Source organism: Pecten maximus, chromosome 13, assembly GCF_902652985.1.
Source record: "Pecten maximus chromosome 13, xPecMax1.1, whole genome shotgun sequence".
In the NCBI taxonomy this organism is placed as follows: Eukaryota; Metazoa; Mollusca; class Bivalvia; order Pectinida; family Pectinidae; genus Pecten; species Pecten maximus.
In genome coordinates, this window is record NC_047027.1 from 7,879,017 (window position 1) to 7,949,262 (window position 70,246).

The 70,246-nt window shown below is 38.3% G+C and overlaps 1 long non-coding RNA gene across 1 annotated transcript; it reads left to right on the forward strand.

The window, feature by feature from the left end:
- Positions 1 to 20,336: 20,336 nt before the first annotated feature.
- LOC117341551 lies at positions 20,337 to 43,408 on the forward strand. The gene is made up of 4 exons (XR_004535663.1): positions 20,337 to 20,572; positions 22,513 to 22,598; positions 41,657 to 42,084; positions 43,170 to 43,408. It is a non-coding gene; the product is annotated as an uncharacterized LOC117341551 (long non-coding RNA).
- Positions 43,409 to 70,246: the final 26,838 nt, after the last annotated feature.

Consider the following 70,246-nt stretch of genomic DNA (forward strand, 5'->3'; position numbering starts at 1 on the left):
CACCCGACCCGGTCACATTATACTGACAACGGGCCAACCAGTCGTCCCACTCCAAATATGCTGAGCGCTAAGCAGGAGTAGCAACTACCATTTTTAAAGACTCTGGTATGTCTCGGCTAGGGAAACCAAAACCTTCCTCACAGCGGCGAACGCTCAACTAAAGGCCAAAAGTTAGGCATTGTCAAGGGAGACATTAGGAAGTAGAAAGTTGTTAAGAAAGAAGAGAAAAGATAAGATCCCAAATTCAGTCGCCTCCTACGATCATGCAATGGGGGCAGCAGGTAATTCTTACGCCCTACCTGCAGTTCAGTGATAAACATGAAATAAGACTACACTGGCGCTCGAAGAAGATAGCTGTTCTGACAAAATAAGCGTGTAGATCGTCGATCTGCGAACAGACAAGTCAGTTTATGAAAGTAACATAAATTATCTGATAATATCTGTAATAGTCTCTGTTCTTTTTCCGTATTTTACCTTGTGTTCAACATTTATTGTTTTGCCAATGCAGTTCTGTTGATACAAATTCCGACATCGTGTTTTGGTAACCGTAGTTATTATTATGACGTTAAACAATTCTAAACGAAACCTTTTTTTTATTAGTTATCATGTCTGAAAAGAAAATCATAACAAGAGATCCCAGAGGGATCTTGGCGCCCACTATTGAATGATCTTCATAGGTTCCATGTCAGATTGATCTTTTCTCTACTTTTCCCTTCATTTTACTAATCTGTGCAAATTGAGACATCCCTCCAGTACTTTTCAAACAAGGGAATCCTAGCTATATAAGAAATTTGAGATTTAACGATGGCTGTTTGTTTGCCAGGTTGTTTTCAGGACAGACTGGTCGAAAAATGCAACACAAGGGACCAAGGGGAACCTACTTATAAAATTTGAGAAAGATCCCTTCAGTACTTTCTCAGAAATAGTGATAACAAACTTCAATTGTCAAAATCCAAGATGGCTGCCTGTCGGCCATGTTGTTTTCTGATTGGTCTCAAAACGCAATATGCATAACTAGGCACCAAGGGAAACTTACATATGAAATTTCAGTAAGATCCATTCAGTACATTCTCAGAAATAGCGATAACAAACTTCAATTGTCAAAATCCAAGATGGCTGCCTGTCGGCCATGTTGTTTTCTGATTGGTCTCAAAACGCAATATGCATAACTAGGCACCAAGGGAAACTTACATATGAAATTTCAGAAAGATCCATTCAGAACTTTCTCAGAAATAGTGATCATGATAACAAACTTCAATTGTCAAAATCCAAGATGGCTGACTATCGGCAATGTTGTTATTCGGTTGGTCTCAAAACGCAATATGCATAACTAGGCACCAAGGGAAACCTACATATGAAATTTCAGAAAGATCCCATTATATACTTTCTCAGAAATAGTGATAACAAACTTCAATTGTCAAAATCCAAGATGGCTGATTGTCGGCCATGTTGGTAATACCACATGTATATCCTATTGGACTGACAACTTCAGGAGTGGTAACTACCACTTTTATAGCCTATTGAAGTTACATTGACGACTTCAGGAGTGGTAATACCACTTTTATATCCTATTGGAGTTAGACTGACAACTTCAGGAGTGGTAACTACCACTTTTATTTCCTTTGGAAGTTAGATTACCGGTTTCTGTCAGGCGCAGGTATTCTTGCTAATGATGTCAATAGAAGCTGACGTTCTCCAGAAAATTCTTTTCGTATGATTTTATGATATGCTTTGTTTTCTATCTTTACAGTTTCTTTGACACACTACCCTGTATGATCCTTGCAGTTATGGGGAATGTTGGCACTGTCAATGGACTTTCTCCTGTGTCCTCAATTAAAGGGATAATGAAGAGACCAAAATATATCTTCTGACTACATTGAAACACTTGTGATCTTAAATATTACATTTCTTTCCTCACTGCGTTGTCTTTCTACGCGCTTATTTCTTACTCTAGGTGTCTCTTTTACAAACGACATCAAATGACCCTGGCTAAAACAAACCAAACATATGTAAGATGATATTCGTTTGTGTTTGTGGTGAGGCTTATTATCTTGGATGAGGTGTCATTTTACCCTGGTATCATTGTACTGTAAACGTTGAAATTTAAGCGAGGGGGAAATTTACGCTAATGACGCGGACTCCTTTTGTTCGCGAAAATTTCCCCCACTTGTATTATTTTGATATCAATTTGCGGAATCTTGAACTACAAGCGAAAGTGGATCGCTCCAGAGTATAGTATAGTTTACATATTGAAATCGCGAAATTAACCCCCCGTGAAAAAAATTACGTTTACAGTATTGGTCCGACGCGTTTGATCGTTCTTCTGGCAGCCTGGGTCACATAAGGACGAGAGTTACACAGAAATAAACTCAATCTTAGCACAATGTATGTATTACGTAACAACTTTCATGTCTGGTTTATGTATTAGTTAGCTGTAAACATTAAATCCTTTCTTCGTTTATCTTATAATAACAAAATTGTGACGTATAGCTTCATCATGGTTGACTTTGATGAAAAAATAATAGCCGGAAGTACATTATATTAAGACCTTTTCTATTAAGGTGTTACAAAGACTGTGTACATGTTTCTCATTGCGCTACAACAAAGACGGTGTACATGTTTGACCTGGAGTTCCGGTAGCCTCTAAATAATTATATCGTTAAACTGACTTTATTCTCAACAAACAAAATGATATATGGATAAGGGAATGATATTCAGTTTCAAACAGAAGGAGACAATAGCTTACAAACGCTAACATGACCAGGATCAAACATCGCCGATACTTTAGTTTCTTTTATAAGCGTAATCCAGCAAATCAAACAGGCGATCCGTTTCGAGATAATTATGAAGTCAATTACAAAATACAAAGCAGGTTTTTTTTCTTTTTTCACGAATGAAGCCGATTTCCTCTGATACGTCCGGTAGTGTTTGTTTATGACGTCAGACGATAGTTACCATGGTGTTAAATGTATATCCGAACGTACTGTTGTTACTTTGAGTTGAGGACTCGCTGCCCCTACCGCGTGCTTCATAAGATGGGTATATATTTTGTCTAGCATCTTTTATCTCCTTTTCACGGCCTTTTCCTTCTTTAAAATCGTAAGTCACCCGTACTTTAGGGATGTTATGAGCATTTTGCCTTACTGAGGAAGGTTGTAGGTTCCGTCTCCTGATCGAGACAAACCAATACATTTTAACATGAACAGTTGCTGCGATTTGCTTGAGATTCAGCTTTTAAGGAACTAGCGGTGATGTCTTGTTTGCTCCTGATACGGATGCTGTTATCGGGAAAGGTGTCGCGAGTCTGTCAAGTTTTGATATCACTAGTAAGCTCATGACCAGGTTAATGATATCGGGTAGGGTGTTTTGTGTTACTGTGTTCGTTCAGCCATTATACCATTATACTGGGTAATGTTTTGGCCACTCGTTATTCGTTCCATGCACCACCTAATTGGAGTAATTAAATATACTTTATACATCTGCATCTTTATCTTTTGTTTGTTTTATTCTTTTCATTACAGCAACATCCTTATTACGGCATATCGAAAGAAGGGATGGTATCGCTACCGATGGGAATTTTCCATATTAGCTTTCTATCCTCCATGTCGTGAACAAACGTAATGATAATAATGTGACGAATGTGTTGAAAAATATTCATCTTCATGATAAAATAACCTACACATTAATACTACCACAGCAAACAATAGCTAGAATACAACATACCTGTCAATAAACAGTTTATTGAGTATGTACACCTTATATACCTATTTATCATTACAGGGCTTTTTCTGAAGGCTTTCTGGGGCCGTTAATAAGCCCCATTCCCAATTTGAATTATTTCATAATTTAGCCAAATTCCCAAAATATGCAGTTTAATCCTGAAAAATTCTTTCCCAATTTACTAATTTTCTTTCCAAAATGTGAAAAAAGTATCCTTCCCAAACCAGTGAGAAAAAGCCCTGCATTATCCCCTACTTACTCCAGGATTGTGATGTATGTCATGTCACAGTGTCCGCCTTAACCTGACCTCCTTATGTACACCTGTTGGACCAATCCCCCACATAACACTAAGATGTAGTAAATCACTCCCAATAATGAATATATCGACCAACATGACGGCTGCATCATCACAAACGCCCATCTAACTATGTACGTCACTACGTTAATTCCTCTCTAATAATTGCCGTCATAATACGAAATCGATGTTGACTGTTTAATACAGGGCGCCATTGAGAGATGAGAAACATCCGCGGTAACGACTCGCGACTATTAAATGCACAGTCCAATAGCTAGGTCTGTACACTAATTAGTCATTAGGTATTTTTCGAAACATGAACTAAATCTTCTAATAGAGTCAGTTCATATTATACACTGGGACGGACAACAATTTAGTAAAGTCCACGTCAGACAGCTGTGTCCATTACGACCAGGCCGTTTTAGGGAAACCGTGATCACGTGCCAGGAAGTATTGGAGAAAGGCTTATTATCTCGTATTTCAATGCCAAGGGATCTTATGTTGATCCTTGAAAGATGGGTCGTAGGCATAATAAAGATACGTTCTATCGACAAGACAAAGGGCTATCCGTTCCATTGTGATAGGATATGGCCAAACTAGCTCAAACCGGTCCACGGGGTTAGTTTACAAACACTCGTCATCTCTCTTATTAAACTTATTAATCAACATGATTTGGTTTGGTTTGGTTTATTTTGTTTAACGTCCTATTAACATCATTTAAGGACGGCCTCCCATGTGTGCGACATGTATGCGTGTGGTGAGTGCGTATGTGTGTTTTGGGAGGCTGCGGTATGTTCGTGTTAAGTCTCCTTGTGATAGGCCGGAACTTTTGCCGATTTAAAGTGCTATCTCACTGAAGCATACTGCCGAAGACATCCAGCATCACACCCCACCCGGTCACATTATACTGACAACCGGCCAACCAGTCGTCCCACTCCAAATATGCTGAGCGCTAAGCAGGAGTAACAACTACCATTTTTAAAGACTCTGGTATATCTCGGCTAGGGGACAGAACCCAAAAAATTCCTCACAGCGGCGAACGCTCAACTAAAGGCCAAAAGTGAGGCATTGTCAAGGGAGACATTAGGAAGAAGAAAGTTGTTAAGAAAGAGAGAAAAGATAAGATCCCAAATTCAGTCGCCTCTTACGATCATGCAATGGGGGCAGCAGGTTCAATTCTTACGACCTACCTGCAGGGCAGTAATAAACATGAAACAAGACTGCATGAAACAAGACTACACTGGCGCTCGAAGAAGATAGCTGTTCTGACAAAATAAGCGTGTAGATCGTCGATCTGCGAACAGACAAGTCAGTTTATGAAAGTAACATAAATTATCTGATAATATCTGTAATAGTCTCTGTTCTTTTTCCGTATTTTACCTTGTGTTCAACATTTGTTTTGCCAATGCAGTTTTGTTGATACAAATTCCGACATCATGTTTTGGTAACCGTAGTTATTTTTATGACGTTAAACAATTCTAAACGAAAGCTTTTTTTTTCTTATTAGTTATCATGTCTGAAAAGAAAATCATAAAAATCCGAAAGAATGATAATTATTATCCATATTTTCATGCTGCAAACCTTCATGACGGCACTTTTCAAAATACAGTAGATACAAGTGATATAGGAAGTAGACAGCACAGGGAAATTAATCTAGAAAAGAGCCCCACATTTATCAACGCTGGAGACAAAGCAGGTGTTTTTGTCCCCAAACCAGTAATGGTATGTGCAATATATACCACTAACAATAATACACAGTTTTACAGGGCAGTATTGTCATATTATGTTTGAACATAATTTGGGAAGACTGCAGGATTATCAAGGTGTCAACCTCCCAATTATTGGGACACCAAATTACGTGAAATAGTCAAATTAGAACAGGAATTCCCATCACGTTCCTATGGATCAGTATAGTAAAGGCTGACCACGCGGAATCATTCCAATCAGACGCTCGCTTCTCATTACGAGGCTTATCCGCCAGACGGCAATATGACCTAGATGTTCTCGCGGTTAATATTAGGTAGATGATACACTTCAGTGACCTTGGTTCTATTTTGTAGGGCTTCTCCTGTAGTGAAAACAGTCACAAATTATCTGTTTTCTAAAAGCCACAAGACAAAGTTGGATAGAAGAAGAGTTGTTGACATGGTTTGGTGTCGCTACAGCACTGTTCATGCTGGTACTTATCGGGATTCTTTTGATGAACTTCTAGTTATAACTAGGTCACTACTGCCACCGGCTCTGTTTGGTTTTAAACCAAGAGTACAAGCTGAGTGACCTGAGGACGGGAAATCGTACACTAAAATACAACCGAGTAACCAGCTTCTAATCAGCCTTCGGTTGAGTAACTAAGAGTACAGAATTAGTAAATCAATGAAGGATAAGTGAACACCGACATAATTTGGTTCAGTTGATGTACCGCGTCGTCACAGCAACATAGCCGTATCAAAGCTGTTCACAAATCAGTATCTTTTGGCATTTTGCTATCTGACATCACCTTTGTATACGTATACAACTACTGCTGCTTTTCGGTGCAAACAGCTTCTATATGGCATTTCTTGCTCTGTCCTATCACATGCTCATTTAGAGCCGAGACCAGTGGAATACAAGGATGTAAAATATCTTGTTCAAGGATACAACGCAATGCCGTACCGGAACTAAAATTTACTATTATTTGATCATCAGTCCAATGTCCTAACATCAAGGCCATCGTTCCTCTTGAATACAAATCACATATAGTTTATTCCCAGGACATAGACGGTTTGGTTTCGTTTGGTTTATTTTGTTTAACGTCCTATTAACAGCTAAGGTCATTTAAGGACGGCCTCCCGTGCGTGCGACATGCATGAGTGTGGCGAGTGCGTATGTGTGTTTTGGAAGGCTGTGGTATGTTCGTGTTAAGTCTCCTTTTGATAGGCCGGATCTTTTGCCGATGTATAGTGCTACCTCACTGAAGCATACTGCCGAAGACACCCAGCAGCACACCCCACCCGGTCACATTATACTGACAAAGCGCCAACCAGTCGTCCCACTCCCAATATGCTGAGCGCTTAGCAGGAGTAGCAACTACCATTTTTAAAGACTCTGGTATGTCTCGACCAGGGGACAGAACCCAAAGCCATCCTCAGAGGAGCGAACGCGCAACTAAAGGCCAAACGTGAGGCATTGTCAAGAGAGACATTAGGAAGAAGAAAGTTGTTAAGAAAGAAGAGAAAAGATAAGATCCCAAATTCAGTCGCCTCTTACGATCATGCAATGGGGACAGCAGGTACAATTCTGACGCCCTACCTGGACAGGTACCGGCGGATACTATTATATTAGAATCAACTACTTTGTCAGGAGATAAAATTCGAATGTTTCTCAATCATCACCAGTCGTCATCATTACTTAATTTCCTTTTGTGGTGTTTGAATATTTTAATGTATACCTTGTAGACTCAGGTTGTTAGCCTCGTTATTATGCTCACATTAACATTTGGGATTGCAGCAATGAATTAGGAGCAGGGAAATACCCGTGGTATGTAACTACATGTAGCGAGAGACGTGTTTCTTCCGGGTCTTCAATAAAGGGGACTGAAGACACCAAAATGTATCTTCTGATCCCATAGCAACAATTGATATCTTAAATCATCCCATTCTTTCCACATTGTTCTGACTTTCTGTGCTGTGTCTCTGACTCTGTGTCTCTTTGACAACCTGGTTGTTCCCATGACAGTAAATCCCTAAAAATCAAAAACAAAAAGCAATGAATTAGTTTGACCTAGTTGTCATTGACAGTGTCGTCGATGAAGTAAAATACTTTTGAGGAAAATATGGTCCTGTTTTCTGTATCCTAATATTGCTCGTTCTATCTTGGAAGTGTCTCATCAACACCAGTCTGGTTAGACCACAGGCCATGAACTTTCATATGAAATTTGAGAAAGATCCCTTCAGTACTTTCTCAGAAATAGCGATAACAAACTTCAATTGTCAAAATCCAAGATGGCTGACTATCGGCAATGTTGTTATTCGATTGGTCTCAAAACGCAATATGCATAACTAGGCACCAAGGGAAACTTACATATGAAATTTCAGTAAGATCCATTCAGTACATTCTCAGAAATAGCGATAACAAACTTCAATTGTCAAAATACAAGATGGCTGCCTGTCGGCCATGTTGTTTTCTGATTGGTCTCAAAACGCAATATGCATAACTAGGCACCAAGGGGAACCTTCATATGAAATTTGAGAAAGATCCCTTCAGTACTTTCTCAGAAATAGCGATAACAAATTTCAATTGTCAAAATCCAAGATGGCTGCCTGTCGGCCATGTTGTTATCCGATTGGTCTCAAAACGCAATATGCATAACTAGGCACCAAGGGGAACCTTCATATGAAATTTGAGAAAGATCCCTTCAGTACTTTCTCAGAAATAGCGATAACAAATTTCAATTGTCAAAATCCAAGATGGCTGCCTGTCGGCCATGTTGTTATCCGATTGGTCTCAAATCGCAATATGCATAACTTGGCACCAAGGGGAACCTTCATATGAAATTTGAGAAAGATCCCATTATATACTTTCTCAGAAATAGTGATAACAAATTTCAATTGTCAAAATCCAAGATGGCTGCCTGTCGGCCATGTTGTTATCCGATTGGTCTCAAAACGCAATATGCATAACTTGGCACCAAGGGGAACCTTCATATGAAATTTGAGAAAGATCCCTTCAGTACTTTCTCAGAAATAGCGATAACAAACTTCAATTGTCAAAATCCAAGATGGCTGCCTGTCGGCCATGTTGTTATCCGATTGGTCTCAAAACGCAATATGCATAACTTGGCACCAAGGGGAACCTTCATATGAAATTTGAGAAAGATCCCATTATATACTTTCTCAGAAATAGTGATAACAAACTTCAATTGTCAAAATCCAAGATGGCTGATTGTCGGCCATGTTGTTTTCTGATTGGTCTCAAAACGCAATATGCATAACTAGGCACCAAGGGGAACTTACATATGAAATTTCAGAAAGATCCATTGAGTACATTATCAGAAATAGGGATAACAAACTTCAATTGTCAAAATCCAAGATGGCTGCCCATCGGCCATGTTGTTTTCGGATTGGTCTCATATCGCAATATGCATAACTAGGCACCAAGGGGAACCTACATATGAAATTTCAGAAAGATCCCTTCAGTACTTTCTGAGAAATAGCGATAACAAGAATTGTTTACGGACGGAGGGACGGACGGACGGAAGGACGGAGGGACGGACGGACGGACGACGGACCACGGACGCAGGGCGATTTGAATAGCCCGCCATCTGATGATGGTGGGCTAAAAATCCGAAAGAATGATTATTATTATCCATATTTTCATGCTGCAAACCGTTATGACGGCACCTCTCAAAATACTGTAGATACAGGTGATATCGGAAGTAGACAGCACAGGAAAATTAATCTAGAAAAGAGCCCCACATTTATCAACGCTGGAGACAAAGCAGGTGTTTTTTGTCCCCAAACCAGTAATGGTATGTGCAATATATACCACTAACAATAACACACAGTAGGATATATGTTTGAACATAATTTGGGAAGACTGCAGGATTATCAAGGTGTCAACCTCCCAATTATTGGGACACCAAATTACGTGAAATAGTCAAATTAGAACAGGAATTCCCATCACGTTCCTATGGATCAGTATAGTAAAGGCTGACCACGCGGAATCATTCCAATCAGACGCTCGCTTCTCATTACGAGGCTTATCCGCCAGACGGTAATATGACCTAGATGTTCTCGCGGTTAATATTAGGTAGATGATGCACTTCAGTGACCTTGATTCTATTTTGTAGGGCTTCTCCTTTAGTGAAAACAGTCACAAATTATCTGTTTTCTAAATGCCACAAGACAAAGTTGGATAGAAGAAGAGTTGTTGACATGGTTTGGTGTCGCTACAGCACTGTTCATGCTGGTACTTATCGGGATTCTTTTGATGAACTTCTAGTTATAACTAGGTCGTTACTGCCACCGGCTCTGTTTGGTTTTAAACCAAGAGTACAAGCTGAGTGACCTGAGGACGGGAAATCGTACACTAAAATACAACCGAGTAACCAGCTTCTAATCAGCCTTCGGTTGAGTAACTAAGAGTACAGAATTAGTAAATCAATGAAGGATAAGTGAACACCGACATAATTTGGTTCAGTTGATGTATCGCGTCGTCACAGCAACATAGCCGTGTCAAAGTTGTTCACAAATCAGTATCTTGTGGTATTTGGCTATCTGACATCATCTTTGTATACGTATACAGCTACTGCTGCTTTTCGGTGCAAACAGCTTCTGTATGACATTCCTTGCTCTGTCCTATCACATGCTCATTTACTGCCGAGACCAGTGGAATACAACGATGTAAAATATCTTGTTCAAGGATACAACGCAATGCCGTAACGGAACTAAAATTTACTATTATTTGATCATCAGTCCAATGTCCTAACATCAAGGCCATCGTTCCTCTTGAATACAAATCACACATAGTTTATTCCCAGGACATAGACAGGTTTGGTTTGGTTTGGTTTATTTTGTTTAACGTCCTATTAACAGCTAAGGTCATTTAAGGACGGCCTCCCGTGCGTGCGACATGCATGAGTGTGGCGAGTGCGTATGTGTGTTTTGGAAGGCTGTGGTATGTTCGTGTTAAGTCTCGTTTTGATAGGCCGGATCTTTTGCCGATTTATAGTGCTACCTCACTGAAGCATACTGCCGAAGACACCCAGCAGCACACCCCACCCGGTCACATTGTACTGACAAAGCGCCAACCAGTCGTCCCACTCCCAATATGCTGAGCGCTTAGCAGGAGTAGCAACTACCATTTTTAAAGACTCTGGTATGTCTCGACCAGGGGACAGAACCCAAAGCCTTCCTCACAGGAGCGAACGCGCAACTAAAGGCCAAAAGTGAGGCATTGTCAAGGGAGACATTAGGAAGAAGAAAGTTGTTAAGAAAGAAGAGAAAAGATAAGATCCCAAATTCAGTCGCCTCTTACGATCATGCAATTGGGACAGCAGGTACAATTCTGACGCCCTACCTGGACAGGTACCGGCGGATACAATGATATTAGAGTTAACTACTTTGTCAGGAGATAAAATTCGAATGTTTCTCAATCATCACCAGTCGTCATCATTACTTAAATTCCTTTTGTGGTGTTTGAATATTTTAATGTATACCTTGTAGACTCAGGTTTTTAGCCTCGTTATTATGCTCACATTAACATTTGGGGTTGCAGCAATGAATTAGGAGCAGGGAAATAATATACCTGTGGTATGTAACTACATGTAGCGAGAGACGTGTTTCTTCCGGGTCTTCAATAAAGGGGACTGAAGACACCAAAATGTATCTTCTGATCCCATAGCAACAATTGATATCTTAAATCATCCCATTCTTTCCACATTGTTCTGACTTTCTGTGCTGTGTCTCTGACTCTGTGTCTCCTTGACAACCTGGTTGTTCCCATGACATTAAATCCCTAAAAATCAAAAACAAAAAGCAATGAATTAGTTTGACCTAGTTGTCATTGACAGTGTCGTCGATGAAGTAAAATACTTTTGAGGAAAATATGGTCTTGTTTTCTGTATCCTAATATTGTTTTCCGCTCGTTCTACTTGGAAGTGTCATATCAACACCAGTCTGGTTAGACCACAGGCCATGTGTGTACGAGTTCAGTGTAAAGACACGACCCTTACCTGTTGACACCGCCGGCATAACCTTGGCAAGACTTTACCCCATCGACCAATCACATCTAAAGCATAATAACACCAGCAGTTGGTCCCGACTTGTATACACCACCATTTACCTTGGCGAGACATAACCCTTCTGACCAATCACATCTAAAGCATTATAACACCAACGGTTGGCCCCGGCTAGAACACACCGCCATTTACCTTGGCGAGACATAACCCCTCTGACCAATCACATCTAAAGCACTATAACACCAGCGGTTGGCCCCGGCTAGAACACACCGCCATTTACCTTCACGAGACATAACCCCTCTGACCAATCACATCTAAAGTATTATAACGCCCCGGCTAGTGCACGCCGTCGTCTTTTGACCTAAGCTGATGTGAGGTTGAAAATTGCAAACAAGTATATCTGTTAACTAACTTAGCAATGCAAGACTTTCCACCAGACGGCTGGTCACCGGTGACGCACTAACACAAGGCCTAAACAATCTCGATATTGACACTGGTAATATAGCATAATCTACCTTCCAATTAGGAGTTCATCCATGGTTCTAATAAGATGATGTTATATCCGGTATCATCATTATCCTTGCTTACGCCTATGTATTGCAGTGTAATCATATCGCGACCTAATTTAGTAAGGTTGACCTTCACCCCCGCTACAACATTATATATCCGAGAGTACCATTATCTACTTACAATAAAGAAAAAACACGTGACAGCATGCATATATCAGAAAACTACCAATAGTCTTCTATAAGGAAACAGACAAAACATTGTAGAAAAGACAGAAGCATGATAAAAACATCAGTAGAATTCACTGACCTAGATTTATATAGGCATTGTCGTCGATGAAGCATTAGACGCCTACTCTTTTGAAACAGTCAAATTATCCTTGAATTTCCATTCAAATCCATTTCAATTTTTAATATTTTAATAGTTTGTTTATATTTGCCCTATTTTTATTGGCTTCGAGTAACAATAACGGTTTTGTTATTTTGCCCGTATTCTCTGTAGCTTTTTCATAACAAAAAAGGCAAATTACGACAATGACATCACATAAAGGACACTTCAGTCATTCAAAATATTTTTTCAATGTATGATAACCTAACTAGGGATGGTGGTATAGTATGTCTGAAACATTGTTTTGAAGTATGTGGATTATTTGGTTCATACATTGAATAAAAAGTTAATATAGACGAATATATCGGCAGCAATGCATCATACGATCAGTGAACAAATCAGTGAACAGCGTAATCACAATATAACCAAAAAGATTTACTCTTCTGGAATATTTGATGTATATCGACATAATTCAAGGGGCTATTAAAGCAATGAACAGCATTCAGTTGGCAGTTATGGGCTGATAATGCCAACTGGACAAAGGCAAATTTAATGAAGCGAGCAGTTTAATGCTCATATCTATCACTTGTGTTTATTAAAAAAATCACTAAATTATAATCAACGGAATTCAAGTTTCCACGCCATTCTCGGCTATGAGACTGTTTACAGCTCTGCCAAGTTGTTCCGGGTAAACATAAGTGTGTTAGATAATAGAAAAACAGACAAGAACTACCAATGTAACACAAATATTAAACTTAAACTAACATTTTGAAAATATAAAATATAAACTCTCCGTAAATTCTTTTTTTAGGAAAATTGGTATTGGACATTTTTTCCACATCTTCGGTGTGCTTCACCTGGTACAAAGTAAATGCGTCTGTTGACAGTTTTTGAGATGGTAATGTCCAACTTCTGTGTTTAAGGATGTATAGTGACAATGTCATACAGTGGTAAATATAACGAGTATCGTTAGTATAGCTGTCACTAGAGTATGTAGAAATGTTTTCGCACTGAAATCCTTCCGCTAAATCATCACTGCGGTTATTTTACCTGTTGAAAATTGTGTTCCACTTCGACGTTGGGTGTGGCTATTACTCATCGGGCGTTACTATTTAAATCCAATTATGTGCTGAAATGTTTACAGTAAATCTGCAATTCAGACAAAAGGAGGAAACAAGTGCCTGTAATTAGAAATAGAAACCTAGGATGTCTTCGTGTTACGAGTAGACTTTATAATTTATTTTTTGAGTTGAGTATATTATTATACCATTTTCTGAGATTGTTCGATATATTCGAGTTTAAACCTGCATGGTTTTGTTCCCAAGGGAATCCAATTTTGCGACTTTCTGAAAATCATTGTTTCATCTCTAGACGTTTTATTACCTAGCCTTGTGATCACGACGACGTTGAATTGCCGGTTGTCACAGTCGTTTGATCTGTGCTTGAGGAGTGTAGAGACACCCTGGTCGACGGAACGCTACATCATCTTGTGGATAGTTGGTCTATGTTAGGTTAACAAGGATACACTAAAGCAGTCATTTATAACACCAGAATAGGGACGTAACGTCCTCGTAATAACCTGGGTCAATTGTGGACACCTCGAGCACAAGAAGACAGAGTGGTCAGGAAGGAAAGGACACATTTAGGATCCCAAGCGTTGTAATATGCGGTTCGACGTCACCCGAAAATGGAAGAAAATCCACGATGTATCAGGGGCAACTGTTGAAGAATGTTAATTGATAGAGATAAAAGTTAAGGATACATATATTCCTGTTCATCAGTGTATGAAGCATAACCGAGTTGTCTTCTGTATTGCATATTTAATTTCGCCAGGTTTTCAACCCATTTGAATATGACTCGGAAAACAAACATACTTCGGATACAATGTAAGATACTATATTTTCTAAGGTCTCTGGTATAAGATGTCGATTAGTAACAGAGAAAGTAGCAACACCAGGTATCGAGAGATGCAGGTTGATGGAGACAATGGAGAAGATCCATGGTTAACATCATGGTCTCATTCGGAAATATTCGTTTTCGTTGCGATATAGAGTCAGACGTGTTTTACGATTGGCGATATGCCAAGTGGTTCCGTAGTCCTAGTCAAAGAGTTCATTGGTCTTTTAATCGGCATGAGTATGTATATCATATAATACTATACCAATTAATGTAATACAACCACGTGATGGAGGATGGCCAACGTGTATATTTTACCTACGGTGCAGCAATGAGAGATTTAGTTCTGTTTGGATTGGCGAAGTTAAACGTCATATCAACGGCTAAGGCTATATTTTAATTTCCTCTTAGCTTAAGTTGCAAGTAGCTTGAACAGAGGTGATCGTATTCTATGATATATAATAACGTACCCTGAGCTCCTTGTTTCATTGATAAACCAGAATTAATTCATCCTCTGTATCTCTTAGGGACATTTCGTAGTCTTTCCCGTTTTAGATATTTTCTCATATCTGCCTCTTTCTATGCGAAAATCGTGAGACCATAAGCCTAAGATTTCCAATAATCGGAATACATGAATGTGGTAAATATTCACTAAGCTATAACTGAAGATAATAAACCTGGCCAGACATCAAGATAAAAACCACGTGGATATTGTCCGTATTATCAAAGGTTGGAAAACATCAAGGTCAGAGTGCAACATATTATTATGAGTACGACTTCAGGCATTAAATACACCCCTGCAACATTTGTAATGTATATTTTCAACATCAGCAGCGGCATGAAATCTCAAAGTTGCACGACTGCAGTTTAATACACTTGAATTATAAGAGTCAAACACACGCAATTTAGTTTCAACATTTTAGAAATTGCCATTGCATTTGTTATAGTTTGAAGTCCCTCCTTAGAGCCAGAGAACAGAGCGGTATCATTAACATACATAGCCAATGACAAAAAAAGATATTAGCATTAAACACATTCAAATTCATGTGTACAATATATAGACGATATTGAATGGTTTCCCTTTCAATATAACATATTTCATGCCGCACTCGTGAAAATATCGATATTCTATCATACTCGTGAAATATATGTTATATTAAACGGGAAACCATTCAATATCTTCTATATATTGTACACATGACTTTTCATTTCCATTAATATATTTAATAACAGTGTACATTTTGCTAGTGGCTATGTTTTGGGTAGTTTGTAAATGAATTTTAAGAAAATGAAAATCTTTCGGTAGTATCGAAACCTTCCTTTTGATCTACGGAACAGCAGTACAGTAGAGTATTCCATGGAGGGTAAAAATAGCATCATTTGTCCCAAAACCGTGGCTGAAACCAATCGCCTAGCATCTGACAAGTTTATACCTCTGTAACTATTGTTATTTCTGTCATCATTATTACTCCCGTTATGTAGAGGGATAACAGCACGTGACTAACATTCTGGAAACACACCTTGAGTAAAATTAAATAATCGGTTTTACAAAGTTACATAGATATTCTTTAATTCACATAATATTCGTGTAACAAGTTGTCCATACTTGGGTATTTATTCGATTTTTGATTTTTTTATGACATTCAAAATTTCATCCTCGGTGATTTTTTTCCGATTTATCAAATATACATTCCAAGGAATTTTGTATACTGTTAATGATATCGTTATCAATATGCTGGACATCAACTTTTAAAATAACTCTACAAATCCCTTAATGACAAAATCGAAATAACACATACATTCAGGTTTTTTTAAAGTATAAAAGTGTTCATGCATGTTTATCAACCAGTTACCTTGTGTTTTAATTTCCTCTTTATTTTCGTTGATTTTAAATATACCGTCATTTGAGTCTGTAATCCGTATTATACCTTGATTCGTTTGGTGGAAACGTTTACTCTACCGGAACACCTGGCCTTGTTTTTGTTGGACTTTTTGCAGTCTTCACTAAGGAAAATATATTTTCCCTCGTTTAATCGAATTTGAGTTTAAATTATGGTTTCGTGATTATGTCGGTATTATTTTATATATTTGCGCCTTTGCTCGATTTGCAGGTTATTGGGTTGAATCTAAGGACAAAAACATGTAGAAACATTTATCTTACGAACTTTAGAATTATCGTGAGTTAAATTGAAAAAACTTATTTTCGCCAACCTAAAGAATGATGTGTTTTCTATGTATATTCAAAACGTAGCACTCGCCACAAGTCATAGTATTGTTTCTTCTGGTGATTAATAACATAATTAGTATTGCTTCACATCCTATCCACAGCTAAAATCATTGAAGGAAGACATCACATGTGTGATGTATGTGTGTACTGTATGTGTGGTGTGTGTTATATTTGGCTCTTGCGATTACGAAGAAATGGTGCCGACCTTATAGTGCGACCTCACTGAAATTTACTGCCGATGACACAAAGCAGGCCCCCCCGCAGTACATTTAATATCTATTTGAACTCAACTTCTTCCCCTTGTGATGTTGTCTAAACTGTGTTATGCTTTGCCGCTTGTACAATTTGTATAGGACAGTTTGTACTCCTTTTCTCTAAAGATTGTATTAGATCATTTGAACTCAAATTCTGGATAATCTAAACGTTCCACCGTGCCTTCAATATAAAGGCATTGAGAAACACAAATCAGTTGTCAAAATTGATACTTTATAAATATGTTCTCTTGTCTGTCTACTTTTGTTGCGGTACCTTGCTTCACTCTTTTGTCAGTATAATATGACTAGTGGGGTGTCCTGCTGGGTGTCACTGTCAGTATAATGTGACCGAGTGGAGTGTCCTTTTGGTGTCTTTAACAGTATAATGTGACCGGTAGGAGTGTCTTCAGCAGTATTATGTGACCGGGTGGAGTGTCCTGTACAGTGTCTTTAGCTTTATGATGTGACAGGTTTGGGTGTCTTCAACACTATTGTGTGACCGGGTGGGGTGTCTTCAGCAGTATAATGTGACCGGGTGGGGTGTCCTGCTCGGTGTCCTTGTCAGTATAATGTGACCGGGTGGGGTGTCCTGCTCGGTGTCTTCAGCAGTAAAATGTGACCGGGTGGGTGTCTCCGGTAATATGCATTAGTGTGGTAGCACTATAAAGTCAGTTCCGTGCTATGACCAGGAGAGAAACACAAGCATATCGCAGCTTCTCAAGACACACTTTAACTACATACATGTATCACACACACAGTGGAAGATGTCATAGAGGTATGAGTTCCTTTATAGTGGATATACTTTTGACATGTCTTCCAGAAACCGCTCAAACGTATTTTTGTCGGGGTTGATCGCCCTCCACATGTATTCCAACAGATGCAGGTCAAAGTTCTGACCGTGACGGGTATGTGTTGAAGGAAGTTGGCGTTTAATGCACCACCACCTATTTTCTATTAAGTTGGTGCATGCCCCTGATGTATGGTCTACAAAATTTTCAGAATGGTTCACAGTTAGGTGTTTATAGCCTAAGTCACCAAGGCTGTTGTAGCTGCCCACAGTCTGAATAATAGTACTGCCTACCTTCACGTACTTCTGAATGATTGGAATAAGGGTTTCTTTGTCACGTTTGTCAACTGGTTCCAAGAAAATTTGTCTATGTTGGCGACATATACCACCCAACACCCACTGTCCTACTACTCTGCCTCGGTTGTATTTCCGATTCCCAAACTTTGCCTCGTCTATCTCGATGGTACAGTTTGGTCCACCTATTTGTTGATACTATTTATCGACCTTTATAATAATATTTCCACCTTTGTTAAAAAAATGAAATCGAATCAAATAGATTAAACTCTGCTAATATGAATAATCCACCTAAATCAAGTTTAATTTTTAAGCTTTGGCTGTTTGGAAACGAAACCTTGGCTGCTTGGCGAAAGTGTCAATTCAAGTATTAAATACACATACCGGCACAATTTTATTCAAAATCCATAAACCATATATCCACAAATGCCGCTGGTTGGCAATGATTTGTAGGAAGCAATATATTCCAGGAAAACAAAGAATCCAGTCTACATCGGTGCGACAATTGGATAGAACATGCTTCCTTTGGGCGACAAAACTTTTTGCATTGTGGATAAAGATGTTGTAATCATGATTTTCTTTATGTTCAACCACCCAAGAACAGATTTCTCTACAGTAATTGTGGTAGTCAGACACTGTTTCCTTCGAAGTTTCTAGTTTCCGCTTTTTTCCCGGTTCAACACTCTCTGTATCACTTTCACATGCTGAACTAACAGATGTTTCTTCTATTGCCAACTGATAGGGAAATTTATTCAGAAAACAGTAAATTAGTAACACACTCTTCCTTAATGACAGGTGGTACCCAGAAAACCAGGTATTCTTCCAAAGAGGCACTTGGTTTTTATGACTGTTTTTGCATTTCCTCCGGTTACACTGAAATCTGTAAGTAACACGCCTATGTCCAGCACGTTCTATAGCATACAATTTACTCAACGTATTTCTACAATTCGGACACTTTGCTGAAGTGGGAAGTAATTTGAAATCTTAGCAGAACTTAATGCACTTATCATCATCTGTTAGTACACTACCCAAAGAAAATAAGTTATAAAATTTCAACTTCCCTTTTCTTTTGGAACGAGTTGTCACTCCTAAACCACTGGAACCCGCAACAACATTAGCATTTTGGTCAACACCATCATTTTCTGGAGGTGCATTGTTATCACTTGGAGTATCTAAATCCGAAAATTAATCCGCACTCACTTCATGATCAGACTGAATTTCTGTTCTATTATCTGGACTTTTTTGTCCACATTGTATTGGACTATCAGAATCTGATAATATTCCGTAGAATTTGAAACTGTCCTCTTTCAAGACATTTTCATTCTCACTAATTACTAAATTTGGTGAGAAAACAAATGAGTCCTCCTTTCCACTCATTATCAGATGTACTCACTGAACAAAGTAATCTCTGTATAAAATATCTCTAAAATACACACTGCAATCTAATACGTTAAACTAAATAAACCAAACCAAACCAAACCTTGCAAACTCTTGAGAGATCCAGAATAGAATTAAAGCAATAATGATTTTTTATAAGGATTTTGGACACCAATTTGCCAACTGATCCAGTGGTCTAGTGGTTAAGGTATTGGACTTCAACGCTAAAGGTAAGTGTCAATGATGTGGGTTCAAATCTCACCAGGAGAAAGTTAAGAAATAAAATATTTGTCATGTATTTGTTATAACTTGCATAATAGGATGTCACAAATATGTGTAAATGAAATCTGCAAGTGGTGAAAGCACAGTGTGAAAAGAATAGAATTGGATAATGTTTTTAAAAATTTATTTATAGATTTTTTTTGATTTTTTATTTTTAACCCCAAAAAGACCAAGCCCCATTTTTTCTTGGTGCCCCTTAAAAAGAACCCTTTTCAGACACTTGACTAAAGTGAGAATGAACCATTTCTGGTGGGGGGTTCAAAAGAAACTCTTTCCGTCATAGAACGTTAAACAATACTAAAACAAACCAAAACTTCTTACACATTCCCACCCGTCCTAATATGACGCTGCCTTTTGGAGGAAGCTAAATCCCTTTAAACAGTGTTTGGTAAATAGTCAGTGCTCATAGCATGTGGTAAATCTCTTTATGTTGAGATAAGTCGTATGGTTTTGTCATTACTAGACTATTATGTCGTGTTAAGAAGCCTAGTCGTTCTTCACGAACTCGTCATTGTTCATTAATCAATGTTATTGCCCAATTAGCTTTGTCATACCATCTTACGAGGTACCTATAATCACCGTAATACGATTACAAAGGTCGCCGAGTGGCCACTCCAACAGCTGACCAAGTGCTCCCACAAATGATAATTGATGACATGTAATTCCCTGACGTACCAGCGGTCAGTCTATTGATTAAATACGTGTCATATTAGCGGCTGTGCTGACCGATCGGTTAGCTCCGTGTATCATGTCAATATGGATATTATCTAAACCAGACGGGAAACAGATGTGAGCTTCCCAGTACGATTGGAAAGGTTTCATTTTTGTATTATTTTACAACCTATCGACAGATACATCTTTTTTTACAATATCGACGAGGAATAAAAAGGTGAGTTCACTACATAAGTAGATTAATATCACCTTTACATATTAATCCAGTACCAATTCCGGCGCGGATCGCCCGCACAGCGCAGAAAAGACCAATTATGTTTTAAAAAATCATGCATTCATGGCCCTGATTGCTTGGTAATATTAAGGTTTATTTACTCAAAAGTATCATAATATGTAAATAAAATACATTCGGGTTACCCCGTGCAGGAGCGGGAAATAATATGCCTGCTGTATCTGACTGTCGTAAGAGGCGACTTATTGTAGGATTCCCTTCAGTGTCGGTGGCTGTTACTCTAGTGTCTTCTGGTCAGGGGACAGTGGAGACCCCTAAAATAAAGCCCGCTGTATCTCACTGTATGTTGATCGCAGGAGGCGACTAAAAGTGGGACCTCTTAAGAATCGCAGATTTTCTTCTTTGTCTTCTATTTAGGAGACATTGGAAACCCAAAAAATATATCTTCTATTCCCATTACAACACTCGGCATCTATTTTCCCCTTTCTTTCTTTAGTGCTCTGTCTTTCTTGTTTTCTTACTCTAGGTGTCTCCTTTACAACGGTCCTCATATGGCCCTGAAAAAAAAACTTTTTGGTAAATGTTTATTATACCAAAAATAAATACAAACACATTCTGAATTAATAAACCTTTGTTTATTCTCAACACGAACAATGTCATCATCAACAACAGAAAACATAATTTTGTACACACTACAATCACCTAACCACATGACAAAATAAGTATATCAAAAACAATAAGTTAACAGGTACATGTAATGTTTCATTGCTATCATGTTGTTTCTCTTTAGTATTTCATGAAGGTGCAGTCGGGATATTATCAGAAATTATCAGGGTTTTCATAAATACGGACCTATGCTACAGAAGTGCTCTCTTTCCTGTGCCTCTGTGATGTTTTTCTAGTCCATCTATTTTCTTGAAGACATATTTCCTTCCAGTGGAATTTGTAGTAGTTCTAAAGGTGTCTTTTTCATAGTCCCCAGATTCTTTCGGCCTCTTCTAAAGAGAAGCAGCATAATTTCAAACTATATTTTTTTGAAGGTCACACGGGGTACAAAACACTTTGCAGGCGTTACTTTTATATCGTCCTCTGAAATGGGACGGTGGTGTTCAATTTCGCCAACCCTTCATGCTTTACGCCAATTGAAACAGCCGTAACATCTTCACAATTTTGTCTAAAGTCGGCATTGTTTACAATGTCAATGTCTATTTTGTTTAATGCATCTGTTGAGGCCATATCTCATTATTTGAAGGGCGTTTTTTTCAAAGTAGTCAGTTTTTCGTGTCCCACAATGAAATTGTTTCAGCACTTCATCGAAATCGCTTCACGTAAACATTTGACAGCTGCTTTGGTACACATTTTTGTGTTTTGACATTTTTGTATCATTTTGTATGTCGTTGGTTTGCTTTGTCATATAACCCGCGATAATTTAGACCAGATACATCAACAGAGTCCGCACTGCTCGAAAAAGTCTGAAAAACACAAACATCTCAGATAGATCGAAATGGGTTTTAAAACCCAAAAACATCCCGGATAGATCGATAAAAGGCTAAAACATCGCAGTAAGGTAGCAGACCACAGACTGCCTGGCCATGGTTTTTTTTTTTTTTTTTTTGTTAAACATGATTAATTCTGTCTTTGAGATAGATATTTAATTTCAGATAGGTTTCAGAAAAAAAGTTGTGTAGAGAATTGTGTCATTTTGGGTTAAATATTACGATATTTTGCTCTCCTTTTTAGGTTTTTGAAGTCGTTACAAAGGTATTCAAGTCTGAAAAACCCAGTAAAATAAGTTAACTTATCCTTCAGAGCTGTATTAAAATTGCCAATGTTGTAAAGATTACAAATATATATGCTTCATTATATGTATGTGTAGGGTTAACTGGTTGTGTTTATATATCTAAAACATGTGCCTTTTTTTTCAGAATTGGACATTTTTACTGTACACTGGTACCTTAGCTGAGAGAAATCCGCAGAATATCGCGGCTACATCAACTAAATGCAAGATCTCGTGAGTGATGCAGAAAGTGTAGAAATCTAGAAAGAAAGCATTTAAACATGTGTGTAGTGTACGCCGACAGCATATACATGGTGTCCCCAAAATGCATCAAATGGTACTCTCGGCATAGAAATATAATTGTATTTGTACCCATCAGTTAACGGTAAACAGTGAGGAGGACTTGAATCCCAGATCAGTGCTAACACACCTACGCCCTCTGTTATAGTACATAGCTATTAATTGTTGGTATTATATACTCTCACAACATGCCGTTTAACGCTTCCTAGATATAAAAAAAAATATCAAATACATATAGCATTATGTTCCAATTATCTCTAGAAAACATGCTAGAGCCATAGATATCCATGTCTTTAACGTATGCTGCAGTATTCCTGACTTGTGGAGACCTCCATCTCTCGCCACGTTAACTTGACAATGGTTCCTTCATTAAAACGCTAACGTCACATTTGTGTTGCCTGGTGTGCCAAGAACACGACACAGCGATGGTTATTTGCCTCTTTGTCTTGGCTGTTGCAGCAATCAGTCGGTTCTAAAGCCCGTTATCACGCCGAGCATGCACCTTCGTGTTAAATTAACAAAGATAAACACAAACTAAACTGTTTAAAGACAACTCAGATTCGTTATCCGTATATACTGTTATAACAGTCGTGTCATCTGATTTACATAACTAGGTTTTAATGAACCGAGAGGGATCCCCATGTGTCGGTAATAAACATCTGAATTCGTCGCTCTAAAACTTGGGATTATGAAGCTAGATAGTTTAGTAGTAGTTTAATTATATATAAAACTTTATGATGAGAGTCAGTAGAAATATGAAAATAAGTAAAACATTTTTTTTAATGCAGCAGACCCCAGCCGCCCCACCATTTTCAACACACGCATGCATCTTGCACACACGGGAGGCCGTCCATAAATGACCTAAGCTGTTGATAGGACGTAAAACAATGAAATGTTCAAATGGTAAGCGCAAATATAAAGCGACTCCCTTGCAAATCTGAGTCTTAGTAAAGCTTGGCAATCCTTATATAGGTGACAGGAAACAGAATTGGTTATATGCTTCCTATTTAAATAAATAAGCATGGCTGTCAACAGGACGTTAAACCATACCAGACCAAACTAAAACTTACTTTAACAACAGTAATATTAATGGTCTGAGATTCATGAATATTGACGATAATTAACAGGAATAAAGTGTGAAGAAATGTTGTATTATTTGATATAACATTCGTTGTGGAAACGACGATTACAGGGTTTTCGTCAAATATGTTGCCCTTATAACATCTTCAGCTCGTTGATTCCCTCATAACTAGATAGTAGTGACGTCGAGTTTAATATCCTAAACAAACAAGACTTGTCGTGTATTTAAGTTTGTATCAGGTATGATTTAAGGCAACGGATACCATATCTCAAGTGTGTTACCGCTAGAGAGGGCTAATTGTAGGTGATCCGAACCAAACAAGAAACACCGAGTTCGGGTTTCTGTACTCTTCGAGTAATTGTAAAAATTAACAATCTTCATGGCAAATCAAAGTCAATTAAATACGATAGCTTAAATATTCAACCCGTAAAAGGGTTGGCTCTGACAAACGGCGGTGATTTATTGAAAGGTCGAATGTTTTGAAATCGTCAGTAATTAACGTGATGACAATGGTATCAATGGTGTCGTAAAGCGCCATTAAAATCGGCTACATTCGCCATGTCAATCTTGATCAAAGTAATGTCAGTACTCAAACTGGTTCAGGTCTTGTGTGGACAGTACTCAAAATGGTTCAGATCTAGTATGGACAGTACTCAAACCGGTTCATGTCTAGTGTGGACAGCACTCAAACTGGTTCAGATCTAGTGTGGACAGCACTTAAACTGGTTCAGATTTAGTGTGGACAGCACTCAAACTGGTCAAGCTCTAGTGTGGACAGTACCCAAACTGGTTCAGATCTAGTGTAGACAGTACTCAAACTGGTTCAGATTTAGTGTAGACAGTACTCAAACTGGTTCAGATCTAGTGTGGACAGCACTCAAACTGGTTCAGGTCTAGTGTAGACAGTACTCAAACTGGTTCAGGTCTAGTGTGGACAGTACTCAAACTGGTTCAGGTCTAGTGTGGACAGTACTCAAACTGGTTCAGGTCTAGTGTGGACAGTACTCAAACTGGTTCAGATCTAGTGTGGACAGTACTCAAACTGGTTCAGATCTAGTGTGGACAGTACTCAAACTGGTTCAGATCTAGTGTGGACAGTACTCAAACTGGTTCAGGTCTAGTGTGGACAGTACTCAAACTGGTCAAGCTCTAGTGTAGACAGTACTCAAACTGGTTCAGGTCTAGTGTGGACAGTACTCAAACTGGTTCAGGTCTAGTGTGGACAGTACTCAAACTGGTTCAGGTCTAGTGTGGACAGTACTCAAACTGGTTCAGGTCTAGTGTGGACAGTACTCAAACTGGTTCAGATCTAGTGTGGACAGTACTCAAACTGGTTCAGGTCTAGTGTGGACAGTACTCAAACTGGTTCAGGTCTAGTGTGGACAGTACTCAAACTGGTCAAGCTCTAGTGTGGACAGCACTCAAACTGGTTCAGATCTAGTGTGGACAGTACTCAAATTGGTTCAGATCTAGTGTAGACAGTACTCAAACTGGTTCAGGTCTAGTGTAGACAGTACTCAAACTGGTTCAGGTCTAGTGTAGACAGTACTCAAACTGGTTCAGATTTAGTGTAGACAGTACTCAAACTGATTCATGTCTAGTGTGGACAGTACCCAAACTGGTTCAGATCTAGTGTAGACAGTACTCAAACTGATTCATGTCTAGTGTGGACAGTACTCAAACTGGTTCATGTCTAGTGTGGACAGTACTCAAACTGGTTCATGTCTAGTGTGGACAGTACTCAAACTGGTTCAGGTCTAGTGTGGACAGCACTCAAACTGGTTCAGGTCTAGTGTGGACAGTACTCAAACTGGTTCAGATCTAGTGTGGACAGTACTCAAACTGGTTCAGATCTAGTGTGGACAGTACTCAAACTGGTTCATGTCTAGTGTGGACAGCACTTAAACTGGTTCATGTCTAGTGTGGACAGTACTCAAACTGGTTCAGGTCTAGTGTGGACAGTACTCAAACTGGTTCAGGTCTAGTGTGGACAGTACTCAAACTGGTTCAGGTCTAGTGTGGACAGCACTCAAACTGGTTCAGATCTAGTGTGGACAGTACTCAAACTGGTTCAGATCTAGTGTGGACAGTACTCAAACTGGTTTAGGTCTAGTGTGGACAGTACTCAAACTGGTTCAGGTCTAGTGTGGACAGTACTCAAACTGGTCAAGCTCTAGTGTGGACAGTACTCAAATTGGTTCAGGTCTAGTGTGGACAGCACTCAAACTGGTTCAGGTCTAGTGTAGACAGTACTCAAACTGGTTCAGGTCTAGTGTGGACAGTACTCAAACTGGTCAAGCTCTAGTGTGGACAGTACTCGAAAATGATGCAGGCCTGGTGTCGATAGTACTAAGAACTGGGTTAGACTTCATATCGCTTCAAGTGAAATCCTTGCTAATTATCAGTAGACAATTGGATGTCTGAATTGATTAGAGTTCAAACAAAGTTTTTTTTATAAAAAAAAACAACAACAAAAGCAGACCAATCAAGATCAGTATTGGCCAGTATTGGTCAGTGACTGTACACTAGCGTCATTACGATATATATATCAAACACTCTTACATAGTCGATAATCTAAGATTTTACGGCGAGTCTGAACATATTACCTCCCTTACATACACTGACACGAAACGATGTTTTATACAGAGAACGGTCACGCGATGAAATGATTTCCACAAGACTTCAAAGACACGTGTTTCTCTGCCGTGTGTTTAGAAAGTGATTTTATTTAATTTTCTTGGTCTAAACCGGATAAAATTTCGCCAGAAAGCAATTTACTAGGAGATTAAATCTTTCAAATCGGTAGCAGTGGTATTGATCCGGGAGGAAAACCTTTCAGTTTAAAAATAGAAGGCGATGAGAAACGAAATGTGTTCAATAACTGGATAGTGGTGTAATCACGACATACGTCACCACTTCCTGGGTACCGGGAATGACCAATGTGTTAGTAATCCTATGACGTAGGTTACTGATTTCCAAACAAAAATTGACAAATGTTTTTTTCGACCTTCATATATATCGGCCCTAATCTGAAGGCTTAAACCTATAAATGACCATTACTTCCCTAATGAGTGAAACAAATCTCTTGTTTTCAGATTCAGAAAAAGGTTCGATAGATACATAAAGTGGAAACTCACACTCAGCTGTATTCAAATTCCATGGAGAAATTGTTATTGGTCCTGAAAGACCGGATGATATTGGAATTAATTCGAGCGTTCTCCAAAATGGAGAATTGGTAAAGTTGACCAGGTTTTTGCTTAACATTGGATTGTGTAATGATATGTAATATTGAATCTAATAAACAAGATCAATACGTTGATATGCCACTAGCCGGAAGCCGTAAGGCTCGTGTCCAAACAAATGATTGAACTCGTTAAGTTCATTTTATGTATTATTCTACAACGTCGAACGGGAGTTTCTATAACTTAAATCTGTTAACATCAACAAAAGGTTGAACTTTCACATTTTACAATTTTTTGTTTGATGTTCTTTCGTTGTACACCGTACCAAGGCGTAAATTATGACCAATCTGAATCCGGTCAAGGCCAGTTTCTGACACAGGGTCATTGATCGGTAGTGGGGTCCATCGAGTGGGATTCGTTGTCTTCAAATCGGCTCCGATCGTTTTGCCCCTTTGACATTAAAAGTTTGCCAGAAACAAATTAAAATTTGTTAAATGAAGTTTAAAATCAATTGGTGGTAGCGATAAGGCCTCTTTCAAGGCTCTAACGACGTTGTACCACCACTGTTCAGATGAAAATGTGGTGGACATGATAGATATAAATAAAATGGTTAGATGAGACATAGTGATATAAGGTGGAGACTGATAGCGGAATCATTCTCGGACGGAAGGTCATAAACAAACACAAAAATGCCAACATGCGATGGAACATGTATTCCAACTAACAATCGATAAGATGAGGGGAAAGTATGAACAAGATGTAGAACTGCATGGAGACTGCTGAAAAAGTCGAGAGAAATTAGACTAGGTATTGTCGTAGGGTAAGCGTCCGTCTCGTCGGCGATATTCCCTATAAAATCTAACTTAGATATGATCAGGTCACATCCTTACAAAGAGTTTGGTCAACACTGGATTAAGGAAAATCCTCAAAATGAATTACAAACAAATGTTGGTAAAATATGGATTAAGTCTTATCCTCAAAACGAGCGAGATTAAATCCGGACTAAGTCACATCTTCAAAATTAGACATATCAGAGAGCATCGGTTACATCTGACGTCATAACATTAACGCAAAAGAAGAAATAAAATACACCCATCAAGATCATATAACTTTCATTTATTTATTCATTTATTATCTTCTGCATCAATCATTTTACAGTGTTTACATAAACATACTGCAATTCATATTTTCAACATCTGCATAAACATTGGAATATAAAGTTTTAAAACATTGTACGATAAAAGTACTGAATAAAAAAAAAGACAGACTTCTTTCTATGAATATCCATTCAAGGGAATCAAATGCTTACTCGAAATCCAACATTAGTAAAATACCTAGCAGGTCATTATCTAATGTATAATTCGTGTACACTCACCAATATATCGACCTTTCTCGAAATCCAACATTACTCAAATACCTAGCAGGCCATTATCTGAAGATTTTCTAATGATATCATCTTCTACACTCACCAATATATCGACCTTTTTCGGAATCCGCTTGACTTTAACTGATAACATATGATAAATAAGGTTTAATTCTATAAGCAATACAAGCAGCAGCATTTTTTTATAATCAACATTCAATGAAGTAATTGGTCTCTAATTATTCTATATAAAGTTTTGATTTCCCTTTTTTGGTATACATTATTATCGCCTTGATTATGCAAGTCGATCCTAAAAACAGCATACTGGGACTTACCATTGCTTATGTACTTCAAGGCTTTCAAACATTACCCTTAAAGGACCAATCATGGAGAAACATTGTTCAGATGTTCACATAATAATAAAAGGATTGTCATTATTAAAGAAAGTTTCTTGATGAACTGCATCAAATACAGTACACTTTGTATTATAAAAGTTTAAATAGAAAAGTGTCATTCCTTTAAAATATACTTCAAATCTTTTACCTCCCTGCTATTTTCTTTCATAAGAATGTGGTATCATTTTCTGTATACTGTCGCTGTTCTCAATTACACAAATAGTTGGTGCTTTTTTATCCACTGGATTGTTGACCGAGAGATATTTGTATCCTTTCATGTCTTTGATTTACTCTCAGTATCGGATATTTCTTGTCCCATACCTGTATCATCATCAGTATGATACATATTATATAAGTTTCTTAAATTATCTTAGTTGTCAATTGTTTTCCTGTTTAACTGGAAATATTAATTGTCTTTCTTATAACTAGCTTGAATGGTCTCCACAGTAGCTGGCCATCAATGCCGTGTAATGCATTTTCCGTACTTGTCTAATTATCTATTCTATTAGAACAAAACCTATTATTACTGCCCTTAGCTGTTAATAGGACGTTAAATAAAATAAACCAAACCAAACCAATCCTATTAAATTTTCATGTTCCCCGACAACGTTCTTGGTTATAAATTCTAAAGCAATAGAAACAGGTGAAGGATCTGATTTACTGTAGGTAATATCCATATCTGCTTTTTGTATGTAGTATTAATCCTATAATACTAAGAAATTATCTACGCGACTTTTTTACCATTAGGGCCAAACCAGGTGTATTGTCGGGCATTATCGTTTAAGTTTTTCCAAACAGTAATCAAACCTAAGTTGTTTATCAAGCCATGAATCGTATTATTGGCTCCAATATCATTACGATTACGGCAATTAACAGAGTGAATGTTGTAGTCTGCAAGAAACATTCCCACCCCATCCAATAAGTATTGTATCATATCAAATACCTTCAATCTTGTGTAGATTAGTGAAGCAAATTCTGGTGTGTCAACGTCTGGACCATATATGTACACCACATAAAATTAATTTTATATCATGTACCATTATATTCACATGTAAAAACGTTTGGATCTTAATATTCACTTTCAAATTTAAAATCAAACGATTTTTTTCAGAAGTATAGTAACTCCCATACTGCAGTTTTAGATATAAAAGAAGCAAAAATAATGTCACCTCCACATTCATTTCTCCATTATTGTTCTATTTTTGAATCAATATGCCTGTCAATCAAAATAGACATATAATACATGGATCGACACCGATGGAAAATTTCTTGTCCATTAAATAGCATCATTTGCTAGACCCCGGCAGTTCAAGCTACCAATTTTCATTCTACCCATATTCTCCTATGGATTATTTCATAGATGTGAACATATGAACAATGACCAGCAAAAAAGACACATTTTAGAAAAAAAAAAACAGTACCCGTTCTCTGTTCCCCGTTGTACCACTCCCCGTTCTCTGTTCCCCGTTGAACCAATCCCCGTTCTCTGTTCCCCGTTCTCTGTTCCCGTTGTACCACTCCTCGTTCCCTTTTCCCCGTTGTACCACTCCCCGTTCCCTGTTCCCCGTTGTACCACTCCCCGTTCCCTGTTCCCCGTTGTACCACTCCCCGTTCTCTGTTCCCCGTTGTACCACTCCCCGTTCCCTGTTCCCCGTTGTACCACTCCCCGTTCTCTGTTCCCCGTTGTACCACTCCCCGTTCTCTATTCCCCGTTGTACCACTCCCCGTTCCCTGTTCCCCGTTGTACCACTCCCCGTTCTCTGTTCCCCGTTGTACCACTCCCCGTTCCCTGTTCCCCGTTGTACCACTCCCCGTTCTCTGTTCCCCGTTGTACCACTCCCCGTTCTCTGTTCCCCGTTGTACCACTCCCCGTTCTCTGTTCCCCGTTGTACCACTCCCCGTTCTCTGTTCCCCGTTGTACCACTCCCCGTTCCCTGTTCCCCGTTGTACCACTCCCCGTTCCCTGTTCCCCGTTGTACCACTCCCCGTTCTCTGTTCCCCGTTGTACCACTCCCCGTTCTCTATTCCCCGTTGTACCACTCCCCGTTCTCTATTCCCCGTTGTACCACTCCCCGTTCTCTGTTCCCCGTTGTACCACTCCCCGTTCTCTGTTCCCCGTTGTACCAATCCCCGTTCCCTGTTCCCCGTTGTACCACTCCCCGTTCTCTGTTCCCCGTTGTACCACTCCCCGTTCCCTGTTCCCCGTTGTACCACTCCCCGTTCTCTGTTCCCCGTTGTACCACTCCCCGTTCCCTGTTCCCCGTTGTACCACTCCCCGTTCTCTGTTCCCCGTTGTACCACTCCCCGTTCTCTATTCCCCGTTGTACCACTCCCCGTTCTCTGTTCCCCGTTGTACCACTCCCCGTTCTCTGTTCCCCGTTGTACCACTCCCCGTTCTCTGTTCCCCGTTGTACCACTCCCCGTTCCCTGTTCCCCGTTGTACCACTCCCCGTTCTCTGTTCCCCGTTGTACCAATCCCCGTTCCCTGTTCCCCGTTGTACCACTCCCCGTTCTCTGTTCCCCGTTGTACCAATCCCCGTTCTCTGTTCCCCGTTGTACCAATCCCCGTTCCCTGTTCCCCGTTGTACCACTCCCCGTTCTCTGTTCCCCGTTGTACCACTCCCCGTTCCCTGTTCCCCGTTGTACCACTCCCCGTTCTCTGTTCCCCGTTGTACCACTCCCCGTTCCCTGTTCCCCGTTGTACCACTCCCCGTTCTCTGTTCCCCGTTGTACCACTCCCCGTTCTCTATTCCCCGTTGTACCACTCCCCGTTCTCTGTTCCCCGTTGTACCACTCCCCGTTCTCTGTTCCCCGTTGTACCACTCCCCGTTCTCTGTTCCCCGTTGTACCACTCCCCGTTCCCTGTTCCCCGTTGTACCACTCCCCGTTCTCTGTTCCCCGTTGTACCACTCCCCGTTCTCTGTTCCCCGTTGTACCACTCCCCGCTCCCTGTTCCCCGTTGTACCACTCCCCGTTCCCTGTTCCCCGTTGTACCACTCCCCGTTCTCTGTTCCCCGTTGTACCACTCCCCGTTCCCTGTTCCCCGTTGTACCACTCCCCGTTCCCTGTTCCCCGTTGTACCACTCCCCGTTCCCTGTTCCCCGTTGTACCACTCCCCGCTCCCTTTTCCCCGTTGTACCACTCCCCGTTCTCTGTTCCCCGTTGTACCACTCCCCGTTCTCTGTTCCCCGTTGTACCACTCCCCGTTCTCTGTTCCCCGTTGTACCACTCCCCGTTCCCTGTTCCCCGTTGTACCACTCCCCGTTCTCTGTTCCCCGTTGTACCACTCCCCTTTCTCTGTTCCCCGTTGTACCACTCCCCGTTCTCTGTTCCCCGTTGTACCACTCCCCGTTCTCTGTTCCCCGTTGTACCACTCCCCGTTCTCTGTTCCCCGTTGTACCACTCCCCGTTCCCTGTTCCCCGTTGTACCACTCCCCGTTCTCTGTTCCCCGTTGTACCACTCCCCGTTCCCTGTTCCCCGTTGTACCAATCCCCGTTCCCTGTTCCCCGTTGTACCACTCCCCTTTCTCTGTTCCCCGTTGTACCACTCCCCGTTCCCTGTTCCCCGTTGTACCACTCCCCGTTCTCTGTTCCCCGTTGTACCACTCCCCTTTCTCTGTTCCCCGTTGTACCACTCCCCGTTCTCTGTTCCCCGTTGTACCACTCCCCGTTCTCTGTTCCCCGTTGTACCACTCCCCGTTCTCTGTTCCCCGTTGTACCACTCCCCGTTCTCTGTTCCCCGTTGTACCACTCCCCGTTCTCTGTTCCCCGTTGTACCACTCCCCTTTCTCTGTTCCCCGTTGTACCACTCCCCTTTCTCTGTTCCCCGTTGTACCACTCCCCTTTCTCTGTTCCCCGTTGTACCACTCCCCGCTCCCTGTTCCCCGTTGTACCACTCCCCGTTCTCTGTTCCCCGTTGTACCACTCCCCGTTCCCTGTTCCCCGTTGTACCACTCCCCGTTCTCTGTTCCCCGTTGTACCACTCCCCGTTCTCTGTTCCCCGTTGTACCACTACCCGTTCCCTGTTCCCCGTTGTACCACTCCCCGCTCCCTGTTCCCCGTTGTACCACTCCCCGTTCTCTGTTCCCCGTTGTACCACTCCCCGTTCTCTGTTCCCCGTTGTACCACTCCCCGTTCCCTGTTCCCCGTTGTACCACTATCCGTTCCCTGTTCCCCGTTGTACCACTCCCCGTTCTCTGTTCCCCGTTGTACCACTCCCCGTTCTCTGTTCCCCGTTGTACCACTCCCCGTTCTCTGTTCCCCGTTGTACCACTCCCCGTTCTCTGTTCCCCGTTGTACCACTCCCCGTTCTCTGTTCCCCGTTGTACCACTCCCCGTTCTCTGTTCCCCGTTGTACCACTCCCCGTTCTCTGTTCCCCGTTGTACCACTCCCCGTTCTCTGTTCCCCGTTGTACCACTCCCCGTTCCCTGTTCCCCGTTGTACCACTCCCCGTTCTCTGTTCCCCGTTGTACCACTCCCCGTTCTCTGTTCCCCGTTGTACCACTCCCCGTTCTCTGTTCCCCGTTGTACCACTCCCCGTTCTCTGTTCCCCGTTGTACCACTCCCCGTTCTCTGTTCCCCGTTGTACCACTCCCCGTTCTCTGTTCCCCGTTGTACCACTCCCCGTTCCCTGTTCCCCGTTGTACCACTCCCCGTTCTCTGTTCCCCGTTGTACCACTCCCCGTTCTCTGTTCCCCGTTGTACCACTCCCCGTTCTCTGTTCCCCGTGTACCACTCCCCGTTCTCTGTTCCCCGTTGTACCACTCCCCGTTATCTGTTCCCGTTGTACACTCCCCGTTCTCTGTTCCCCGTTGTACCACTATCCGTTCTCCTTTTCCCCGTGTACCACTCCCCGTTCTCTGTTCCCCGGTTGTACCACTCCCCGTTCTCTGTTCCCCGTTGTACCACTCCCCGTTCTCTGTTCCCCGTTGTACCACTCCCCGTTCTCTGTTCCCCGTTGTACCACTCCCCGTTCCCTGTTCCCCGTTCCCTGTTCCCCGTTGTACCACTCCCCTTTCTCTGTTCCCCGTTGTACCACTCCCCGTTCTCTGTTCCCCCGTTGTACCACTCCCCGTTCTCTGTTCCCCGTTGTACCACTCCCCCGTTCCCTGTTCCCCGTTGTACCACTCCCCGTTCTCTGTTCCCCGTTGTACCACTCCCCGTTCCCTGTTCCCCGTTGTACCACTCCCCGTTCTCTGTTCCCCGTTGTACCAATCCCCTCCACTTATTCTCAAAATCTCCAACCAGTGTAAAAAGCCAAGACAAATAAATTAAGTGATACCCCGGTTATAACGTTTCTTGGAAACATCACTTCAATATCAACACCTATGATAATGTCTACAGTTCCAATATGCGGGCACAATTCTACCTTGATTTGAATTTTATCTAATAACAATTTGGGTGGGTAAAAATTCCCTTACATTGGAGATTATTGATACTATTTTATTTTTTTTACACTTTCTCAAAAGACAAAGGGCACACATAGCATTGAATACCCGCTCAATTGTCCTCAGTTATAGTTAACATTTTTTATTATGATAACCTCCATAATGAATAATGACAATGTCACCAACGACTGTTATAGGCAAACAAAACAGCCGTGAAAACAGCATCTCCCCTAATTAGGTCACAACTTTAAAGACATCAAAATTATGTCCAAATAAGGATTAATTAGCTTCACACATTATAATCTAAAACGGGGCACGTGGCGCGTGAATGACACGTTTAGAGAGTATGATACACTCGCTCTAGGAATGATCACAATAAATACCAGAAGTGAGGGGAGAAAATTATCACGTGTGTCCATTTGTCTAAATAAGGTCGCTTAACCTTGGTCATGACCTCTGTCTGTTATTACCACGGGGTACTGGTTAGCTTTACAGTCGAAATCCTAAGGTACGCGTCTCCATGTTGTTTATACCTCTAGATACAATAGCAGTGAGTTTTAATTACTCTATAACGTGATTTCGATGAAAACTTATTTTGACATCGTTTCTCCGTAGTTGTTTAGAATATTTGATTATCTACATGCAATTGCCCTTTACCATCAATATGATGGTTGAGCAACCAGTTCGTTCAAAATAAATGCTATTTTAATGTTAAGATCTTAATCATTTGGGTTATTAGTTTAATTAATTGCATTTTCATTCTTTTTTCTGCCTTGTCTTTTTTCTGGTATTGTTCGGCTCTAAATGACCCCATCTGTTGAGTGGACGTAAAACATTACAAAAACAAAGGAAATACTTTCTACAGATGTAAATCATTCATATATTGACGCAAAGATTGACCGATAATGTCGTAGAGGCCAGAGACGGACACAAGTATGACAAATGGTTTAACGTTAACTAGACGTGAACAATGACGGAGTAAATCGAGACAATTATTTGGTGGTGTCGAGTGAACACAAGGCATGTCCATTAGAGTGGTCAGTCTCTCCTACGTGTCCTTTTGGGAACAATTAGTGAGAAAACAATTACCGAGACGGTGGTAAACATTCCCTGTTTTTACTCTAACATAATATAAACCGCTCGGAGACATAATGTCCGCATCTAATTCTGATGGAGTGGACATGGCCTGTCACACCGTGAAATATAGTCCGCTCAAAATCGTATTCACACGTGAAATATGCCCCATGTCTTCGCCTAATGATTTATAATGAAGCAAGTAATTAATCACGAAAACTTGATAAGAATGGGCAATAGGATAACAAACGTGTCAATTAGACGCCAAATATATAAATATCGTTATCACAGTAGTCTTACTTCTTATTGACAGAATGACTTTACCAGCTCTAGTATCATCTCCAAGAGACTGAAGTATGACACAATACTTAATTCATTAATTCCTAACTATTTTCAACTTGACAAACACGTTAATGATATCAGTATAACATCCTGGAGGGATGTCTTGTCGTTGTGCCTTCTGACATGATATTTCAGTGGAATGGTGCTAGACAAGTATTCAAATTATTTTAATGAGTTTATATTATATTAATTGGACGTTTAATGATACCATCAATATCTTTACTTGTCAAATGAATTATTAATGGAAACACAGCCCCCTCCCCACCCAATTAAAAAGACGAAGATGTGAAATGTTCACGCACGCCTAACGACAAACTTGACAAGGCGGTATTAGGCCGTCCTCGACCTCAACTAATTTGTTTTCTAATGTGTGGTATATCTTTTAATTTTGTAATTACAGAAGAATTTATCGGTTTTTAATTATTTTCAATGATAATAAAACCTATTTCGCAAATTAAGAAGAAAAAGTTATTTTTATTATGTTTATATTATCAAGAACCTTATAAAACGTTTTTAAATAAAGTAGGTTGAAATGGATAAATAATTCAATAATGATGAAATATATTTGGCAGTATTAAGAAAAAAGTAATACGTCTGTTATCAGAAAAAAGGCAATCTTGATCGCCGGAAATGATTGTTTAGATGGATTTACTGGTAAAGTATGTACGTCCTATTACCCGTCCCCTATATAGGTAGTTTCTGGGTAGTTGGTCGCTTTCCTAGTGTTTATTTCCTCCAGAACAATGCAATTTCCTGGTGTTTGTTTTTTATTGTAATTTCCCACGTATCCAATTCTATATAAATGGTCCGTTATTGCTACTTGGGCCTATCATCTGTATCAGTACATATCCCATCCCTCCTCATTTTATGACTTCCGGTGTTCTAGTGACCGTAACATTTCGTTCATCAGGATTGGCTACATCAGCCGGAATAAACGTTCAATATTATCCATGATTGTTCTGGAATTCAATCGGCGTTGAAGTTTTGCGCTGATTAATATTTGGGTCAAACTGTACTCTCCATTCATAAACCCAACCACAGAATACAAAATAGACGTTTTCATGGGACCTGGCCAACAAGGAAGCGGGCTGAAGTTAGTAGCGGATTCGTTATTCGTTATTGGGGATTCGAATAACGAATCCGCTGCTAACTTCAGGCCGCTCAGCAAGGAAACGTAAAATTACAGTTCAAAGTTCAAAAGACAAATCAAAAGGTCATGGTACAGATGCCGTAGACACAAGGTAAGGGGTCAAATGTCATTAAGAGGGATACTGTACATCCAATCAATCACTCTTCATATTTCCCTTAAAAACTTTTTAATCATAATTTTGGTCATCCAGTCGATACCGTATGCCTTCTCCTTTGTATAATTCTCGATCGTTCTCGAATGATGAGAGATTTCCAAATAGATAAAACGTCAATATAAACGTTTAATGATGATAAATTTGGAATATATTGCGCGAAAAAAACGTGAATGCCGAAATTCGGCGACCGAAGAGTAGAATAACCACAGGAGGAAAATTATAACAGTAACTCTACATTGTATTAAAAACATCAAAAAAAAGTAATCCTAAAATTAAGCATGCAGCTTCCATAGACGTGAGAAATTCTAACAATGTAACAAATGCATGTTCATAGACGTGAGAAATTATAACAATTTATCAATACCATGTCCATAGATGTGAAAAATTATAACAATACCATGTCCATAGACGTGAGACATTATAACAATACCATGACCATAGACGTGAGACATTATAACAATACCATGCCCATAGACGTGTGACATTATAACAATACCATGTCCATAGACGTGAGACATTATAACAATACCAATACCATGTCCATAGACGTGAGATATTATAACAATACCATGCCCATAGACGTGAGACATTATAACAATACCATGTCCATAGACGTGAGACATTATAACAATACCATGTCCATAGACGTGAGAAATTATAACAATACCATGTCCATAGACGTGAGACATTATAACAATACCATGTCCATAGACGTGAGACATTATAACAATACCATGTCCATAGACGTCAGACATTATAACAATACCAATACCATGTCCATAGACGTGAGACATTATAACAATAACAATACCATGTCCATAGACGTGAGACATTATAACAATACCATGTCTCTAGACGTAAGACATTATAACAATACCAATACCATGTCCATAGACGTGAGACATTATAACAATAACAATACCATGTCCGTAGACGTGAGACATTATAACAATAACAATACCTTGTCCATAGACGTGAGACATTATAACAATACCATGTCCATAGACGTGAGACATTATAACAATACCAATACCATGTCCATAGACGTGAGACATTATAACAATACCATGTCCATAGACGTGAGACATTATAACAATACCATGTCCATAGACGTGAGACATTATAACAATACCAATACCATGTCCATAGACGTGAGACATTATAACAATAACAATACCATGTCCGTAGACGTGAGACATTATAATAATAACACTACCTTGTCCATAGACGTGAGACATTATAACAATGACAATACCATGTCCGTAGACGTGAGACATTATAACAATAACAATACCATGTCCATAGACGTGAGACATTATAACAATATCATGTCCATAGACGTGAGACATTATAACAATAACAATATCATGTCCATAGACGTGAGACATTATAACAATAACAGAACCATGTCCATAGACGTGAGACATTATAACGGTAACAATACCATGTCCATAGACGTGAGACATTATAACAATAACAATACCATGTCCATAGACGTGAGACATTATAACAATAACAATACCATGTCCATAGACGTCAGACATTATAACAATAACAATACCATATCCGTAGACGTGAGACATTATAACAATAACAATACCATGTCCATAGACGTGAGACATTATAACAATACCATGTCCATAGACGTGAGACATTATAACAATACCAATACCATGTCCATAGACGTGAGACATTATAACAACACCATGTCCATACACGTGAGACATTATAACAATAACAATACCATGTCCATAGACGTGAGAAATTAAAACAATAACAATGCCATGTCCATAGACGTGAGACATTATAACAATAACAATACCATATCCGTAGACGTGAGACATTATAACAATAACAATACCATGTCCATAGACGTGAGACATTATAACAATAACAATACCATGTCCATAGACGTGAGACATTATAACAATAACAATACCATGTCCATAGACGTGAGACATTATAACAATAACAATACCATGTCCATAGACGTGAGACATTATAACAATAACAATACCATGTCCATAGACGTGAGACATTATAACAATACCATGTCCATAGACGTGAGACATTATAACACACCATGTCCATAGACGTGAGACATTATAACAATAACAATACCATGTCCATAGACGTGAGACATTATAACAATACCATGTCCATACACGTGAGACATTATAACAATACCATGTCCATAGACGTCAGACATTATAACAATACCAATACCATGTCCATAGACGTGAGACATTATAACAATACCATGTCCATAGACGTGAGACATTATAACAATACCATGTCCATAGACGTGAGAAATTAAAACAATAACAATACCATGTCCATAGACGTGAGAAATCATAACAATAACAATACCATGTCCATAGACGTGAGACATTATAACGGTAACAATACCATGTCCATAGACGTGAGACATTATAACAATAACAATACCATGTCCATAGGCGTGAGACATTATAACAATAACAATACCATGTCCATAGACGTGAGACATTATAACAATAACAATACCATGTCCATAGACGTCAGACATTATAACAATAACAATACCATGTCCATAGACCTGAGACATTATAACACTGTAACAATACCATGTCCATAGACGTGAGATATTATAACGATACCATGTCCATAGACGTGAGACATTATAACAATAACAATACCATGTCCATAGACGTGAGACATTATAACAATACCATGTCCATAGACGTGAGACATTATAACAATAACAATACCATGTCCATAGACGTGAGACATTATAACAATAACAATACCATGTCCATAGACGTCAGACATTATAACAATAACAATACCATGTCCATAGACCTGAGACATTATAACGGTATTCTGTTTTGCATTGCATAGTAATGTGATTGTTCAATGACAAATTGAAAATAAATCAAATCTAACAAAAATTGACAGTTTTGAGATGATACAAAAATAAAAGCTGGCATGACCAGAATAGGCTACTATCATCTTACAAACCCAGCCACTGATCCAATTTGTCTTATTTTATTATGATCTAGGATATCGTAATAACGTGTCACTGACAATTTCTCATTCTCAATGGCTAATATCTCGTGACCACTTATATTTCGAAAATTTGTAAAAACTTTTAAACCACAATTTGAGGCTCTCGAGAACATAGTCATGTATGTAGTTTTGATTATTTCATATCTATTCTCGGCAAGACGTCAGTTTTTATTTTAATAAGATGAAACGCGTGGCAAAACATGCATATGTTTTTTTTATTTTCCGTGAAATGTCTGTAATTAGAGTCGGCCAGAATTACCCCGTCGATGGCCTTATAGTCACGTGTGATTAACGACGGCTTTGATAATTTGTGATATCTAATCCATTAGACCGTGTGCTCAGGCCGTCTAAAACCATCCTCGGGGACACGATTCCGTAAATAATATTCTAGAATTTAATGGACTGCTGATTTTAAACTAGAATATCAAAAGATTAGAATTGTTCTTATTTCCTATGGGTGAAATAACGCCGAAGCCTGGCTCGGATGTAATAATCGGTTTGATATGTCATGTTAATAATTTTCGTCATTAATTTGTTTTAAATTCTCTTCTGTACACCATCAGCATCATAACAATTGTGAAAGAATCTATAAACAACGATGTCTTCACACCAGTATTTGTACACGGCAGAACGGTCACTTATTCTCAACGTTACCGGCAAAATCCAATCAGAGTTAATGGGTTATTTATACCTGTGGACTATATTCTCGTCCACCTGTGTCGGTACTGATAGCGACAACAATACCTCCACAGTTGATGTCAAATTCGTGAAGCGACTGGACGAAAAACCGAAAGTTAATTAAGATTTTCAATAAGTTGGGACGAACGACGAGTTCCTGAATTACAATGTAGTTTTTATGTGTCTTCAATATTCCCATATTGGGGAAATAAGACAAAGGTTGCATGGGGTAAACCAATCGATGAAGTTCATATCAGTTCTTATTTGTAATTTATTTGAAATTGAATAAAATTAAATATACTTAGAAATGCGAAGCCAAAAGTAACAGAGTAACGCGGTATAAGGTGAACCAAGCACACCCGGAAAATCCAAAACAAGGCTAACAGCCAATCAGATGGTCGGATTTATATCACGTGTCAAAACTGGATTTTTTACAAGGTGAAAGTCTAGTGTTCGGAATTTCGTTGTCCCACCATCCCACCCTTTATTGAATTAATTTCTGTGGTTTTGTGTTCGCGTATTTTGTGCTCCATCTTTTCTAAGGTCAAACATCAAGTCGTGATCTGTTTGCCGTCATGGAGATGTATAACATAAATATACATATCAATTCACGCAAAAAGTCACTCCAACATAACAGTCACCTTATGGCTAAAGAAATTAGCCAATGAAAATTGACGGTACATCACGTGCATGATGATAGCAACAAATCTAGGTCATACATCAAATTTGATGTAATTAAACTGTCGGATAACCATTTTGGTAGTAATACTGTTATACGCTCTGTAACTAATCATGTGATCTAGATCTGATGGGCATGTGTCATCAGATGCAGAAATCAGTATCAATTCACGAGGATTGCTAATTTACATGGTGATACCAGGTATTTATTTGAACTGCATGGTTTCAATATTCAGTGGTAATAAGTGGTTTTTAAGGCAAGTTAATCCTGCTTTGACCTGGAAAATCTCGATCATAAATTTGTATGACAAGTGATTACGTCTTTAAGGAGGAGCAGGAGGAGGGAGACAGCGCGACGTCAGTGCAGAATTTAATAGTAGTAACATAATGATTTGGCTAATGACAATGGAATACGTTATGAACATCATCAATCTGTTTTGTTTTTTTTCTGCTTTTTAGGGGTTTAATGACATCACAACAGCCTGGGTCATATGAGGACGGATGTCGAGGAGACACCTAGAGCAAAAAACAAAGCACAGAAAGACAGAATAGTGATGAAAGAAAGGTTTGTTTTGTTTTAAGTGGATAAAGGTCCTCACAAAATCAAGGGTCATATGAGGACGGGAGTCAGGGAGACAGCTAAGGTGTTTTGTTTTTCCTAAGATCCCGAGTTTTATGATAGGAGCAGAAGATCTATTTTGGTAACTTCAATGTCCCCTAAATAGAGGACCCGTAAGGAAATTCATGATTCTTCAAGGGACTAACTTTTTAGCCGCCTTCTACTGTTAACATGCAGTCGGATATAACAGACCTTATTCTAGGTGTTTCAAGTTTCTCTCAACAGAAGACAAAGGAGAAACCAACCCGACTAAGCATGGGGCCTCACGGTAAGTCGCGTATTTGGTCAGCACAGGAGTAGAAGACTACTGGTATTTACCAAATGGACAATATAGTCGGAAACTCTGTTGTTGATCAAACTCTTGTCTCTCTCCTGAGTAGTAAACGAGTACTAATATATATTTAATAATGATATGTAACATATCGTGAAGAAAACACATAAGACTATCATTATATATTATTCACAAATACTCTTTCTATATATATATATATGTCAAGTAGTAATATAACGACAGTACAGACAAGTAAATTGTCGAATTTTCGAGGCAATCTGCCCCTTTATCAGGACACAGGTAAATTACATACGATCACATATACGATTACATAACATGGAACAGTTACACAAATATAGTAGGTATAAACAACAACAACAACAACAAATATCGGAATGTTGTAAAAACGACCCCCCACCCCCCCCACCCCCCTCGGCCGATACTTCTTTCGCCGAGGGCCTATTGTGATTAAGTAGGAAACATCTTAGTTGGTGTACTATACTTTCCATTTTAAACCTTGTTATACAAGGTGTTGTTTTTCATCCTGCTACATTCGGTGTTGTTTTTCATCCTGCTACATTCGGTGTTGTTTTTCATCCTGCTACATTCGGTGTTGTTTTTCATCCTGCTACATTCGGTGTTGTTTTTCATCCTGCCACACGCGGTGTTGTTTTTCATCCTGCTACATTCGGTGTTGTTTTTCATCCTGCTACACGCGGTGTTGTTTTTCATCCTGCTACACGCGGTGTTGTTTTTCATCCTGCTACACTAGATGTTGTTTATCATCCTGTCACAATTTTTTTCCCTTGCTACATTAGATGTTGACATGTTGATTTCCCCTGAGACGGTACTGAATTGAGTGACAATGTTGACCGTTGATACCGCGGTCTAAGACTTTGGCGCCGTCAGTAGTAGTGGTACAATAACGATAACATGTTCCTCGTGTTATCATTCCGACATTTTCATGGCAACCCATCAATCACTTGTTTATTTTAAAATAAATGTTTTCCCGATAAAATATTTTTCAAAATCAAAAACGTTATCCATCATTTTTATCTTTTATTGTCATATTCTTATTTCAGTGTTGAAGCTGAGGTCGAATGTGTTTCCGTCTACGATGAACTCCCGATATATCCCTGATGGTTTTATTATCCTCGGCGATGATCTATCGACAGATAATGTTGTCGCCTGGCATGTTGACAGCGTTCGAGATTTTACGAGACTCTGCGAGACTTCCACATTATATACTTTTTTTGACACGACAAGCTATAAACGAAAACATCGATGTGCATGCAAATATAGAGATAAAAGTTACATCTTGCGGATTGTTTTTATTTACTTTGAGTTTAGTTTTGTATTGTGAGGGGATTATCTGAAAATGGGGCTATCGGTCGGTATCAGAATCGCAGAAAGTAAAACAATATAAATGTGTATTATGATCGTCTACACTTTCGTATATGAACATTTGATTTTATTTTAATAGTTTTTGCTATTTCATCCCCAGAATATCAGCTGTGTCGTACGTTACCATCATCATGTACACGTTACTATGTTTTTGGATTTCTTAAATTGATTATGAAATTTCCGGACGGAGAACATATTGAACGTTTTCAAAATTAAAATGAAAAAAAAAAGTATACCGGAAAACATTCGCACATACAAAATTCCTAGAAACTTTCTTAACTAAATTAATACAATAGTTTCCACAGTCGACGGATAGATTATAATAACACAGTTCATGTTTCCTTTAGTCATTGTTGCGTTATCAAACCTAACACATGATATCTCAGATCAGGAAAACATTACCACAGACAATTGTATCATCTCTGACATCAACAATTATATATTTTCAAAACACAGACATTTTGACTGATGTATCAAGATGAATGATACTTGTACTAGAATTAGTCTTTTCCTTTATCCTCTCTCTCTATATATATATATAAGATATATTCCTGTCTACATGACATCCGTCCTCATATGTTGGAGTCCAACTGACATCCGCCGAGTTGACAACATGCTAGGCTTCACTTGACACCTGTCCTCACTCAATCAGCCCAAAGATACAAAACGATAAAAATGATTCCAGATTATTAATTATAAGCTGCAGTACTGAGTATGGTTTAATCTCTGTAGTCCGACGTCAGGACCTATCTCGATGGTATTAGGTCGGGATAAAGCTTGTAAGATCTGGGTGGGGAAAACTTGTTAGTATTGAATCTTAATTACTCCTGGTAGGGCTGGATCGTGGTGACGCTTGTAAGTGTTGGGTCGTGATGTCAGACAGTGCAACACTATCCACGGTAATATAAGACTAAAATACCTATTATTTTCACGTGTCGGTGAAACGCTTTTTCCCAGGCACAATTTATGTTGTAATGTCGCTACCTCGAGGCCACGCATATATTTCAAGGTGAGGTTAGGTCGTCAAAAAAAAGGAAATCTGCAACGCTGTCAACACATTCGTCTGGTAAATATTGCCTGAGGGAAAGCAAACTTCAGTGTCCTACAAGTTTTCCCACTTAATTAGATTTTCCGAGTATAAAAGAAATATCTTAACAAAGTCTAACCTCAATTAAGGCAGCTCACCGAATATAATTCGAAAACTCTAGAGTTCATTGTCACGCGTAGCTGTCTTCTCCAATATGAGGACTTCTTTCCCTTGACGAACCCAAAATCTGTATAGGCACGAAAGGGTGTGAGCTTAAGTTTTCGTCGTGATACATTGTTATAATTTCGTCTTTATTCTTGGTGTTTCTGTGTATGAGTATCTCACTCTATTAGCCACTGTTTAAAGTTCCTCCATACTGTTAATTAATCTTGCATTCGACACCTCGGGCGCTCCCATCCGGGACATCAAGCGTGAAAAATTAATTTTATAGAAGTTGTTTATCAAATAAATATTGAATTTTAACGGTTATTTCAGGCTGTTAAATCTCGGTATTTGGTATATAAAATACCTCAGAATTATAACACATAATCATGTATGATTTATAAAGGTATTTAGGTGGTCGACTGTTATATCTCGGTATTTGGTATATAAAATACCTCAGAATTATAACACATAATCATGTATGATTTATAAAGGTATTTAGGTGGTCGTCTGTTATATAATAACTGTTACCTCGACTTTATCAACAGACTTGTACATGGTTACGATTACCACTACTCAACAACTGATCAAGCTAAGATCCATGTACCTTAGCACACTCGCCTATTGTTTCGTCGCCCTTGACGACCTCGCCGATTGGATTATTAAACTTCCACAATCTTGATCAATGGTAGTATGGAAATATGTGCTAAGGACGTGGTCGCTATTTGTATCATTCATCTGTTGATGTTCCTGTACAAATAGGACGGTCTGTTAACGCTTAAAACATTTTCCTCAAGACAAGATAGCATCCAATTTCACAATATTGTTTAATACTGATACCTTATAAGGACAATGTCCTGCATCGTTTATCTTGGATTGCCTCACTTGAATCCTTATCGACAACTTACGTACCGTTATTCATTGCACCTTACTGTCATTAAGGATATCTTATATCATGTTTACAGGCCCAATATGATAATACAAATGCCTACAGTATTCTGATCGCTGACAGCCTCGTTGACATTATTACGCTTGCGTTTGATGGCAATGTTTCTCAAAAGACAATTGTCAAGCCTATGGAAATCGCATCAGAGAAGGCTTAGAGAGACTATGGAATCTAACATGGGTCTGTACCGTGGACAGGGATATCTCAAACCGAGTGTAAGAGTTTGGCCAGTAAAACTCTTACACAAGGGTTGAGATATCTTTGTCCGCGAATCAAACCCACGTTTGATTATTTTTCTCACATACTTGCAAGCCAATGTAAGCTTTTATGAAAGGTTTTCATCGCGCCATCTGCAATGCTCTTTGGAATGAGCGTCAAAAGTAATGACGAAATGATAACTCAACGTAAAATGATGACGTTACATATTGCGCGTACCAGCTGTCTTCACCCCCCTGTGTGAGATCGATTGTTCTCCTATTCTGTACAGGGAAATCCGCAGTTTTACTGGGGTGAGATTTTCTTATCTCATCCTAAGGAAAAGATAAGTAGCACGTGCTCTTTGAACGTGCTCTTGTTCTCGATAGGGTGACGTCACTATGACCTGACCCGGAACTGCTTTTACGTGTTTTATGTTCGTCTGCGTATTGACCTGTGTCATTTGTTCTTTTTAAATGACAGATATGAGTATTATTCACAAAAGAAATTAAAATAAGCATTAATTATCAGAGTTTACCGAGTGTTTGGTGTGCTTTTAACAAGTTTATCGGCACTATATTTTGTATGAAATCAACATTGCAAGGTGTAAAGCGTCTGCTGCAGCCTTATCACAACTGTCGTCCGCCGTCCACGTGTTGTTAATTACATACGTTTGAATTTGGTTCACACTACAGTTTGTAAAGCAGGGTAGAGAAAAATAATTATTCATCCCTTTTTGGAATGAGATAGGGGTATATCAACCCTCGGGGGCGATTGTTAAGTTCCCAACTTGTGTTTGGGAATTTAACAATCTCCCTCCTCGGGTTGAGATCCCCATATATCACCCCAAAAGGAGTGCAAGATTCTGAATATTTTCCCTGGCAACCATGGGATAACCCTGTGAAGTATGTGAGACAGCAGGTTCCCCAATCTAATTAAAATCTAGATGGTCATTCTCACTACGTTACATGTAGTGAGAATGACCATATAGATTTTAATTAGATTGCAGGTTCCCATTAGTATGAGAAGACAGGATAAGTTTAAGTGTACCCATTATTTGCTAAAGCATGACATGGGCAGACTGACAACGAACTGACGAACACTAGCTGTGGAGACCGAGTACAGCTTTACCCACTAAGAGCAGCCGATAAAGGCCGATAACAAAAATGAAAGTCTCACTTTAACTTGCCATGACGACGTTGGGGAGAACGAGGCTAACACTGTAAAAGCATTGCAGAAGAAGTAAGATCATAGAAGTCGAGAAGGCTGGCAACAAAGGGACAGGATGAACAGAAGTCTTGGAGACCGACGACAGGTCAACTCACTCAGAACATGAAAGTCCATATATCGAAAATGACAGTTTTACATGGTTGGTTGACTGACGACAGGTCAACCCCACTAAGGACATGACAGTCGAGAAGGCTGGCAACAACAGGACAGTTTAACCCTAGAAAGTACCAATTATTACTCGTGTATTGTCACTTCTACAAGACACACAATAATCTCGTCTTAGATCGGGGACCAGGAATATGTCGCTATTAAGTGGTCAGTGATAGAAAATCTACCCAAGCGACAAATGATATCTCCTCCAAATCACTGTTGTTTTATCGTATGATTGTACAAATGATGGTGCTCATTAAATGTCCATCATAGCCTCAGTGGATTAATAACAGAGATTAACACCAAAGTACATCGGTTAATACTTCGGTCGGTCAGTGTGCAACCATGCGTGAATATTAATGTCGTTTTATTAACCAAGAAGTGAAGATGTCCACAGGGGATTAGTACTATACGGAGTGTTTGTTCGACAAAATTGTATATTTAGATAAATACAAATATAAAGAAAACCAGCACCAACGGGCATAACAGGAACTCGCTCAAACGGTCAGATTACAACCTTGGAAACAACAACAAAATATACCATATTTGATTAGAATCGATTTGGTTTGGAAAGCTAAGGTCATCCGAGAACGATGTCTCGGTATGATGCGGAACTGACAGAACAGTTTTCAGTACAGCAAACTGAAACGTCATACCAAGACACAGTTATTATTCAAATAGTAGCAAAAAATGTACACATGCATTGCCAGATGAGGTATGTCATCTCTAGTCTATTTCATGTTAATCCAGTCACACTAGAGTGAACCCTGAGTCACGTGACTGAATCCAACACCACACCATCTGTATTCTCATCCTCATTGAACACAGTCAGGGCTAAATAGTTGAGACAGTTCAAGATATTCGTTTATCAAGGTTATTCGATTTCATTTGTTATCAACTTTAGTCTTTTACTTAATGTGGAATTAAAATGGATTTTTTCTTGAAAATATCGAAACCATGACATTCGCCAGATTGAGATGACAAATTGCCTACGGAAAATGTATATAACTAACCGTTATTTGCTACTTCGAAATGTGTTTTCAAAGACGTTAAACGACAAATTGCAGCTATAATTGGATTTGCTTTAGAACATTGTCATATGGTTTTACAGTTACACCGACCCTTACACACCGGGTTATAACACTGTCCTGTTGTCAGCAATATTAACCGCTTGAGAAAAGTTGTTTATGATAGTTATGCTTCGTTGTTACGATTTCCGATTTTGTTTACGAATAGAATTTCAGCCAGGTGAACTGCAGTATAAAATGTAAACATATCTAATAAATGTGCTACAATTTTATAATATATCTCGTATTTGTTAGTTAATTTACATGTGTTCGATGGCTTGTCAAAGCCCTCTTTGGTGTTCCGTTTCATTCCATTTGGTTTCGTCTTCCTCAGATGTTTACCCCATTACTGACTCTCATGTCCAAAGCGGACGGGTCAGGAGAACCTGTGTGATAGACATGATCATTTAGATTTTCTTGTTTTAAAAAATGCCATTCATTAATTTACACAACACATTCCGTAGCTGATGTAAAAACGTGATGACTGCTGACGGCCGAATTCACGGTACTGGGAGAATGAAGATCGGCGAGTGTTAGGAGTAGTTTATGATCGCTACCATGGTCTCGTTTACTGTTTCCTTGTGTAATATGAAGGTCGACAGTTTTGCTGTGTCTGCTAGTATCATCTGTTATCATTATCCATGTTTATAATTCGCAATGTACGGAAGGCTTAACGCTCAGCAATGCAGGATTGAGACGATTGCTACGGGTTGGTTCGGTTTGGTTTATTTTGTTTAATGTCTTATTAACAGCTAAGGTCATTTAAGGACGGCCTCCCGTGCGCGCGACATGCATGCGTGTTGTGAGTGCGTGTGTGTGTTTTGGGAGGCTGCGGTTTGTTCGTGTTAAGTCTCCTTGTGATAGGCCGGAACTTTTGCCGATTTATAGTTGCTACGCCCGTTATTCTGTCCCCTGGCCGAGACATACCAAAGTCTATAAAAGTGGTAATTGTTACTCCCGCTTCAAGCTCAGCATTTTAGGTTTGAGACGACTGGTTCTACCGTTTTCAGTATAATGTGACCGGGTGGGATGTTCTGCTGGGTGTCTTCGGCAGTATGCTTCAGTGAGGTAACGCTATAAATTGGGAATAAGTTAAGCGCTGTCACAGGAAGACAAACACGAACATTCCCATGCCTTTTAAAACACACACGTGCAACATGCATGTATCTCGCACACGTGGCCATAGTTATTGACAAGGCGTCACACAGTACAGACCAAAACTATGTTCTATTTGTCTCGTATAGTCAATGTCCCAGTGGTAGCCGCGTCAGTTTATCATTAGTTCATACTGGCTAGAATATTTTTTCTATGTTTTTAAGATGTTATGTCACTTTACATTTCATCTAGCCAACAGTCATCAGATCTTGATACCAATGGAATTGAAATATGGAAAAATACAAATGACATAATAAGCGTACTGGAAATAACAGTTATCCCCCCTGTATACTGGTGACCCGTATGTCGTTTTCGACGAATGCACTTTCTCTCTTTACAAAGCGAGTATATTTACTGTATCCATTACTTAAGAATACGAGGCACACAATACTGCATACTTAGAGATTACTTGACTAGGGGTCGATTTCATCCACAAGATTTATATGTATCAAAAACAATGAATAAACAAAAAACAAAAAGAATAAAAACAAAAAATATCAAGAATGTCAATTATAAAAAAAATCCTATTATAGAAGTACTGTCATGGATAGCGTTCACAAGGAATACAATCCCGGCAATAACCGTGAAGTTGTATTCTGCCCAAGTAGATTGAGTATGCCTGGTCTGTAGAGGTACAGACAGCAAGCCAGAAGGCCCGTACCGTTATTGCTAGACCTGATATATTGGTACTAGATTTTAAATAACTCCACAGACATATATGTAAACTCTATCCAATACAGGTTTGACATTTTACATTCAAAGTGGAAATATCGAAGTAAATAAAGATCTTGAATTACATAGATATTCAGCTCCTGAGGATAACCTGTCTGATATGGCACGTCATATCGCCACAATGATGGCCTAAGCTCGCAAATATTTCATCTCCTCTCTGACGCCATTCCCAGACTTCAGTTAAGTAAACGGAAAACGCATGATTCACATTTGATGTACACGAGCTTTGCCCTCAGACAGTTCATTAACACAGAGACATGGCAATTTGTTAAAAGATATTAAAGCTTGAAGGTACTCGATCGTTGTTCATAATATTGTAGTAATATGTGTCCACGATTGCAAATACACATGGAACTATGTGTTTTTTATCTGTTTAAATTAGGCGTCTTTCATCACATCCACGAGGAGCCACAATATTGCTGTGAGTAGTTTTGTTGACTGGCATGTTCGTTACTTTTCTTTTTTATCACTATTTGTACAGATTTTGTCGTTTCTCGTTCCCTTAAGGGTCGGGGTTGGTTTCTCATTTCGTCTTCAGGTCAGGGGACGTTGGAGAGCCCTAGAATAAGGCCCGCTGTATCCCACTACATGTTGATCGTAAAAGACAACTTAATATGCCCCCCTGAAAGAAGGGATATCTTCCGTGCCTTCTATGTAGAGGGCGTTGAACCCGAATAAATCTTCTCTCCCCATTCCACCACTTTGGATTTAGATCTGTCTTTTCTTGTACCTCTGTCTTTCTATGCTATGTTTCTTTACTCCAGGTGTCGCCCGTCCTCATATGACCTTGTTGCGAGGACATTAAATCCTTAAAATGAAAACGAATGTCATCTGCTTAAATGCATGTGAAAATTTTATTTTACTGCCCCCACCCTCCCCCTTCCACTTTTCCTCCCCGATTCCCCCCATGGGGAAATCATTAACCCAAATATTTAATATATTTCATATTTTGATTAATATGTCATTACAAACCTATTATATTTCATATCTAGATTTTTTATTTTGTTGCAGTTTATCACCAAGATATTCTTTATTTTCCTTTAATGTATTTTGTATTGATTTGTATTGTGTTGTATTGGTCTACAAACTACACGAGTGTCTATAACACTATAACGTGTTTTAAACTTATATTGAAAACTGTTTACGTAAGTACAACTTTGAACTCTCTGACAACTGTTGGTCTGTACCGATCATTGCCACACTTGTTTCAAACTATATACGTGAGTGTACCAGATATTTTTACACATTTCGTGTGTTTGATGTTTCCTTTAATGCCCATTTTAACACGGGGGATCGCAAAAATGTGTTCAAATAGCGTCTACTTAGCTATTTACGATGATGGCCGAGATGGATAACCAATGCACGTATAGTGCAAGTATCGAATATAGAACAGGAAATGAACCCCGGAGTTTAAAATGAAACAAATCAGTTTGTCAAATCAATCTACGTCGTGATACCGATACATTTCTTCGTGCAATAAAATGTCTATATCTGTTTTAAACGCAAATTTTCCCGAAGAAACCAACGATGCATCTTAGATGTCTTAGACAAAACATTCAATTTTCACTTTAAAAGTAAGTCTTTCTGAAACAAACCACACTGGATCTCACTCTTGATAAAACTCTTAATGAAATAGTCTATTTCTGCATTCCAGTAAAGAATTTATTGATGTCTTCTAAAAAAACCCAATATATTGCCACATTAAATGAAACATTGTTTCTCTTTCTTCGGTTCAACAATATGTTTATATAACAATACATTAAGTAGAAGTAATACAGATAAAACAATAGTTTCCTCTAAAACAGTAAATATGCACTTAAATAAATAAAAGAATAAAACTTCATGTCTATCTCATCTATAGTACATCATTTAAGCTATCCTATGTTTATTGAGTAAGATTAATCAAACCTTTACAACAAAGCTTTTCAATATGTTCCTGATGTTTGTTTCTGTGGTTTGATTTCTCCTTTTTGTCTCTTTGACAACCATTCTCATATACTCGTTTGACTGTTGGTGTCTCCTTGACAACCATCCTCACATACATTTATGACTGTTTGTATCTCATTGACAACCATCCACATATATGTCTCTTGCTGTTGGTGTCTCCTTGACACCCGTCCACATATATGTCTCTGGCTGTTGGTGATTCCTGACACCCATCCACATATATGTCTCTTGCTGTTGGTGTCTCCTTGACACCCATCCACATATATGTCTCTTGCTGTTGGTGTCTCCTTGACACCCATCCACATATATGTCTCTTGCTGTTGGTGTCTCCTTGACACCCATCCACATATATGTCTCTTGCTGTTGGTGTCTCCTTGACACCCATCCACATATATGTCTCTTGCTGTTGGTGTCTCCTTGACACCCATCCACATACATAGCTATGACTGTTGCTATCTCGTTGGTACTTGGCCTCGTATTACCCTGTGACCCATAGACACCCGTACTCATATAATCCTACCTGTTGGTGTCTCCTTGACACCCGTCCTCATATAACCATATGCTCCCTAGACACCCGTACTAATGTGACCATACCTGTTGATGTCCCCTTGACACTCGGCTACATATAACCCCTGATATTGACATCCGTACTAATATGACCTTGACATCCATACTCATATGACCTTGACTGCAGCGAAGATATTAACTTGATACAAATATTTAGGGTAAGCTGCGCATGCTTTAAAACTGATTAACTTCGAGACATTGGAGAGCTGTTTTAAGGAGGCAAGTCCCGGAAAACTCGAGAAACATTTTTAGACGTCAGACTATGTGATAGGCGGTCACAATCCTGGTCCCCAGTGTGTTTAGAATGTATTATAGACCTGACCTTACGTTACAGCGGATAAAGTACGCTCCCAAACAGCTTATTACTTTAGATAAGCAAATCAATGTAAATTCTCAGTGGCAGACTCCTTATTTGGACATAAAGCCCAAAGGTACTGTGTTCTTGACCGCATTTGTAATAGCTTTGACCCGTACGTATAACTGGCCGTCATACTGCTCATCTGTCAGTCGACATTGCCGTTACTCGATTCGCTGATTATGGAACTGTGATCTCCTCGAGGAATTCATTCTCTCTCATAACTTGGTCAAAGCTGTAGAGAATTCGAAGTGAGCCGATAGAATAATGTACAGAGGTTTAAACATTGCCCTGCCAATCCATTGTACTTTTTATCTAGTGTAGACAAAAGACAATTTCATATATTATTTTATCGGACTACAAGTATTCCCCTTCTCGGGATTATTCAACTTTGTGGACAGCTTTTTATTGTTTAATGATAAAAATCCTATTTGAACATGTTTTGTGTCCTTATGGTTTACTCGTGTAAATTTATTCGGACGATTTTCGTATTTATGTTGTCACCAACATAGTTCTCATTATCTCGGATTTGACTTTGTGTTTTATGGCGGGTGTCGTAAATAAAGCAGCAGACGCCCACCTCCCAGAAATCATGATCATATTCTTTGTGTCCCTTCTCAAAGGTCTGAACGGACATCTAGATTGTTTTGTGCATATTTTTCCCGTTTTGATTATTGTTTTGTTATGTCTGTATTACATATGAATTGTTATTGTTCTTTAAGATGCAAATGTATGTGACGACAGTTAGAACTATTTCGTAGAATAAATAATTGTGTAAGAGTGTGTTTGTCCTTCATGTATATACTACATTATCCAATAAGTTGTAGAAGTAACCGAATGAAGTTGAATTGAATTGTATTTTGTTTCTTTGCGGAGGTCAAACGACAGTTCTTGCTATATCAATGAGAATTCTGAGTACATCTAAAACGGGTAATGATATATATGTTCTCAAAACGAGAACCAGAAATTTGTCCGAAACAATTTATAAACATTAACTAATGAGACAAGGAAGTATGATATTAATTTTCCGTAGGCTGGTATCCAGCTTTGTCCATTATATGTTGATATTAAACAACACAATACCAAACTTGAACCTATTTCAAAATGGTCATTATTTTAATATAATTTAATCCTGTTTGTAAAAGGCAATTTTATTGGCTTAAAGGTGTTTGTAATCAGTCCATAACGTAAATATCGGCCGTCGTGTAAAATGTCGTTTTTAACTTGCTGATTTCTTCGATAAAGAGTTCGTCGAGTAATAATATTTCCACAGAGATAGTATACAGTGGATTGAATTATAATGACTAACTTGATGGTTTGGTTTGGTTTATTTTGTTTAACGTCCTATTAACAGCTAAGGTGACTAACATGAATATACATTTTTTATATTATGGAGCTTAAACACACAAAAAGGTGTGTACTACAACGCCGCGTACACGAGGGTGTGTTATTTCTGTATTGATGTCTTCATATCACAACAAGACATATTCAAGTTAATCCTCGATTAATAATGTAATTTCCCCTGTCTGTACATTTTATCATGATAACAGGTCACAGCTGCAGGGAGGGAACATCACTTTATCACAATGCATTTCTTTGTAACTCCAATTTCTATATTTTTGACAATTTCACACTGAGGAATGTTATTGAATCTGTGGCTATGTTGATTTTGTTGTATAAACCCGAATATATATTCTAGCACACGTAATGTGAATATACATTCACACACGAGTGAGTTACATACGGCTTGTTATATCAGTAAACATTTGTAAAAAATTATTTTTATACATGTTTTAATGCTATGATAAAGATTATGAAAATAATAACTTTATCATTAAAATAAGTTTTAAATAAGTTTTTCCTTTAAGATGATTGGAACAGAAACTAAATCTAATGTCACTCTGAAGAAAGTGATGACAATAAATCTGAAATGGTATGCCTGTTCACGTTCACGTTGTGTAATGATAACGATTAACGTGTCATGCTATAGGGTAGTCCCGGTATGGCCCTAAATCCTAACAACTTACATCACTACCCATCCATAGTTATTCTCAACACATCTGTAACATCCTCTAATTTATACAGTTAAAAAATACACTGTAGAACCTTGTTATTAAGATAATCCCCTTTCAGGCTGAGGCGCTGATGAAAATAATTGGTATGCAGACTCACAATCGTATGTGTTTGGATTGTAATTTAGCTCTTGATGTTCGGAACCCCCCGTCATCGGGCGTTGCCATTGATATTGTGTTCGAGATGACTGATTAAAACCAGACATTTGAAATGCAACTTAACGAGGACGCAACACAATTGGAATGAGAGGTTGTCGAGTCTCCGATATCTGACTGGAATATAATATCATATTCAACATTCATCAGCTGTCGCGCGTACTACATATGCTCCCATTAAGGTGTGATTAAAATTATTTGATACCAATAAAACAAAATCCTTCATACAGCATTGACGGTAATGGGTGGCATGCGAATTTCTGCATCAAATAAGAATTGATTATTATATTTTTTTATATTTTAGTTCACAAATTAAGATCACGTGCAAAATGGAATATAAAAGTTCGTAAAACGTTATTACTAAATAACAGAATCTACTATGAAGGTAAATGTACCGCGCCCCGCATGTGTCTGTACCGCACTGTCTACCGTCATAGATTGCTGTAGCATACTGTAGAATTATGGTATTTTCGCGGAAGTCTAATTTCGGGGTTTCGATAGGTAAGCTATACACGTGGAGGTTATTTCCGCGATTGTTTCTTTCTCAAAGGTGCCATACATTCCAATTAAATCATAAAATAACACGCGCCAGGGGAATTTTCGCTTTCTTATGACCATTGCACATTCAGCGTATTTTGTATTTAAGATAAGAAAGAGCGGTCACAAGCAAATACATTACCATTGTCACAGGAGAACGAAAACCCTAACGGACAGAACCGATATTTCTAACCAATTTGTGTCTTCGCTCCGAGGACAACACGATTTATACGACAATACGGATATCGCTTTGTACAGCGACTTAAGGCAATGTATCCGCTTGTACAGCGACTTAAGTCAATGTATCCGCTTGTACAGCGACTTAAGGCAATGTATCCGCTTGTACAGCGACTTAAGGCAATGTATCTGCTTGTACAGCGACTTAAGTCAATGTATCCGCTTGTACAGCGACTTAAGTCAATGTATCCGCTTGTACAGCGACTTAAGTCAATGTATCCGCTTTGTACAGCGACTTAAGGCAATGTATCCGCTTGTACAGCGACTTAAGTCAATGTATCCGCTTGTACAGCGACTTAAGTCAATGTATCCGCCTGTACAGCGATTTAAGGCAATGTATCCGCTTGTACAGCGACTTAAGGCAATTAAGTCAATGTTTCCGCTTGTACAGCGACTTAAGGCAATGTATCCGCTTTGTACAGCGACTTAAGTCAATGTATCCGCTTGTACAGCGACTTCAGTCAATGTATCCGCTTGTACAGCGCTAACTTGTCTTACAGTAAATATGATACAATTTCAGAGAGTCCATGGAGTGGAAAAACGACCATACAGACCCTGAACTGCCTAAGTCTTACGTTGACTCCCAGTAAGATGCATTTTCACGTATAGTTGGCTGTCCATGGATGTATATAATTAATATAGAATATACTCACAAGTATGGATGTATATAATTAATATAGAATAGACTCACAAGTATGAATTTATATAATTAATATAGAATAGACTCACAAGTATGAATGTATATAATTAATATATAGTAGACCCACAAGTATGGATGTATATAATTGATATAGAATAGACCCACAAGTATGGATGTATATAATTAATATAGAATAGACCAACAAGTATGGATGTATATAATTAATATATAGAAGACCCACAAGTATGGATGTATATAATTAATATAGAATAGACCCACAAGTATGAATGTATATAATTAATATAGAATAGACCCACAAGTATGGATGTATATAATTAATATAAAGCAGGCTCAAACATATGGATGTATATAATGTACATTATATAAACGGGCATTTTAGTTTTTTTAGTCACGTCACTGACGCCAAGGGCAAAAAATGTTGGAATCTAGATGGGAAGTCTAAACATAGACATAAGATAGTATAAAATAGACACATGTTATTTGTACATCTAAATATAGATGTAATTATGTATATCATCTGAAGCAATCTACTTAAAATCATGATGGTTAATTTCACAACGTTAAATGGACATCTAACAACATCCCATAAGGGGTCACGTCAGGGTGACCTTTTGGATTAGCCAATCAAATGACTATTTCCAGAATCTAGGAAGTGAATTTTACGTGTCCGAATTAGCATGACTAAAGTGCATAGCTGGTATAATCTGTCAATTTGTTTCAAGTCATTTCGTCCCACAAAGATTATAGCTATATACATGCTGTGTCGAAATGGTTTGCTTCAGATGCAATTTGTGACGAAATGTTGCATCGCCAAATTGACAATTCGCCCTGAAAGTGAAATACACACATATCGGAGGTCATCTGAACGTGACCCCTTATGGGATGTTGTTAGATGTTCATGTAACGTAGTGAGAATGACCATCTAGATTTTAATTAGATTGCATCTGAAGCCGCTGGGATTATCAAACAAAACACTTAATATGAGCTTCTAAGTGTTTAATTTGGTGGCAAAATGCCAGGACCAATGGACACATCATTCTTTTCTAACTCCTTGAGCTTCAAGTAAAACAGGTATACATACATACACTATCTATGCGTGTCCCTGTACATATATACCCAATAGTTAATATAGAACTGCATCGCGTGTTCGTTCTGTAGTGACTCTATAGACCAGAAATTTTGAAATCCAAAAGGAAGATTTAAATTAGGCTCGACGCCAATACACATCAAAGCTACTAAAGTAATGAAAAAAGCAAATACATTAGCATCACGTGATCATCAAACCAAGGACTATCCGCCAAAATATTATTACACAATATACTTAATACCAATATCATCACAACATTTATATGATTTCGTTGCGAGCCTTAACACTTTCAAAGGATAATTTAAATGACTTGTACTCAGAAGTCCTCTCCTGACAAGCCTTATTTCTTATAACTATATCCAATTTATAAAATTTCAATTTGTAGTTTATAAGAAAAAATGTTATATGGCTTCATCAGGATACAATTAGCAAAACACAGCTTGGTATCATATTAAAGCAGGATTGCATGTTTCGTGTTTTCTAATGGAGTTTCCCGTGAGTTTTATAAGTCGGTTAAATGAATGTAGCTTCCTCGTGCACCGACTTGCCAGCACAAATGAATTCCATTGTCCTCCATGATCATTTAGTCTGTTCTACTTAATAAAACCGGATACAATCAGGAAAATGATATTAAGTTTGATGTAAAACGGAGGACTACAAATTGAAGTGTGAATGTTCTTTATTAAATTTCAGGAATAGATTGACGTACGAAAATAATTCAATTGAAAACTCGTCCTTGTCAGAAACAGGTAGTCCATGACCAGTTGATAGACGCATAAACATGTTACGCCAACAAATATCGGTCTTGGTCGCAGCATGAAGCTAGATTCCGTACCATGTAGACTGGTTTATTATCTTCATTCAGAATTAAACAAAAGGAAGGTATTTTATCTCAAATTCGGCCAAATGTCCACTTAATTCGCCCTTCTAATATTTTAGCATATATCGAAAATGTTTAATACACCATGCGCCATTTTTCATTGGCTGTGCAAGTATGACATCGATAATGACGTATATGGACAGTGACGTCATAGATTGGGAATGGCGCAGCAAACAGATGTCTTTTTTTTTATTAAGCCCTCCACATTTTTACTTTAAAACTTGTAAAAATGCATGTTTTCTAAGTTATGCAATATAAAATTATCTTTGTTTTTCATTTAATTCAGGGTTTCATGAAGCTCGTCTCGAAATTCTAATTTTTACTTACCGTGGCTTCTAATACTTGTTTCATAAACTGCCATATGAAATCTGAAAAATAATGAAAGATATCTCCTATGAGAGGCGTCATGTTGTAAGAGGGGTGAACCCTGGGGCCCAAATCCTGGCATCCCTCAGCTTTGCTGGGATAATAAGAAACTCAATTTGAAACTGAAAAAATCACAGACTAATATCAAAATAAAAACCATTGAGGCAGTCCTATCTGTAAGAAACCTTGGTGAACTCTTTGATAACTCTCTGAACATGGTGAAACAGGTAAACGACTATTGAAAGTTCCCGATATTACCAAATCAGAAACATGGGATGTATCCGGCAGTTCATCACTACAGATGCATGCAAGATATTGGTACATTTTCTTGTTACTTCTCGATTAGACTGTGGTAATGCTTTGCTCTTTGGTGTATCTGATGGACTGACTAGCCGCCTGTAGAGGGTCCAGAACACTGCAGAACGCCTGATTTCCCGCACTTGAAAGAGGGAGCACATCACATCAGTGCTGTTCATTGCATTGACTACATGTGCGTTTCAGGTCATTTAAGCAATGAACTGTTACAAAATTGTAATATACAGTCGATATGAATACAATTTGGCTGACAGATAAATAGAATGTCGCCCGTTAAATTTTTTTATAAATACTTTACTTTAATGTTGGGTCTTGCATTTCTGAAAACTTTGAAAAGAGCCCCTGTGAGTGTGACGACATTGACAGTTTGATAATTTCGTACTAAGTCAAGATTGGTGCTTATAGTTGTTTTGTTTTTACTACATTTTTTGTAATTGTAAAATATTACTTTCATTACTTTTGAAGTTGCTTTATTTTTTGTTGTGGCTTATGTAAATAAATGCTAGCATTCGAAAGCTCTCTAGGCCGAAAGTAACTGGCGGCCATTGTTTTGACCTGCAAAACCTGGGGCTGTATTACTACACTGACCGAATCACTGTAAAATTTAGTATACAGTCTCATGAATAGAATTTTGTTTACTAACGACATATAGGCAAATGCAACACAGAATGTAAATATAGTTCAATATTTTGATGTACACCTACAAGGTAATGTAACAACTCCAGAGTATTTACAGGGACTTGTCACTTTCTTCCAGCCTTCACGATCACTACGATCGGAGACAGAATCCTTGTTATGCGTTCCAAACACTCGTACTGCGACATATGGTAACCGGTGCCTGAGAAAGGTAGCGGTCACTTTGTGGGACAGCTTACCATCTGATACCAGAAAGTCGAAAATCCTGGCAAAATTCAAGGAGATTAAACCCACTTACTTAAGTATGCTTTTTAGAATCTCTTCCAGAGGTCATGCACACATTATCATCTGCTCGAGTCGACATGTCGTTTATATATGTTTTGTACACTGTGTGACACTTGAAATTAAATGTTATGTGAAGCGTCTTTAAATGACCTTTGCTGTTGATAGAACGTTAAACAGTACTAAATCAGTTAAACATGTTATGGACAAACAACGCCTATAATTTTCGGTTATTTTTTGAGAATACATTATATGTCCCCGATTAAAGGAACTTAATAATTCGGTTATAGTGAATATTATATATCTCCATAATGTGACGTATTCACTGATATGTAGATCGGTCTTGTTCCGTGTAATACATACATACATGCACGTACGCACGCACTCACACAAACACACACATACATGCAAAAAGTAATTTTGAAGAATGAGCATACCTATATTATCAAAGGAATGTTTTACTCTGTTACAGTGACGCAGCGGTACTAGAAGACTTCACAACCGGTGTTTGACCTTTCTTAAGTAAAGTGCGCGGTTATATCTGTATGGAAATCTGTTTCTCCGTCTCTATAACAATTCCCGGCCGGACAACTTAATTACACTAACAGTATCTGTGCTAGTTAGTCCGGCCAAATAAGTATATATCGGCGGAGTAAGCCGGTTAATCTAAGTGCTTTTACTTGTACTATTTTAGTCAAAGTCCTTGATTAAATAAACCATGGGTTGGTTAGCTTACAGCCTTCACATTTAGAAAATAATCTCAGTGACGAATCCATAGTTCAGGGATGTAGTATTTGATATTCACCTATAAAGCTCATTTCCTAATATTTAGACTGGATTGCTCATGCTGATAAGTAAAATTTGTGGTAAAGTATTAAATATCGGTATATGGACGTATTTTTGTGTAAAGATGACAATTGATTGGAGGTGATTTATTTGAGTAATATAGAATTGGCAATTGTAATTAGTGGTACTAGAGCAAACGACATTTCAGTTGATGTATAACCCTCGTCAGAGAGGCTCTGGACCAAGCATAGGTCAACAGGTAAAGTGGGGGTCTCCACCATATAACTACGCAATACATAGAACTAGTTGGAATGTATCTGTTTCCTGCCATATATGCATTTTTAACAGTTCATATTTGATATATTGTATGTTTCTCAGTAATATTGTATGTTTGTCAGTATAGAATGTGAAGTGTTTATATATTATATTGTAAGTTTATCAGTATAGAATGTGAAGTATTTACTATACATAATATTGTATGTTTGTCAGTATAGAATGTGAAGTATTAACTATACATAATATTGTATGTTTATCAGTATAGAATGTGAAGTGTTTATATATAATATTGTTTATTTGTCAGTATAGAATGTGAAGTGTTTATATATTATATTGTAAGTTTATCAGTATAGAATGTGAAGTATTTACTATACATAATATTGTATGTTTGTCAGTATAGAATGTGAAGTGTTAACTATATATAATATTGTACGTTTGTCAGTATAGAATGTGACGTAATAACTATACATACTACGGTATGTTTATCAGTATATAATGTGAAGTATTAACTGTACATAATAGTGTATGTTACTATACATAATAGTGTATGCTTGTCAGTATATACTGTGAAGTATTAACTATAGATAACATTGTTAGTACATTAGTACAGAACATGACGCATTAACTACATATGAGTACAGAATATTACACATACTTTATCATATTAAATAGATAGAAAGCAATATCTCTACATTTATATCCCCTGGGCGGATCAGTATCCTACCTAATATAACGTTATTGACTCGTCTATACCAGTTTCTGGAAGCATACATTTTTTTGGCCGCCTTGGTAACGGTATACTAATCAGAGAAAGAACTGTAATAATACTTTATACATATAACAGACAGGATGCTAATATTTCGGATACATTCTCAAGAGGGTTGTTATAATTCTCTGCCTCCCACACATATAAACGTTTTAAAAAACCTGGCTGGCTAGTTTATGAGACTTGTATTCCCCCTGTTGTACAGTCGATATATTAGAAAAATGATGGAATTGTTTTACCCTGGCCCGCCAACCACACAAATAAATATGAATAAGAACATGGCTTGTGTCAGAGAGGGTGCTATTATTTCTGCTTGTTGGCCGCCCATGTATATCAATATCGAGCAATACCAAGAGAGGCATTGCCCGCCACCATACGTATGATTATAAATTAAACTGTGTTAAATCACCTTAAATCAATACAAATATAGCTAACCTGTATTATAGAGGATGTTACGTTTAAAATTCGAACACTTTCTCTGTACAAATATTTGCTCGACGAGCATTGTCGTATATATACTTTTCGTTTTGATAAACATTTGTCTAACACTCTTTGTGTGCGTTTGTGTGTTTTTTATTATCATTATTAATTTAAAGATACCATGAGTGATACTTTTTTGGCACCTCTGATTACCAAAGAGTTCCACTGTAAAACGTGGACTAAGGTATTCGTGTACCTGCTCATTGTTTTTATTCTATTCTATATACTTTGTAAAGTTAGGAATGCAATTTGTAATTCAAATTTTCTGCGCCTCCGTTTTCATACAACATTTATAGTACAAAGTCCGAGACTTAAAACGTGTCCAATTATCACTGTAGATATATTTATGGTTATTAACAGATAATAATTAACGGTATTTCTTTGCATTAAACAAATGGTCAACATGTGTTACTGACAGCACCAGGGAGTTATCTCCCCGTATTAGACAGTATACTATATAGATGGCTATTTCCTTGGTGGAGTAGCTATTTAGCTAATACAATAGTTTGCTAAAATTTATTCAGAGCTGTTTTTGAGTAAGACGATATCGCATTAGCTATTTAGCTAATAAAACATTCGATGTTTAAGTTCTGGGGAGCTAATTCTATGTAAGTAAATATGATATTAGCAATTTATCTAACCATTAGTTTTGGGGGAATTATTTTGGTGGAAAGACAATATCGGAGTAGACATTTAGATACTGAAATATTATGGAACAAGCAAGTTCAGGGCCCGTATTCATGCATGAAACTGTACTCATGCTCAAACTCGAGATTTTGTGCTCAAAATAAAGTTTTGTACTCACGGATTTTGTTCTCATGCTCAAGTCGTATTCATGAAAAAAATCTGTGCTCAAGATTTAAGCACGTTCTCAAGATTTCTTGAGTATGGTATAGCCCATGCTCAGCACACGGGCCCTGGTTTGGCTTTGTATTGTTAAACGTCCTATCCAAAAAAATGCTGAGCGCTACCCAGGAGTAACTACCATGTTCACGAACTCTGGTATACAAGGGGAGAGCATCCAAAACTTCCTCACACGTGTGAACGCTTAACTAAAGGCCAAAAGTGAGTCAGTTTCAAGAGAGACATTAGAAAGAATAAAGTTGCTGGAAAGAGGAGAAAGGATCAGATCTTAAGTTAGTCGCCTCTTACTATCCTACAATTGGTGCGCCGGGTACAGTTACGTATACCTGCAGGATTAATTACTTATCTCGGTAAAACGACGATATCGGGATATACCGTATAGTAGAGATGTTTCTGTGTGGAGATTAACAACCCTACCTAATCATACTGGGTTGTTATTGACGGTCTAACACTATGGTAAACAGCCAAGGCTCTTCGCCAACGAAATATCACGTCTGATTAAGACGAATGCATATTTTTACAGCTGTATTAGTCGCATACGTATTCCTAATTGAAGCTATAGTAGCGAGGTAGAACGCTTTCTAATATTATTGAGGAATCTTCATTATTCTCGCGTAATCGCATATTTCTAATACTAAATTGTCATGAAAATATCTTAATTATCTTGTTTGTCAGTTAATTGGCTACATGACAATGAATAGAAAATCCGCAGGGAGTCAAGATTAATTCACTTTGTCTTATTCACGCGGTATTTAGAAAACAAGTGAGAGATTGATGGGCTGGAGTAATGATATAACACGGACTTGTAGCAGTAACTATGAATTATAGTCATACACAATACCGCAATGCTTTATGTCGCCAGGATGAGTTAACGTACGAGCTGGCGATATAAAACTGGTGATTAGGAAACTACAGTTAACACCCTATGTTAAAACCACATCAAAATTTGTCAAAACAGCCAAGCGAGGTGTAATCAGCCAAGTTTGATATCCGCCTTGACCTCGGTGATATAATGTTAACAGAACCAAAGAATATTCAGCGTCTTAAACAAAGGCATAATTAAATATCAATTAAACTACATGGATAGCTGTGTAGAATCCATCCAGAACGTCACAGTACTGTATATTAGGTGGTGATTAAAATCACGTGCAGCACAAGCCTTCCAGAGAAGGTTGTTGAAGACGGCAGTAAAGTATAATCGACAACATGGTCTCATTTTGAAATGATTTAAGCTCTTTGCTCGTGCGATATCAAGCCGGGCCTGTTCGAGTTGTTGCAGCCAAGCCAAACTAATGACGTGTCGTTGAAGTCGCACTGTGTTGCTTTCCTTTGTATTTCTTTAATATCTACACGTTTTCTCCGGGGTTCTATCTATTTTGTCGTTACATGTTTGTAGATGTATCGGTGTTGTATTTTCAGTGCCATACCGGCCATCACATACATAGTTGGATCAAGTTATTTTTCATCTTCCCAACCCAATTCATCCACTAGTACATGACAAACTGGTCATTAGTACATTTTGATGAAAACTTGGGTCCATGTCCATGAAACCGTACTCATGCTCAAATGCACATTTTGTGTTCAGCCTCGAATACATTTGATGATAGGGCTGATACGAAGTATTGGAATTAATATGTCTTTCAATGATTTGAAAGAACTTCAGAAATTACCGTTATTTTTGATGTTCAGGCTTTTCTTTAAAACTGATATTTCCTAATTTTAGCGAGTTCATAAGAGGTTCCTTCCTTCAAGGACTCGTTACTGATGGTAGGGACATCATACAGTTGTTTCTTTCTTCAAGGTCTCATTACTAATTAATAGTAGGAACATAATACAGCTATTTCGTCCTTCTAGGACTCGTCATCGGTGCTAGGGATGTAATAAAGCTGTATCGTCCTTCTAGAGCTCGTTACTGATGCTCAGGGAGTAATCATACGGCCGAAAGTGTTGATACCTAGGAGGCGAGATTGAAACTAAAACTATACGCAAATAAAAGTTAACAAATCTTAATATGGAAGTGCAATAACCAAGTAATACAATAAATTTCATAATTTTCAATATTGCTGAGAATGTTTAGCTTATAAAAATATACAGAAATACATTTTTTATTGTAATTGATTTTGTATGAAAAAGCACGACACAGTTTACAATTTGAGAGTGATAAATGACTGGTATGTAAAATGAATCAAAGGAAGAATCAATAATAGTATACAATCATGATATGGCTCAATGTTAAGAGCACCATTATATTGTGGATTTCGTCATAGGATCAATAAGATATAGTGTGTGTGAACACCTAAAATCACCTTCTAACAATAACTAATACGTTTTTGGTTTATTTGGTTTATTTCAGTTAACGTCCTATTAACAACCAGGGTTAATTATGGACGTTACTGGTTTTGGAGGTGGTGAAAGCCGGAGTACACGGAGAAAAACCGGCGATCTACGGTCAGTACCTGGGAAACTACCCCACACGGGTTTCGAACTCGCAACCGAGAGGTTGAGGGCTAGTGATAAAGTATCAGGACACTAATACATCCTTTAGATACAGTATGGTGATTGTTAAGTGGAAAGATAAAGTGATGATAATAATTTCATTGCAGTTATATTTATGGCATCAGTGACGATAAAGAACCAATTCTGAGTAAAAAGATAAAAGAAAGAACTACAGATGTACTTTATTATATTATCATAGGGTACGGACCGGAAATAGAAAACTATTAATGAGATGGAAATAATAAATGTTCTCGTTTTCTATTTCGGTCTTGTATTTTTTCTATTTCTATTTATTTATTATTTCTGGTATCACGGCTAGACGTCATTTTGTACAAGTGGTTTCGATCTGCTGTTATACGAGATACAATGATGATATTTAAATTGTAAACATTCATGGACGTCACATCACAGACAATGTAAGGTGTAAATAAATCACAACAGACCACGTGACATTTTTAATTGAATCCTATGTTACAGAATATCGTATCCTACCCCCCATCATGCATTTATCATTGATAACAAGATAATTAATATGTTTGATGAAATATCGGAAATTAGAAGATTGTTTTGTTACTAGACGTGTTGGCGATAAGAAGAGATCGATCGAGTTTTATTAAGCCGGCGTGGAACAGATATGTCGTACATTAACCTGGTCGTGTTTTGTATGGCTGGTTTACGAGTTGTTGTGCTTTGATAACAAAACGTGTCCAGTGTCATGCTGGGTGAATGAATGTTACTCTGATTGCTATATTGTTTGTTCTACATCATCAAGATCAAAATATCAATCTAATACGACGGAATAATTTTGCTTTGCAGGAGGAACATGGGCGTCAATTTGTATTATTATCAATATTATGTTGTTTTTGTTTTACAGACATGTGGCACTTTGAGTACGTGCCATCACCCGCCATGTTTAATCTTAGAAATGTATACCGCATTACAACGTTTACTATGGTCGCCTTGTCAGATCTTCGTTATTTTATATTTGGGTAGCTGATGTATATTTAATGCTCAGAAAGACGGAGCAGCGAGGAAAGAAAAGACAGCTCTAAGACACCACGTGTTGCAATGGGGCAGAAGATCTATTTTTGGATTCTTCAATGTCCCCTAGGATTGGGGAGGGGGGCTTTTAGTCGCCGTCTGGGATCAACATGCAGTGTGATACAGTCGGATACCCAGTGTCCTCTGGACATAAGACCAATGACAAACCCATCTTGCCCTCTTCCGACATGCAATGATATACAGCAGGCAATATTGTCTCCGTTCCTGCACGGGTTAAAAACCTCAGGTTCGCGATAGTGATGTGACAATGGTGTATGCAAATAAACATAGACAACATTTTTTATGAGAGTAATAGATAACATTTGATGAGTTTGTATGTTGGTACATTGATTTACAGTTATTGAATGTCTTCTTGGTTGTCTTTACTGTCACCAGGAGCTATTCAAGAAAACATAACGTAATAGCCATTAGGTTATCTGTAGGGTATTCAGGACATCCCCGCTTACTGGTATATATAGAACAGTACCAACCAAATAACACAATCTGGTCCTGGCTAGGAAACAGAAGCTAAGATAGCAAAGTTAAGCACATCCCCGCTGTTATAAGACCTTAGCTGACTTCATTTTTTTTTTTATATTTCTCCTGTCAGCTCACGGAACACCAGAATAATCATCACTTCGCTGTATTAAGGTATGACTATTTACTGGATTATTTGTGTATTGTTTAACGTCATAGCAACGACTTAAGATATTTAAGGACGGCCCTCTCATTTAGAGAGGCCAGAGACCTGGCAGCCCCTCCACATGGAAGTTTGTACATGTGTGTTTTGGGAGGCTGCGGCATACTTGTCTTTGTCTCAATGTGATAGCGCAAAACTGATGTGTACGGTGCGCTGTCACTCTTCAAGAGTACACCACATCCTCCCAAAACACACATACATTCACCACACGGATACATCCCGTACACAGGGGATGCCTTAGATGTTGATAGGACGTTAAACCAAAGCATGCCTTGCTTCGTCAATATACGAATATAAATTTCACACGTACCAATGATAATTTGTTTTTACTTTCGATTGACTTATCATTTGTGAGCAACTAAACACTCATCAATTATAATCGAAAGTTGTAAAAACTAATTTTCTGACACCTTGTGTAATTATTACTTAATTAAGTCTTTAAGTACATTGTGCCGGTACTAACTGTGAAATGTTTCCGACATTACATATGAATTCCTTTACCTTAGCAATTGTGAAATGTGTCTGACATAACACATGAATCCCTTTACCTTGCCAATTGTGAAATGTTTCCGACATTATACATGAATCCCTTTACCTTACTAACTGTGAAATGTGTCTGACATTACACATGAATCCCTTTACCTTGCCAATTGTGAAATGTTTCCAACATTAAGCCCGTTTTCTGAGTTTCAAGCTGACTGAAAGCGACACTAAACTCAGTATAAGTTGATAGTCTCATTTAAGTGTTTTAAGAACTTTTGTTCTCCTGTTATGTACTCTGTCGTGGTAAAAGGCGACTAATGGTGCAACGCAAGCAAAATTTTTATTTTGTATTTTTCGTCTTACGGGGAATAAGACGGAAATAGATTCACCGTCTTCCATTCCGTGTTTTAGATAATTGTATTAGCCTTACTAAGCGATGTACTTTTAACGTTAGAGCTGTTTCTTATGTATTGTTACAGATTTACGTGTTGGAAAAGATATATTAAATATCAGCCTGATTGTTATCTAGTGATTTATACATACATGTATGAGAGTTACCAAAGTAAACAGAAATTGATATGATTATAATCAAATTTTCTTGTGTTATTGAAAACATTCTTACTTCACACCATGATTATTCAGTATTGATGTAACAAGCATTTATATTTCCTTAAACATTGTTATCAGTCCTAAACGTAAAAAAAAATGTAATATATACTTATAATATATATAATTCAGAAATATTTCTTCTTCTTTGATTTGTGGTGTGTTAACACAGTTTGATAGTTTATATTGCACGCGTCATTTCTTGTATCCTCGTTTTGACACCTTTTTAACGCTGCTTTTAAAAACGCAAATAATCGTCATTGACTGGACTTTATGCACACTGGCGCAACAGCTCGACTTTTTTGGAGTTAAGACCGTCAACTACAGGAAGAATGCAGAATATAGTTCCACACTAACATCATTGTTTTATTCTATTTATGTGAGAAATTAAATAAAACATCTTCAGTCCACCTGTTGTAGTGATCTGGATCATAGTTTATCAAAAATAATTTACAAAATGGGAAAAGTAAGGAGAAAAACGAGTTTGTGTAGAATCGGGGCTAGGTCAGCACGACCTGATCACTCACCGTCAACAACGAATTCCTACGCGCCAGTCTAAAGTTTATCAAAGTGTAAACGTCAATTTCGTTGATAAGGCCAAATAGAAAATACAAACCACAAATGTAAATATATATTATAGTTTTAACTTTTAAACAGTTCTGACCATTTACATTGACATTGATCTCATGCCTTGATCTGTAAGTATTGTGATATACGAGTCGAATTTAAGTTCGTTTATTGTATAATTGAAACAAGTATATGACAAATGTTGTATTTGTTATGTACACGCTATTGAAATTGATTTATAAAAGACGTATTACTTGTTTTAAGAAAATATTCTGACTATTGACGTAAATTATGCTCACAAGATCCAATAAAAAGGGCCATAACTCTGTAAGCTTTAAGCGAATCGGCCAGAATGTTATATTCCGTCTAGTTAATAATATAAGGCTGCATACAAAATTTCATGAAAATCCGTTCTTTCGTTCTCAAGTTATCGTGTTTGCAATGCCAAATTATATAAACACTAAAAAGGGACATAACTCTGTAAGCTGCAATTGGATCGGTCCGATTGTTATATTCCTTCTTGTTAATAATATAAGGCTGCATACCATGATTTCGAGAAAATCCGTTTTTTTGTTCCGAACTTATCGTGTTCACAATGCCAAATGGTATTTAAACTGAAAAGGGCCATAACTCTGTAAGGTAAAGTTGAACTAGGCCAATTGACGTCCTCGTCCGAAATATCATTGGCATAAGGATACACACCAAGTTTCGTCAAAATCTGATAACATTTTCAAAATTATTATGTTCACATGAAAAACGTCACCACACGACGATGGATGAAAATCTATTGCAATAGGTCACAATGAGCCTTAGACCTTCGGCTCAGAAGACCTACAAAATCAATGGTCATTCAGATCGAGGTCCGCGGGATTCGTACACAATGAAAGTCAGAAATAAAGCCATGGGATAAGTTGAATATTTCACTTCG